We start from the raw sequence: 72,089 nt of genomic DNA, 5'->3' as shown, positions 1-72,089 counted from the left end.
TAACCAAGTTATAGGCCGATTACACAAGTTTTTCAAATTTGATGATTTGATCGGAAATCTTTTGTGATAAAGGATATCTAAGCAAGAGAGTTCTGAGGCATAGATGGGATCAAACATGTCTAATTAAATTTGTTATTAGAGACCCCATAAATCTAGGAATTATATAGCAAGATATAATTGATACGATATATACCTGGTTGGATTCAAATGAATGGGATAAAGGATACCAAACCATTTATTTGTTTTGCAAATTGGATCCTAGACTTTGATAATTAATGTTTTTGGAAACTAAAAGGGTATTAATTATTAAAGAATTTAATTATTGAAAATACTAAATGAATTTTGTTAAAATTTTGTAGATGAGAACCAAATCTAATCTCACAACCATTCATCAATATGATCTTGTAAATCAACGTGAACATTTAATATTCGACGGGTACAATATTATCCGATGGACGTGTGTTTTGAAAGAAAATCTCCAAAAGGATAATAAGATGTACATTCTTAAAGGACCCATTCCTGAACAACCTGATATCAAGGACATACCGCATCATAATGTTTGGTGGAAACATTGCAATGATTCTGATGATGTTTCTAAAGAGATATTATATTTAGTTATTCCAGAACTATAGGAGGAACTGGAAGGCTTAGAAGCATATTATATGTTTCGTCAGGTTGATCAAATATTCCGAAGATATAGTGATTTTTGGTATGAACCAGCTCATACAAAGGAAGAATGCAAGGCTGAAATGAGTCACCCCGTGTGCCCTAAAAGGCCATCGGTTCATGGAAAGGGCTATTCTAAGCCCAAGAGATGCAAGAAGGCACACATAGATGGATCTTGTTTCTTCTGCAAAGAAACTGCACACTAGAAGACGAATTGTCCATATTATCTGAGAAGAAAGACTGAAGAGACTAGTACTTCAGGTATCTACTAAATAGAACTCTTACTTTTCATATAACACTCAAGTAATTGGTACTTAAATGTTAATCTAATATGTGCAAATGGCTTGCAGATATTTATTGATGAGTAACTAGTTGAGCACAACCAAGTTGGAACTACACTATCGGAGTTTAGTTTAATATTTATGCTTAGAACATAAAGTACTTGTAATGTAAAACAATATTTGTTTTGGAACAATGTATGTTTTAATTTAAAATGTCTAAATTTATGTCTCAGTTATTTTATTCAGATGTTTGACAATTTACTTAATCGTTTTTTTTAACGATAATATTCATATTCTGAAATGATTAACTTCTATTTATGAGACTAGATCTCTTAATAGATTTGTAAAGTAAACATCAACATTTTATAAATAAAATTAAGTTCTATATGCAAGCACTTTAGACTTAAACTTGTTTGAAATCAAACTCATATTTGACATTGTTATCTTTATTATATAAATGACATTCACATATTCCGACTTCAAGAAAAGGATCTTCGAAGACAAATAATGTAGTTTATTTGAAATATGTGAATCCTATATATATATATATATATATATATATATATATATATATATATATATATATATATAATATTCCTAATGATATTTTCACTAATTAGTAGAGAAAATAAATCATTAAGGAACTATACACTTTGGTGTATGACTTCCTTTCTAATGAATGTCTGAGATTAAACACAAGATACAAACCGGTAAGAACTATCCAAAGCCTTAATGATAATAAAGGATGAATTAAATCTTACTAGATATGATTTACTTTCTAATTGGCAGAGATATCCTACTTTAATCTTTTTGGGATAACACTTGAATCACTATTAATTATATCTTGAATACAAACACCAACTAATAAGTAGATTAAACACTTTATAAGGTTTAGTATGGAAAGGCTCCATCGTCATCTTACGTAATGTTCTATGGATCTGAAGCCTATTTTGGACTAAAGCTTCTAAACCCAAAATCTACTAAATACATATTTGTATATAATACTCTAAATGTGGCTTAGATTATTATATGCAAACCCACCAAGAATAAGTTCTCTTATTCTTGTGAAAGCTAAGTTAGTAGAAAGCAAGCTTCTAATGACAAAACGAGTGGGAGGTACATGGAACTTGAAACAGCTCAAGAACCATAACCTTATCTAGTAATAGTTGGCACTATTTTTAACAAGGATTGTTAAACTTGAATAATAGCTATTCACAAACACAAATTGTTCGCATTAGTGGTAGAAATCATCTATGACTTGACAAATGTGGAATCTCTCATTGATGAGATTTTATTGATGGTTTATGGAAAATCCATCAAATACCAAGATGCTATATCAGATCCCGAATCTGATAAATGACTTAGAATCATGAACATGAGATGTAATCCATGTATGAGAATCATGTATGGGCTTGATTAAAATTTTTCCCTATAGCAAGGCTAGAAGGAGTAAATGATTCTTCTAGAAAGAATAAATTACATGGATAACCATACACATTTAAAGCAAGGCTTGTAGTAAAAGGATTTTCTCATACTCATGTCATTGACTATGGTCCTCATCATACTCATGACATTGACTGTGGTCAAACCTTTTTCACAAGTTGTTATGATCAGATCAACAAGGATATTATTTACTATAAATTCATATTCTTAACATGAGATATAGTAAATAGATTTCAAAAATGACCGCTTTTTCTAATAAACCTATACTGGAAGATATCTATATAGATTAGCCTGGAGGTTTTCTTAATCTATGTTATCCTAACAAAATGTGTAGAGCTTGAGATCCACTTGTGGATATAAAGCAAACATCTCAATGTTACAATCATCATTTTATATAAAACCACAAGGTATGTTTTTTATATTAAAATGAATAGAACATGTGTGTTTACTAAGAACTAGTGGGAGCATAGTGAAATTCCTAATCGTGTATGAATGAGACATACTTAATCATTTGAAATCACATTCTGACTAAGCAAGGTCGTTTTCACCTTGACTCGGAAAGTGTTTCTAAAATGAAAGACTTAGGAAGGAGAAGATACATTCTTGGAATGTGAAATCTATAAAAGATAGATAAAATGAATGTAAAAAGTTTTATGTCTTCATGCATATATTGGCAATATCTTGAAAGGGATAAAGACACAAGATTATTTTGGAGAACTCTTGGCATTGTCATATGGAACCATTTTGAGCTGGCCTCAAAAGTACCTAGCTCATAGGTTTGAACTAGATGAAATGATTTATATTCCATTTGCTTGGCATATGAATTCACCATTTACGCCATATTATGCATAGGACATGGTATATGATCATGTTGTAAGTATGTCATAGGATAGTAAATGAATACATGGTTAAGTCATTGGATGACTAAGAGTGAATTCTAAGAGTACTTTAGAAGAACTAAGAGAAAGTATATGAGACAATCAGTTTAGAAAGGATCTTTATGGAAAGAGCTACACAAGATGTTAATTTCTTAACAGATATAAATAATTATGAATTATAATTGGATTTTGACTTCGTTATGGAATGAAGGGTAAGTCTTATTGGAATGAGGTCCAATAAAAACATAATGACACAATATACTACATAATAAGAATACAATACTTTAGAATTTGAATTCAAATATGAGTGGATGAATGAGATCATTGAAAAACTATGTTGATCTCTGCCATTCAAGGATCACATAGAAATCTTTGTGACTTCGAGAGTATACTTAATCAAGATAAGAAACTCTTTGTCACGAAAGAACACCAATCATATTCTCCAAGAAATTTAACTATACTTAGAGTAAAGTTAAGTATGGAGAAGATAGTATTCACAGAATTTACTATGACAACCCGAACCTTTTTCCGTTAACGTTAGCCTGATTCCGTTAATTAATTTTTTAATTTTGATCTAGTTCCGTCAAATTCCAATGGTTTGTAAAATCATTTAAGTTATATAATTGAATTTTATATAAGAGTCGGAACCAAAATCGCGCGAAAACCCGAGTTTCCTTCGAAAATCAGCAGATTCCGGACTGAGTGGTGTTCACGGCCGTGAACCCGATCACGGCCGTAAACCCGTTCACAGTTGGTGGACCCCACCACCGACCATACACCCAGTCTATATATATATGACCCCTACCCTCATTTATACTTTTCTGACCATGAACACCCTTTCTCTCTCTAAAATCATCACCTGAAAAAATCAAGTTTTCTCTTCATCTATCACTCAAAACCACCTTAAAACTCGTTTTGGAGCATCAAACATCCGTATTTTCATCAAATCAAGCATTGTTGTTCTTGAGTTCACGGCCGTAAACCCTTCAAATCTTCATATTTTACCAAGAACACCAAGAACAGGCCGTGATCCCTTCAAAGACCGTAAACCCTTCAAATACCGTTCACGGCCGAGAACAGTTCATGGCCGAGAAAAGTTCACGGCCGCAATCAGCCTTAATTGGAATCTAGGATGAAAACCCACTTGTTCCACTTCGATCGAGTCTCGGTAACATTGCTAAACCAAAAGCAAGTGTTTTCTAACACTTTAATTAATGGTCTCGCTAATTTAAATGCAAATATGTGTTAATCATTATTATGATTCCGTTAGCTTCGCATACAACAACTCGAGGGTCACCCTTCCAGTCTCGCTGTCCAGCACGTGCACATAAACCACGGTGAGTTCATACCCCTACATTTTACTACTTTTAACGTTTTTCATGGGGGGGGGGGGGGGAATACAAGCAAAACATAAAAGAAATCTTGTGATTTTATATAAAGGATTTTTAATAAGATTAAAACTCATGCAAACGATACAATCAAGAGATCATTACCTTTTACAAAACATTTAGATAAAATATCCCTTTTGTAATATGCTGAGCATAAGGGAAGTTTTCAACATAATCGTAGAGTTTTTAGTATAAAACATGAATTCAATACATTAACGAACATATAAAGTATAATAGGTATAGTTTATGGAACAATTACCTTATTAATGCACGAAACATAGATTCAATGCGAACAATCATATAAGATACATAGGGTATAGTTTATGGGTCATAAAACCAGTCATTTAAATTAAATGGATTCATTTTATTCTACACTTAATCGTTAGTATAGCTCTTTATAAGTGAGCATCTTCGCGTACTTACCTAAGGACTAACAAAAGTCCTGAGATTATAACCAGAGACTCCTTGAGGGAGAACGTGAGTTTGTGTATAGATCTATATGGGATTGACAATCCCGCACCACAACTGTTAGCTACAATTAGGCCGGCAGGCCTGGGTGACAAAGTCATTTCGATTCTGACGCCTGAAGACCGCCGTTTAGGCAATTCAATGTTCAAGTATGGTTATAACAACTCATAAATTTGGTACTAAATAATACGATTATTGTATGAATGATAACAACTTCAATTAGTTTTATTTTAAATTAGTAGAACTACTATACATTACTGGTGGTAGTCAGGGTTTTCAAACAGAACAATGCTTTAACAAAATAAGTAAGGAAAATACGTGTACTTTTCAGTTTTGGAACAGTTAAAGGCAACAATTCACACTTAGGGAAAATATAGGATTTTACAGGTCAAATGTCAGTACTTTTCAAACAATTTGTTTATCAATCAACTATCGAACATTCATTGTTAATTCTATATTCCTTAGTTTATGCATCCAAGCTATGTATGAAGAATATCCGATAGACCGTGGAATGTGTGGTTTCCGCCTAATTTCCTGTTCCTTGTTTGGTTGTGGGCTTAGAGCAGATACACACAATCAACTGTCTGTTCGATATTGGTTTATACATAGCTAGTATGAACTAAGTGGGCATAGAAGGAACTAGTATTATCATACTTTTTATTTAGAAAATATTGGATTTTCTTGAAAAACACATTCAATGGATTTCAAAAGACCAATAAAGTTAAGCTCTGTAAGTACCTAGTGAATACATTAGGGTTATGTACATGAGGATCAGACAACCACTAGAATGTGCGACCTCCGCCTCATTTCCTGTTCCTTGTTTGGCTGTGGACTTGGGGTAGAACCACACAATCGATTGTTTGTTCGTTCTGGAATGTATATGATTGGTATGCACTAAGTATTCGCAGAAGGAACTAGTATGAATCATTTTACTTAACATTCATTACATCAGGATAGATAGAGTTTTCTGGAGAAACACAACACACTTTTCAAGAACACAGAATCAGTTTTTCTAAAACAAAACGCTTATGAACTCACCAGCTTATATGCTGATACTCTTTCAAAACTTACTTGTATTCTCAGGAAGCTAGTAGACAGGTACTTGCACCGGATCCCAGAAGATGGAGCATAGTAGCTTCAAGTCTTTACTTGCTGTTTATCTTTTTGTAGTCAGTTATATATACATGATTCGAAAACAATGTAAACATTATTCTATTAATACAATGGGTGTTGTTGCTTTGATTACTATTGTACAATTGTTGTGATACTGTACATGACGTCCTCTGCCGCCGAACGTTTCCGTCGTTCTGGTTTGGCGGTGTGACATTTACACAAATTAAATTTTGCCAGACCCATTGATAAAGTCATTCTCTTGAGCTAAGTATGAATGGTCACACTTCAGCCGTAAGACTTTATTATTCTGGAAATGGGATTTTGATTTGGATTTGGTATTTGGATATTGGAACATTATAACAACAACTCTCAGATAATGTTATGATATATTAGGATACAGTCATCACATTATTACTTATTGTGTTCTATATTAACATGTTTAATCCATGAATAATGTTATTATTCTAAAAGTTCATAGTCGGTTATAATTGTGGGAGCAATTATATAGTAGGACTAATATGAATTGGATTGGTTGAGTCTCACTAAATGAAAGTGGGCAAGTGGTTGTAACCAAGTTTCATAGGTGTTTGTCAGAGAACTAGTATTAAACTGACCCACATCAAGGTCATCTCATGGATCGCTATCATGAATGATACTTGATTAAAAGGTACTATCTTTGTATCCTTAACACCTAAGATACATAATCGGACTTAAGTGTACGGAGTACTATGCTTTGATATGGTCAAATGTCGTTCCTTAACCGGGCAGTTATAAAAGCCATTTTCAAGTATGGTGTGAACTATGCAAGACGCTTATGTAGTCAAGATGGGATTTGTTCCTCTTATGTGTTGAGAGTTAGACATCTAAGGCGCCTTACCAAAAGTTGAATAACTAATGAGATTGATCGCGATCCGTATCTCATGTTCAACATGATGTCTGTAGCAAAGTGATAACTGATAAACTTACCTTATACACTAATTGTAGCCTTGGGCTTCTGGGAATTGGGCGTTGATAGAATGACACAAAGTCATATATTGTTGGGGGCAGTGAAATGTTGTTAGACGTTCACCACTGTCTATATCAGTCTAATATGACTCTTGCGCAAGTGGGAAATTGAAAGATCTAGTATGCTCAAGAATCATATTAAAGTTATATTGCTAATTAACATATGATACTAAAGGGTCACACTAACAACAACTTTATATAATTGATTATTTATTAGAAATTGATTTTAATAAATATTCAATAAACTCTTATAATTAAATTGGAAATTATTTATTTCATGGAAATAATAATTTTCATTAGAAAGTAACATTACATAATTCATATGGTATGAATTAATAAGTCATGTACAACATTTTGGACTAGGTAAGCCTTTTGTCTTTTAGCAAAAGACAAAGTTTATATCTTATAAACTTTGAGTTTATAAAATATAAACTTCTTCTTCTCTTTTTCTCCATGATGGCTGAAAATGAGAGAGACATAAAGAGGGATGGCTTTCTTCTTAGTTTAATCAAAAGAAATAAAGCATGGTGCATGCATGGGTACAAGATTGTCTAAAGTGCTTATTGGATAAAGACCTTTAGATTAAGTTCATGCTTTAAATAGCTAGTTTCTTGCACTCTTGGTGGTGCTTCTTTCCTCCCTTGGCCGAGAGCACGTTGGCACTTTCCCTCTATTTTCTTGCTTTGAACACTTGAAGATTTATTGCTTGCATTTTGCTCTCTTTGAACCATACTTGGGTTTGGTTCAAAGCTTAAGAGTTTTATACAAAGAACTAGCATTCTACATCAAGTTGATTCATTGTTGGTGTCTCAAAGGTTCACATTCTTCATCAACTTCCAAGCCTCCTAAGAGGACCCAAAGAACAACAAAGGTTGTTATCTCTTCATCCTTTCTTTGGTTGGTTTTTAAATCTTTCTATATAACTTGCAAGATGATCCTTGGTGGGTATAATTAGCTTATGTAATTTCGAATAAATGAAGTCTTCCGTTTGCCATGTTTTCTAGTTTTTGAAATAAAACCCAACATCGACGACGCATACTAAATATCACTATTTATACGGGCAGAGTGATGACGGCGTATAATATTTATCACTTAGAATTGGCCATCATAACGACTAGTTGTAAGCTTATCCTAGGAACTTTGCGAGTATAACGACTAGGCATAACATCATTGCCTAAAAGTAGGCAGAGTTTTTACCGGCATATTATCATAATGTATTTACCGCATAAACTACTTAATATATTACAAATAATAATATTTTGTAAAACTGATAAAGTAGTTTTATAACATGTATTCCCCCTATATTTTATAAAACGATGGAAATGAAACGTGATACCGCTGATGTAGGGTAGAATCAAGACCCGGGACTCGAAGATCGCCTTGGGAGAGATTGAAGAAATGAAGGAAAATCGAAGAAAACGAGAGAGAGAGAGAGAGAGAGAGAGAGATTGAAGAAATGAAGTTAGAAGTGAAGTGAGGGGCTTCTACCCTTTTATAGGCGAAATTTTCGAAATGCGCCCCACGCACTTGTGGTGCGTGTCACGCGCTCCTTATATTGATTAATTCTGCTGCTGCCACATGTCGATTTCCTGTGGTGCCACGTCGCCCTTCTAGAAATTGCACGCGCGGCGGCACCTACCTTGCGCCTAACACTTTTCACAAAACTTCAAAAATCCGTAACTTCTTCATGCGAGCTTCATTTACGACGTTTTTTTATATCCACACGTAGCTCTCAACGGGTACTACAACTTTCCTTTAGGTTGTATTTACTAATTCAGACTTTTATTTTTAGACCTTAGTTTTATAATATTTAATGATTTTATAAAAATCATATCTCTCTCGTACAGACTCTGATTTTGGCATTCCTTTTACCAAAATTCATATTTTAAAGAGTACTACGATTATCATTTTGGTGACTTTACCCAAAAGTTAACCATTCTCTATGTACCTTTTAAAGTCAATAGTTTTTAATTATACGGCTGATTTTTAGATCTTATAAAACTCACATCTCCTTCATATGAACTCGAATTTTTACGAAATTTATATTTTTGAGATCGAGAAGACGCATACTTTTAAAATATATAATAAAATATATGTAACATCCAAAAATTTTACGCCAAATTTAAACTTTTCAAGCATAAATAAAACCCAATAGTATTGTTTACAAAAATGTTTTCAATTCATTATTCAATCAGAGTGTCCCAAAAGCCAGATCATAAGGATGAGGAGCGGTACGGTCACGCCTTCGCCTTGCCATGAACTCCTGAAGTACCTGAAACAATAAACTGAAAACTGTAAGCCCGATGGCTTAGTAAGCTACCCCCCAAAATACCAATACCACATTGATAATACCATATCCGTAATAATCAATCAATCAACATGCATATTGGGCCATCGGCCTGACTGGACCGCCGTACAGGGCCTACAGTCCAACTGAATCTATACCGAGCCTTCGGCATGACCGGACCGCCACGTGGGACTACAGTCTTCCCGAACCGCTCATAGGGTGTGTTGGCCTTCAGCACAAAGCAGGACCGCCTCAACCCGAGCAACAAGCAAGTAACCATGTGCGCATAACTAACATATACTGGCATATACAACCATCAAATATATCTATCTCACTGAGCATCCAAACATAGCAATCTCTTATAACTAGAGCACTGACCTAGCAGGTCACTAACACATCAATCCCTACGGATCATAAGAGCATAACATACTGTCTATCCTGATTCTGATCCAACTGATCACATCCACATGTAGCATACCATAACGATAACAACGAATCAATCCTGGTCAAAGTCAAAGTCATCATTCAAGGTCAACAGTCCATGTTGACCTCGACTCGCCGAGTACCCCCGGCTACTCGCCGAGTTCCTTGAAGTACTAACCCACTCTCCGAGTCACCCGAGTGACTCGTCGAGTTCCTTTGGTTTACGATCGAGACCCTAAGACCACTCGTCGAGCTTCCTTCTTGCAACTCGACAGTTACCCGCGCATACATAAGTTGGGGCAACCTCATCCGACTCGCCGAGTTGTTCATACACTCGTTGAGTCTACGACAATCTTCATTGGACTCGCCGAGTTGTTCTTCCAACTCGCCGAGTTCATGCCTATCTTCATATGACTCGCCGAGTCGACCATGCGACTCGCCGAGTCCCTTCAGTCCTTTTTGCCATACAAACTCATTTGAGCCATGCAGCGGCTCCAAACTACAGATCCAAGCTTCTAAGGCATGCTTTTCACGTAAAGTTGCAAACTTTATGTGCATGCATAGCTACAAAGGCTCTTAATGTCAAATCCAAGTTTACAATGGGGGTTTCATAATCAAAGAGGTTTCATTCACGCCCAAACCAGAAACTTTATGACTCTAGGACTTAAGAAGGGTCCAGATATGAAGTTACAACTTCAGATCTAGCCCATAGTCCACCTTATCAACTCAAAGATCCATAAAAGCCCCAAACTCAACCAAAAAGAGATCTAGAAGGGAAAAGAAGTAAATGTGGCGACTTGATACCTCTGGAAGATGCTAACTGAGGTAGATTCTGATTCCCACACTTTCCTTGCTCCAATTCCCTTGCCTTCCAAGTTCCTCTTCTCCAAAGATCTTCCTCCCAAGCTTAATACACACACAATAGAGCACCACACGAATTAGGGTTTCTCAAGAGCTCTCTAGAACTGCAAAGAGGCCAAAGGAGGCTTATGCTTCCTTAAATAGGGTGCAAAACCCCGGGATTTAGGGTTTCCTCTGCCAGCTCCTACTCGTCGAGTCCCTTCATGGACTCGGCGAGTAGGTCACTAAACACGCGTACCAAACCCGTTGCTACTCGACGAGTAGGGCAACCAACTCGTCGAGTAATTAAATTCTTATTTAAAAAATACGTGGAAATCGGGGCGTTACAATATATATGCTTCGGCGCACTAATTTTTACGACTTATGGACGATTTGGTTGATTTTTCCTAGTTTTTCTTAATGTATCAACTCTATTATATTTGACGTTGGTCACTTTTCGTAAATAACGATTGGTGCCAAAAGTCGCAATTGTTAACACTTGTTAAAGTGGATGACTAGAAAGTTGGGCAACACTTCGCTTCGGTACTTGGCTTTTCCTTTGATGTGACCAAGGTTCAATTATCACTAACTCTTTATTTAGTATTTATTATGACTAATGATAGTCTAGATTCCTCAACAATCCCAGTGTCCACATCAAGATCTATCAAGTAAGGAGCAACCAGGTAATATCATATCGGAGGTAGGGTCCCTTTAGTATACAAAGTATACTGTTTGGAAATCCCACTTTAAACACCTCACTAAATCTTGCCTAGACATCACCCCCGTAAGTAGATCAATCATTATAATGACTTGGAATTACTGATAAATCTTATTTATAGATTCATAATAACTACTATGAGTATAAATATAAATTACACAAAGATAATATTGGGTGTAATTTAACTTACAGAGATTTCCTAGACAAAATCCCGGAAATTGCACTGGTAGAACTCCGACCTAAAAGCTACTAGTTGCCAAGCACTTAGGGACGTCAAAGCTAGCCAAAATACCCTAAACACTAAGAACTTTCGAGATTATAACTCATAGAATCAGAGGGGGAGTTTATTGGAGGTGTGAGAGAAGAATGAAGACCTACAAGCTATTTATAAGAAATATTGCGAAGATGCGCGCCACACACACCTACCAGGCGTGCCGCAAACTTGGGAGGTCCTGGAGGGTGCCACATGTCACTTACCCGATGGAGTATCAGACGTGCGTCGTGCACCATATCTACGCGCTCCAGTGCGTACGATTTAGCAGATTTTCATAAATTTATGAACTCTTCATACAAGCTTTATTTTTTACATTCTTTAGAACCATGCGTAACTATCGACGAGATCTAAAACTTTCATTTAGACCTCGTTGGCTAATTCTCACTTTATTTTTTTATTTATTATTTTAGAAGGCTTAGGATGCTAATCTCCATTTAAAATTCATATTTTTTTTTCATACGGCGTCCGTTCTCGACTATCTTTATATCGGTGTACCCCTATTAACGAGAACCTTGACTCTCAGTTAGATTGTTTTGGCCAAAAATCAACCGATCTAAATCTTGATTTCTGTGCTAACACAGTAGCATTGAAACTTCAAAAAATTATAACTTCCTCATATGAAGTCAGTTTTGGGCATTCTTTATATGCACACTTTCAGTTTTACGATTACCACGACTTTCGTTTAGATTACTCTAGCTAATAAGAAACCTATCTTCGATTCCTATTTGCAATGCACGTTGTCATATCGTGTTGAACGTGAAACTTTAAACGATCGTAACTTCTTAATATGAAGTCAGATTTCAGCGTTCCTTATATCCCCAGAATGGTCATCACGACTACTTCAACTTTCATCAAGGTTATTTATCTTAATTAATATTTTACTTTAGCATTTGTTTTAACCCTATTTTTTAAGATTTCGCCTAACATTATATATACATAATATAAACACATATATTAAAAAAATTCCTTTATTTACTTATAAAGAGGTTACAATTGTTGATCGACATCAATTACATCTATATTATTGCCTAGAGAGAAACATGAGTGTTACAGTTATCTACTACTTACGATGATTCCGTCTCGAAATCATGCATCAACAAAAAAATGTGGATAGCAACTCCTAATTTCGCTTTCTGTCTCACAGGTGAGGTTTAGCCCAACCGTATGTTTCCATCACATAAGCACTAATACGACCATCTTACATCGTAACTTCTTCGTTTTTCCTGTCAACAATTGCTTCGGGTTCTTCAATCAATCTCTTATTCTCATCGATCATCATCTCCGAAAATGGAATCACATCGGGAACTTCTCCCATGAACTTCCTCAAATAACATTATGAATACCTTCTAGTTCTTCTGATATCTCTAGTTTATAAGCTTGGTTTCCAATTCTCTAAAGGACTTTGAATGGTCCAATGAATCTTGGACTCAACTTTCCTCGCTTTCCAAATCTGATAAGTCCCTTCCATGGAGAGACTTTAAGCAACACTTGGTCTCCGATTTTAAAAGTAATCAGTTGTCTCTTCTTAGCAGCATAGCTCTTCTGACGATTTTGAGTTGCTAGCATCCTCTCTCTGATTACTTTCAGTTTATCAGTGGTCTGATGAACAATATCAGGACCCATAAATTGCTTCTCTCCAGATTCGAGCCAACAAGATGGTGTACGACACTTTTGTACGTACAGTAGTTGATAAGGTGCCATCTTAACGCTTGAGTGGTAACAATTGTTATAAGAAAATTCCACTAACGGTAGATGCTCATCCCAGTTACCCGTAAACTCCAAGGTATAAGCTCTCAACATATCTTCCAGTGTTTGAATCGTTATCTCACTTTAACCATCAGTCTGTGGATGATAAGTTATACTCAAACATAGATTTGTACCCATCTCTTCTTGTAAACTCCTCCAGAATCGAGAAGTAAAATGATTGTCACCGTCTCACACAATTGTCAAGATAACACCATGAGCTTTCAATATCTCTTTCACATAAACTTTTGCAAGCTTTTCCGTAGACCATCTCTCATTTGCGGCTATGAAAGGCTCATTCTTCGTAAACCGGTCTATGATTACCCAAATCATATCGTGACCTTCCTTCCTTCTGGGAAATTTGGTCACAAAGTCCATGGTGATGTCTTCCCACTTACCCATGGGTACTAGTAAAGGTTCCAAATTCACATACGGTTTCTGATGTTGCGCTTTAACTCTTGTGCACGTCACACACTCAGCTACATACTTAGCAATATCAAGCTTCATCTTCGCCCACCAGTAATATGGTTTCAAATCCATATACACCTTTATGACATCCCCCAATTTTTCAGAATCAATTAAAACATTTTCTTTACGCTTTATAAATTGAGATGCGGAAACTCCTAGTCAAATAAAACATTTTTAAGATAACAAAAGTTATTTTATTAAACCTTGAGGATGTCATTCGTTTATATCCAAACATACATTACAATGTAAAATATAAAAGGTCTTGAAACTACTATAACAGGCACATCTATGTTTTCCACCATCATCCTAACTGGACTCCTGCAGCCTTCGTTCCACTACCTGTGATGCATAAAATGAGTGGGTCGGGTTTGGGAAAACCTGGTGAGATACGTAGGGTTTTCAATCCTATAACAATTTAATGATAATAATTAATATTAATCCTGCAAACGACGTTATCAAATAATTTATATAAGATCTGACAAGACCAACTACCCAACCCAACCGATCTTCACATTCCCTAAAGCAAAGATTATCCGGTGGAATCACCCAACCTGATAAATCATTTGAGCAACTGTTTGACTACACAACTAGGGGTGTCCTTGGTCAGTGTAAGTCATATAAGGCAACCAATGTTCAGATATTTGATAAATATGGTATCCCATTTTATCTACGTCCATGGGTTATAAGTCTATGCTAGCAACGTAATTCACTAGACTGCCTAGAATAGTCAAGTGTTGTCATCTACTCTGGTCGATGACCCAGACGTACTTGCTAGTTGTCTTATCTGGACCCACCATTTCTGGTCATCCAAGAAAGAGGAGAAACACTCCGTTATTATCTCACACACCCTACCCCAGTCATGAGACCTAATCGATATCTAACTTAATTTCAACTAAGTATCCTTTAAAAGTCTTATTCTTAACCTAAGGCAAGACTTATGTTTAAAGGCAATCGATATCCAATACGGTTTCTAATTCAATAGTATTATCCTAATTATACAAATAGCACATATAATACAGGAAAGCGTTTAATGTCTCATATAAATAATACTTTTATTTTAGATTATGATATTGATAGAAACTACGCACTCACCTGACAAAAGTGTCCGGTGATTGGTGAATCGGGCAGAGCTTCACCTTACACCTTTTCCAAAAGACCTAGATGTACATAACGCTAAGCTTGGTCTATTATCCTAATGGTTTAGATTCCTCAATAATCCCAAAGTCTACTTCAAGATCAAAACAAGGAATAACCAGGTAGGATCATATCGGAGGTAGGGTCTGTTTGGTATACAGAGTATATTGTTTGGAAATCCCACTTCAAACACCTCACTAAATCTAGCCGAGACGTCACTCCCGTAAGTAGATCAATTAGTATAAAGACTTGTAATCATTGATCAATCTTACTTATATGTTCCTAGTAACGACTTATAACTATAGTTATAAATTAAACGGAAGCAGAGTAAGTGTAGCTCACTTACAGAGTACTATAGATGAGAATTGGGATCTATACGGGCAGAATATTGACTTGGGATCTCCTACTCAAAGGCTACTACTCAGATGAGTACTCAGGGACATCACAGGGCTTCGCCGTAGAGTAGAAACGAAGGAAAAAGGGGCTAAACAACGAACGTTTCAGAGAGAATTCGAATGGATGATGTGAGGATTGAGGAAGGAATGAGCTGCTATTTGTAGTTGGGTTTCTTGGGATGTATGCCATGCAGCATGGTGGAGCGCTACGCACAGGGTGGCGTGGCTCCACAGGCCGGCTGACATGTGGCATAATTTGGGTAGGGCGACATAGCAGCTTCTAGAACCTTTTGTGCGTCGCGCATACGCGAGTCGATTTTCAAATTTTCAAAATTACGTATCTTCTTCATACGAACTCTGTTTTTGACGCTCTTTATATCCCCAGAAATCCCTCAACAAGATCTACAACTTTTATTTAGACTCTTTCAGCTAGTTTTGAAATTTTTTTTCACATAGGCTTAGACTGTTATGACGAATCTTAGAAAAATCATAACTTCCTCTCACGAAGTCAAATTTGGACGTTCTGTATATGCACGGTCTCGGTTTAATGACTACGATGACTTTTATTTAGAACTCTTAGGCTAAAAAGTAATTTATTAAAAATCTACTTTTTACAAGACGCAGAGTCGTGCCAGTTTAGTCGCAAAACTTCGTAGAAGCATAACTTCTTCATATTAAGTCGGATTTGAATGCTCCTTATATCTCCGGAATCTTTATGACGTATATTACAACTAGGATAAGATTATATGTCCTAAGAAATCTTTTATCTTCGATGCGTAATTTAATTTTATTTATTTTATTATTAAATACACCTAATATCCTATAGAACACATAATCATATAAATATATGAATAATTGTTGGGTCTAAAATATTGGTTTATACTTTATTTTTCTAGGAAAATATATTTTTCAGTCTAGGACCGTAAACAGCTTGGTGTTTACGGTTGTGTTTACGGCCGTGAACTGGTTTACGGCCGTGAACCTGTTCATGGCCCATGTCTCATATATATAGGGTGAGGAGTGCATGTGGGTGTACGGTCGTGAGGAGCTTAAGTGTGTGTATTCTAAGGTGTTCTAGAGAGAGAAAGGAGAGAAGGTGCAAGTGTGTGTGTGAATCTTGTGTATTGTTCATCATTCCAATCTTGAATACATCATAGATTCATATTATTCTTCTTCTTCTTCTCTTCTATTTGATTTGGCATCATCCGTTTGATTGGGATTTCGCACCATCAAACGGATCTGATTGATACTCAAGCAGATTGGGGACTTACAATTGGTATCAAAGCTTGGATTGTATCAATAAATTTGTTTTAGATCTGGAGCGTATTTGATCATATTTTTGAAGGATTTTTGCGTTTTGTATAGATCTTGGCAAAATAAGGGGGGTTTGTTCTTTACATTTTTGATAAAAACGAGTTTTTGATCGAGTGTTGGAGCAAAAAGGGTGAAAAACGTTGTTTTTTTCGCGATCTGAAGCAGTGTTTACGGCCCGTTGAAGGGTTTACGGCCGAAATCACGTTTACGGCTAGGGTATCTCGGTGGCGGCGTTTGCAGCTAGGGTTTCTCGGACGTTTACGGCTCAGAGTTTGCGGTCAGCCTTGGTCTCAGTCAGCAGCGTGTGCGAGTCTTCGATCAGAGGGTCCGAAGTTCGCAGCATACACTTAAAAAAAAGGGAACGATTTTGGGGGTTGCCAGGGATCGAACCCGGATCCCTTGCGTAATCAACTATCAATCTTACCAGTCCATCTAGCAAGCTAGATGTTATATGTCCTCCCGTTTTTGCTCAAATAGCGTCCTTTCTTCGATCCTATTTTCGTAATATTGTCAATTTCAGCCCAAAAATTAAAAAAAAAATTATTTTATTTTCAAAATCCATATTCAACCAAAAAAAAATTGGTTTTTAATTTTTTACTTTTGTTTTTGCCTTTTGACTTTGACTTTCAAGTTTTACCTTTGACTTTCTCGTTTAACTTTCAAATTTTCAAATTTAGCTTTTCGGTTTGACTTTTAAGTTTGACTTGTAAGTTTGACTTTTTAAATTTGACTTTTAAGGTTGACTTTTGAGTTTTAAGTCAAAGGGCATATTTTTAAACAATGAGTTCCTCAAACATTCCGGTCAATGAAGTTTCATGCTCTCAAACTTGCATTAAAACTGTTAAAAATTTACGTGAACACATCGATTTATTAAAAAGAGAAAATGAGGAACTTAAATATGAGGGGTACCAACTTAGGAAAGGCCAGAAACCGTTAAAAGAATAATTAGAGGCCAAGACAAATGACTTTAAGAAATTACAGTCAGTGTATAGTGACAAATGCGTTCATTATAGATATCTTAAGAAAGATTTTGATGTTGTGATTGCCGAACTTGATGCATTAAAAGCAAAATATAAAGATGTTGAATTCAACTTTAAGAAATTTGATATGTCAAGTGAGGTAGTTTTGTCCATGATAGAAAAACAATTAACATTTAAAGATAATCAAAACAAGGGTCTAGGGTATCATGATGTTCCACCTCCTTTCAATGATCACTACACTTTCACCCCTCTGACTAAGGAAGAAATTGAAAATGAAGCACACCTTAAGTATGGCCAACCCCCTGCTTCAGCTTCAGTTAAGACTGAACAATCAGGGCTAACTGAGGGTGCTGAGATGAAAAATACTTCTTATGCAGGTAAAGTAGTGGAAGAAGAGAACAAGGAGAACACTTTTGAACAAACCAATGTCTCCTTGAACTCTGAATCTTCTAACTCAGTTACTTCTGATCAACCTGCTGTTGGTAAGTACAGACCACCAATTCAAGCCAAACAGAGTGCCTGTTGCAAGTGTGCATATGGGAACAATAAAAGACAGGGCAAGGATACGCCACCAGGGGCAGGAAGAAATAACTTCCCAGTGAAGAAAAAGACAAGTTTTCACTGTGGAACACCTGGACACATTGCCAGAAACTGTCCAAATCGCGCTACGTTCCCTACTACGCACAAGGATGGCAAAATGCGCCAAAAGGGAGATACTCCAAAGGAAATCATTTGAGATCATAATCGCGAAATGGCGACTGGAATGCCCAGAAGGCCAAGAATCAAACCCACAAGGCCAAGAATCAAAATCCCAAGGACAAGAAGGGAATACCAGCCAATAAGTCCAATCCAAGAGATGCTCCAGTGAAGCCAAGACCGGTTAGGTCAAAGTCATCTCGAAGATCGGCTTCAAGTTCTGAAACAAGTGTCGGGGTACCCATCGGATCGAACAAGAAATGGGTTAAACCCAACTACAGATGGGTTCCGAAGGTTCACTCTCCCAAATCTTCTAATGATTCTAATATTTCTACATCTTCTATTTGTGATAAGCAGGACATGTCATGGGAGAGAGTGCCTTGAAAAGATGACAAAGGTCGACCCAGTTTCAAAATGGACTGGGTTCCAAAGACCAACTGATCCCGCTCTGTGTCGGAACAGCTATGGAGACATATCATCAGACTTCGGTTTGTTGGTAGTGGCTGTTCCAGGCACATGATAGGGGACATCTTTCAACTGTTCAACACTCAGAACTTTGTTTGAGAGTATGTGTCCTTTGCGGGAAAGGAAGAAAGGAACGAATCACTCATGGGGTTTTGTGCTTAACGACGTGAAGAATTTTCGGATCTGTTCTGAGATTATGTATGCTGTTCTCAGACCTTCTGGATGCAAATTCAATCGGTGACTTACGGTTTGAGTTTTCTTCTCGATACTCTTGAGTTTATCTTACACTGATTCGTTTCAAACACAATCTTTTCTTTCTTATAGTTTTTTGTTTGTAGGTGTTGTTTTGGGAAGTGATATCAAGATAAAGTGATAACGGGCAGTCTAAATCATGTGTAAGGGACTGAATCTGAACTATCTAGACTCTGTGTTCAATGTGCTGGTAGGCACGAAGGATTTGACAGTGTGGATTTAGACAGGATTGTTTGAACTGGCCATACGACGCTCGGGTAGATTGAGCAGTGAGATAAACACGGGAACCCATGGGATACACTAAATTAATATGCATCTAGAACAGTGTTTCAACTTTTCCTTGATGTACGGACTTATGTCCTTAATTTTGGTTCTGATAGGGCAACTGGGGGGTTCTGATAAAGTAGATTTGTAGGAAATTATTTTCTTGCTTTCTATCTGTCAGTCATATGTTGCTTCCTCTGCGTCATTGGAAGAGATCCGACCTGGAATGCAACATATGCAACTCTAATTCTATGCACCTCTTTATCTATGCAATTCTTTCTATCTGTTAGTCATATGCTGTCTCCTCTGCGTGATTGAAATAATTTGACCTGGAACACAGCATATGTAATATTCTACCTCTCAATCCCTCTATCCTAGTTAGCCATATGGTGTCCCCTCTGCGTGATTGAAAGAGATCCGACCTGGGACACAACATATGCACCTATCTCTAAATCTGACTTCCTCCTTAATAATTGTCTATTCACCTAAAGTAAGGAGTTCTTTGGAAGTTCTTGATAATCAGGGTATATCGGAAAGTGGGGAACATGTTCTAGTGTAACTAAAATTGAACCATTTAGAGGTTGTCTGTTGATCTCGTTGCTTAATTTAAGTGGACAACAATACCCGTGGTCGTCGTCAGCTAAATGGTATATTTGGAAAATTTTGTCGATATCCTTCGTGTTTAAGTGGACCACAATACCGGCAATTGACCAGATTTATTCATGAATGTGAAGGTACTGATAAACAAAGTTAAGACTGTCTCACAACTTTGATCCCAAATATTTTTGTTTTTGTTAAATTTGTTCATATTTTTCCTCTATGCACAAATTTAGGGGGAGAATTAAAAAAATTCAAAAAATCAAACAAAAATTCAAAAATTCAAAAAATCAAACAAAAATCAGAAAATTTTAAAAAAATCAAACAAAAATCAGAAAATTAAAAATCCAAAAATAGTGTTATATTCTGTTTTATTTCTCATTCAGAAAAATCAAAAATCCAAAAATATTTTTGTTTCTGTTTTTATTTTTCCAGAAAATATAAAAAATTCAAAAATATGGTGTGCTAAGTTTTCCTTTAGTTTTGTTTTGTCTTGAAAAGTGAAATCAGATGTGGATGAAACTCATGGAGTCTGTGTCGAAAATTTCTGAGCCAAGGCTTCGTCCGTGATCATCGAAGAATTCTCATTCGAAGGAGCAAGAAATGAAGATTATTCTTTCAACATTCAATCCTTCAACCCCAGAAGCAAGGTCAAGTTGTACTTGAAGATTATGTGACAGATTGCATTGAAGCCTCCTCAATCAATTTGTTGCTATCTATGTACCTGCTGAAGTGATCCATAAGATTAGATCTCTCTATTGTTCTCTCTGAAGATTCTCAAGCTGAAAGCACCATCTTTCAAGAAACTTTTCAAGAAGCCTCCTCACCCAACGTGCTTTCAGAGTCAAATTTTGAAGAAAAGGCCAACTGCTCAAGATGAAGTCATTCATTGAAGATTCATCAAGTTCATCTTGAAGCTGTGAAGAATTTGAAGATTAATGTTGTAGCCAAGCTCCCAATGAAGATTAACAAGAAAAGCCAGCTACTTTTTAGGGGGAGCTTGTTGGGTCAATTAGAAAAGAAAGTTATAAACCAAGGGGGAGATTATTGGGTCTAAAATATTGGTTTATACTTTACTTTTCTAGGAAAATATATTTTTCAGTCTAGGACCGTAAACAACTTGGTGTTTACGGCTGTATGTGTGTTTACGGTTGTGTTTACGGCCGTGAACTGGTTTACGGCCGTGAACCTGTTCACGACCCATGTCTCGTATATATAGGGTGAGGAGTGCATGTGGGTGTCCGATCGTGAGGAGCTTAAGTGTGTGTATTCTAAGGTGTTCTAGAGAGAGAAAAGAGAGAAGGTGCAAGTGTGTGTGTGAATCTTGTGTATTGTTCATCATTCCAATCTTGAATACATCATAGATTCATATTATTCTTCTTCTTTTTGTCTTCTATTTGATCTGGCATCATCCGTTTGATTGGGATTCCGCACCATCAAACGGATCTGATAGATACTCAAGCAGATTGGGGACTTACAATAATCAATTCTTATTCATTCATATAAAGATTTCAATGGTTGACCAAAGCGACTATAGACTATGACTTAATCTAGCAGGAAAGGTGGGCGTTACAATCTTGGTGTTGCCTAGGTGAATTAAGTACATGGTCTTGTTAGGTTCTTCCATAAGATGATCCATTATTCCTCCCGTCTAAGGCGCCCAAAGTCTATTTTGGAATGCCTCCAACCCTAGGTTGTGTGTTCCGAATACTAACATCTTGCCAAAACGTTCTTCTTTTTTATTATCTTCTTTCAAAGCATCTTCCTAAGCTTTCTTGATACTTGCTACAATCGTCAAGACAATTTCAATTCTAAACGCTCTTGGCCTTTTCCTCTCCAAGTTTATCTTTCTACTCAAATCATTTGCTACGACATTCGCCTTACCAGGGTGGTAAAGTATCTCGCATTCATAGTTGTTTAGTAATTCTAGCCAACATCTTTGTCTCATGTTTAATTCATTCTGATCAAAGAGATAGTGAAGACTCTTATGATCGATGAAAAGCTTACACTTCGTGCCATAAACGTAATGTATCCATATCTTCAGTGCAAAAACCACTGTTGCCAACTCCAAATCATGAGTGGGGCAGTTTGTTCGTGTGCTTTCAGTTGTCTGTATGCATAGGCTATTACTTTATCTCTTTGGGTCAGAAAAAAAAACCTAACCCAACTCTAGATGCATCACTATAAACCGCAAAGTCTTCAACTCTGTCGGGTAAAGCAAGGATTGGTGTTTCACACAATCGCTTCTTTAGATTTTCGAAAGCTTCTTCATGCTTCTCACTCCATGTGTAGGTAACTCCTTTCTGGGTCAATGTTGTCGACAAAGCAGGTATTAAAGAAAAGCCTTGGATAAACCTTCGGTAATATCCAACTATTCCCAGAAAAATACGAATCTTAGTGGGACTTTTTGGTCGTTCCCACTCATTACTACTTCAATATCTGAAGGATCAACCATTACACCTTCTAGGTTAACCACCTGACCCCATAATTGCACCTCTCGAATACAAAAATCACATTTGGAGAACTTTGCATACAGTTTCTCCTTCTTCAACACTTCTCGTGGGTGCTTGCTATGCTCATGATGGCTCTTTGAGTAAATTAGAATGTAGTCGATGAACACTATTATAGATCTATCCAGGAAAATTTTACAAACTTGATTTATTAGATCCATAAGCGCTGCTGGAGTACTGGTTAGTCCAAATGACATAACCAAAAACTCGTAGTGTCCATATCTCATTCGGAATGTTTTTTTTCAATATCTTGCTATCGTACCTTAAGCTGATGATACCCAAACCTGAGATCAATATTTGATAAGTAGCTTGCGCCTTGCAATTGATTAAATAGGTCATCAATTCTAGGTAAAGGGTATTTATTTTTCACCGTTACTTTATTCAGCTCTTTGTAATCTATACACATCCTCATGCTTCCATCCTTCTTCTCCACGAATAACACCGGAGCTTCCCAGGGTGAAGAAATAAGTCTTATGAAACCTTTGTTCAACAACTCCTGAAGTTGCATCACAAGCTCCTTCAACTCCATTGGTGCTAATATGTATGGTGCTTTCGCTATGGGTGTTGATCCGGGCAACAAGTCTATCCGAAATTTTACTTGTCTATCAGGGGGCAATCCAGGAAGATCTTCGGGAAAGACTTCCGAAAAGTCACACGCCACTAGTATGATGTACATCATTTGGTCAAATACTTTCTAGCTTTCATGATCGAGATGATTCTAGATTTTACTTTGTATTTGTCACCATACACCATAAATGGTTCTCTTCCAGGAGGGTTCACTCTAACCATCTTTTTCCTATATAGTATACCGGCATCGTTCGCACTAATCCAATCCATTCCTAATACTATGTCGAATCCGTTTAACTCAATGGGCAATAATTCCTATTGAAACTTATTCCTATTCAAGTCAATGATGGTGTTTTTCATGCATTCGCTAACAGGTACGAACATGCCACTAGCAACTTCTACCACTAGAGCACTATCTAGTCTATCTACAGACAATGCTAGTCTTCTACCAAATTTATGTGAAATAAAGAAGTAATTAGCTCCATAATTAAACAATATATTGGTAGGAAAATCATTTACTAGCAAAGTACCAGAAGTGACATCTGCTTCCTCCTTTGTTGCTTCCAGATTCATCTGGAATGCTCTCGACTTTGGCTTTGGTGGCACATTTAGCCTTGCAGCCTCCTTCTTCTTCGGGAAATCCTTTTGAATATGCCCATCCTATCCATAGTTGTATCACACTATCATGTTGAATGTGAACTCATTGGAGTAGTGATCGATCCTCCCACATTCGAAACAAGTCACTTCACCGCTGCATCTTCCAGAGTGCTTCTTCTTGCACTTCTCGCACCACTTTGCTTCCTTGTTTCCCCCAAACTTCTTGACATTTGGGCCAGACTTTAATAATCTAATTTTATTGTTATACCTTGACGATCCTTCAATCTTTCTCTTTTCTCCCAACCCTTCTCTATTATTAAGGTGTCAACATTCTTAGCTACCCAGATAACGGCTTTTAAAATGGTTTCCGGCTTCACTGTTGGACCAAAGTCTGCTGGTAATCCGCTATCAAACCTTTTGATCTTGGAGAGTTTAGTTGGAACCCAGTAAGAAACTAGCTTCATTTTCTCCATAAAACTTGCAACATACTCGTTGACGGTCATCTTTCCCTTTTTCGGATTCTGAAATTCATTGTTAATCTCCAGAACGTCCTGCTCAGAGCAGTACTCTCTTTTCAGTTGCATAAGGAAATCTTCCCATGACATCTTACTGGATTCTCCTGTGGGCATGGTATCAGCCAATAACTTCCACCAGCTTAATACCCTAGTCTTTAGTCGTCAGACTGTAAGGACAGTCTTCTTCCTATTGCTACATTCCCAGCTCTTAAATTACATTTCCGTCTCGGAGATCCAATCCATGACTTCCACTGGTGTTCGGCTTACAAAAAGACTTGGTGGCTTGGATTCCATGAAGTCCTTGTACTTGCATCCACGTCCATCAGTTCTTCCATCTGCTTGATTTCTTCTAACCACACGTGGCTCAACTTAACTAACAGTCCGAGTTTAGTTTCCTACCTAAAATTGTTCTTCATTTAGATCAGGTTGAACAACGGGTGCAATTCATCCCTATTGTTTCATAGTATTTGTCTCATTTATTCCCTATGTTCAGCTAACATAGCTTGAATCAATGCTTGGACTCCTTCCATCGTGACAGGTTCAGCTACTAGCACAACTCCAGGTGCACACTCGATTACACGAGGCTCAGGCTGTTAGTTTTCGTTATCATTTCCTAGTCCACTTCGACTTCTCACCATGTTAATATATACACTAAAAATAGGATTTCAGTATATTGTGGCGCGAGTTTATTATAGGAGGTTTTGCTTATGTTTAGACGTATGATCGTCCTTATCCCTCTAAAACGTTATATGCCAGTTCTAATACATTAATTTATATGTTTCGAACCATGAACACACGTTGTCATATCGGGTTGAACGTGAAACTTCAAACGATCAAAACTTCTTCATATGAAGTTAGATTTCAACGTTCCTTATATCCTTAGAATCCTCATCACGACTACTTTAACTTTCATCAAGGCTATTTATCTTAATTAATATTTTATTTTAGTATTTTTTTAGCCCTATTTATTAAGTTTTCACCTAATATTATATACACACAATATAAACACATATATTCAAACAAAATTCATTTATTATATATAAAGAGGTTACAATTGTCGACCGATATCAATTACATCTATATTAATGTCTAGCGAGAATCACGGGCGTTACAATCAACAGGGACCAATGTAATTAATGCAGAATTTGAAATAACATGGGCCAAATTGTAATTAATGCAAAAGTTGAAACAACAGGGACCAAACTCTATAAAATTAAAATAACAGGGGACAAAAACTACAATTAAGGCAAATGTTGAAACAATACGGGCAAACTATAATTAATGCCAAAGTTGAAACAACGGGGACTAAACTGTAATTAATGCAAAAGTCGAAACAATAGGACACAAAGTATAAGTATTGCCAAATATATACTTTACGAACCAAAATTATATATATATATATATATATATATATATATATATATATATATATATATATATATAAGCTTAAGTTATTGTATTCTAACTAATTATTGTGTGGATGTAGGAATGATTGTGGACCAATCATTTTAGTTATTTTAAGAAAGACATTTATCCATATTATTAAATTAAAAAAACAGAATAATACCATTTAATTAAAAGAAGGGTAAAAATGTACATTCCCATTACTTTCAAATTAGGAAACACAAATATAAAAAGGAAATTCTCGAATTTCAAGGGATTTTTTATATCATAATTTTGAATTCTGATTTTTTTAATTAATTCAATTTTAATTCTATCAGTTATTCTGTTAGAATGATGTTCTACTATACTGTTTTAGAATGTTATTCTAGTATTGAATCTAAAATTGAATAATAACAACATTTTAATATATTCATACACATCCAAACTTAAATACAAATTTATAAAAAATCTTACATACTGATACATTTTAATATGATTGTAAATATTCTAACAGAATGTCATCAAAATGAATATAATTCTTGAGAATAACATTCTCAAATATACAATTATTGAACAAATACACTTAATCTTCCTCAATTGTCCAAATAATCGACTTGTTTATACTTAATCTTCTTAATTGTTACTTGTTATTGAACTCAATTCCAAGTCCTTCTCTTGTATGATCAATCATTTATTCCTTCTTCAAGTCATTCTGAAAGAATAATTTGAAAAAGAAAAAACTAAAGTCCATTGTACAAATCTACGGACTTGTGAATTGCACCAAAACTCATAACCAAGAATTATAGAAAATACACAAATCACAGAGGAAATATCGATATTTAATTCCTACAGAATTGGAATTCGTGTACGTATTCAATAATAATTATATATAAAAAGTAGCATTTTTTATAAATTTTTATATACTCTTTCTACATACCTAGTTGTTTTGCATTGACAATGCTTGGGCATGATGATGGAGGTGGTGAGTTCTCATCCAAAAACGCATCTACTTGGTTTGGGTTTGACCAGGTTGGATACCCTTTGATTATAGCAAAACCAAACAACAAATAGATCTAAATATTAAAACAAATATGAAGGGGTAATGATGGAAAACTTACGACATCAGCTTCTTGAAGAACCTCATCCATTGATGATGCGCGTTTCCATGTGACAGGTTCTTCGCTACTAGCTTTCGAGAATTGACCATAAGCTGTAACAAACTTCTCTAGACGTGTGGCTTGGTAGAAATCATAATAAATTAAGTTCATCTTGAATCCTTCAATCTGATAATTAACCAAATGTTTTTCTTTTTCAAGTTTAGTTTAATCACGAAAGGGTAAGATGGTAAATTCCAACCCTTACCATCATTCTAGCGTATGCAGATCCAATACGACCTGCTCCAATCACACCAACAGTTTGTCCTTTAAGCAAATTCCCTACAAACCTGCAACAAATTTATAAAGAGTAATTGTTTAAAAAATTCAATAAAGGAGAAAATATTTTGGTTTTAGTGAAGGGTAAATATGGGATTTTACAGATGGGGAAGCCATCCATCGTATAGGCCAGCTCTCATGAACCCATCAGCTTCAACTATCCTTCTTGAAGCAGCAAGTGAAAGTGATGCTGCTAACTCTGATGTGGTCTTTGTAAGTACACCTTATGCATAAATCATAATTTTTGAAGTTTTAATTTCGATTGTTGGTTTTGTGAAGATAATAAAAACTTATACTTATATTATTGATATGATTATGAAGTATGAACTCACAGGAGTGTTTCCAACAGCAACACCGTTACTTGGTTGCTGCATTGACATCAACATTGTTGTAACCCACAACCATGTTCTGCTGAAAGCTTTTCCACCTGCTTTTATCAATGCATAAAACAATCTCTCCCCCAATCTTCAGTCAACTAAAACCCAAAATCGATAAATATTCAATAAAGGAAATCAGTTTCCAGATTCCTAGCAACTCTAAACAATCCAAAATCACCAGAAAAAACCCAATCTATGGTGATTGGAAGGAGGAAAAAGTGGTCGGCGGTGAAGAAGAAGGAGAAGGGAGTTGGGTTGATCGATGGTGGTGGCGGCAACAGCAAACGATGGTGGTGGCGATCTTCTTTGGGCGTTGGTCGATGGAACTCTCCGTCTGTAATACCTCTCCCTCAGCCATTGAGTGACTTATAGGTTTTGTGTTGCTGGATGATGGGGATGAAGAGGCGAAGGGGAAGACAGCGGCAACAAAAGTAGCTCCGGCGACGATATAAGCTGAAGGAGATGAAGAGTCACCGGAGATGATAAGAGGGAGATGTGATGTAACATCCCAAAATCCAAGACCAAAAATTTCATTTTAAATATTATGAATTATAAAAACAATTTGCAAAAGAACATCATCAAGTATTTTATTTCATAAAACCATAGTTCACGTGTCTCAAAACCATATCATCAAGAATAACAATGTCAGAGTACAATCCCAAGAACATCAAGTGCGGAAAATAGTGGTGTGATGCGCTGCTACCGTGTCGGCTCCTTTCCCTTCGACGAAGAAGGACCTGAAACAAAAACTGTAAACCGTAAGCACAAAGCTTAGTGAGTTCCCCCATCATACCACATACCTAACATAACACATATTGTCTAACATATATGGGTACTGACTACCCCTTCGGTCTCTTTCAACCGGTAACTTGCCTAGCATATCAGGGTGTTGGCCTACCCCTTCGGTCCTGTCGACCGGTACCTAGCCTAGCATATCAGGGTGCTAGCCTACCCCTTCGGTCCAGTCGACCAGTACCGGGGACTATTTCACCCCTACTTCTACCGCATAGCATCCTAGTGCATAACATATAAATCATATACTGCCCAGCTTATACGGTGCCGGCATACCCTTCGGCCCTATCGACCGGTACTAGGGTCTATCCTACCCTTTCTAGCATTATCACATATCATCATAGCATACTAATACATAAACATAACATACTATATAATTATCACAAAGACAATCATCTAACAAACATCTCCTACTAGTGGGCCGGCATTGGGTCCTTAGACCCACTTCTACTGGAAGGTAACTCATCTCGATGTCGTGCAGTAACAGAACTGTCCTCGGTGTTGGGATCAACTCTCCTCAACTCCTACACATATCAGTATCCTTTAGTTACACCTTCATATTCATATCCCCTTTAGGGGTTAATCTTGGATAAAGGTCGAATTCAAAGTCAAAGTCAACGCTCTGGCCAAAGTCAACATCCTGGTTGACTCAACTCGCCGAGTTGGTCCATCAACTCGTCGAGTTCCATAATTCAGAGAATCTCGAATTCGCGATCTGACACGTCAAGTTACCCTCTAACTCGCCGAGTTTCTCCTTATGACAGAAGCGGGACTTTCCATTTGAACTCGTTGAGTCCTTCCTTGGACTCGTCGAGTTCTCCTTCATACAGTCAGGAAAGTTGCTCACTGACTCGGCGGGTTCATCCTTGGACTCGTCGAGTTCTAGACCTTTAAGTCCAAAACACGTCTAACTAGATGAGTTATCTTCTAGACTCAACAAGTTGCTAGGTAACAGAGAAGGTTAGGGAACCAAGACCCGACTCGCCTAGTCCTAACAGCGACTCATCGAGTCCCCATGATCCAAATTCGTCCAGTCGATTTTAGTCGGGCTTAAATCATCCAAAACATAGATCTGGCCTCCTAGGGTCGATATAACACGTAAAGTTACAAACTTTACATTCATGCATGGGCTATTTAGATCAAAAAGCCCTAAAAAGTGGTTCATAGGATGCATGGGACTCCCATGGCCATAAAGTTGGCACCTTTATGCCATGGAGTCCCTCAAGGACTCTGGATCTGAAGTCAATACCCCAAAACATGCATGCATCCATGAAAGGTTACAAAATTGGCTCCTTAAAGCCCTAAACTACTCCAAGAAGAGATCTAATAGATGAATGGACAAGGTATAGACTTTATACATCAAATGAGCTGGAAATGGAGCGCAAATTTTGGATCTACTTGCTTCCTCTTGAACTTCCAAGCTTCCTCTTCCTTCTCAAGCTTCAAAACCGCTAAAAACACACAACAATGGCTCAAGAACACTCAAAATGGGTTAGGGTTTCGAATTAGGGTTTTCTGGACTAAAGGAGGCGATGAGGGAGGCCACAATGGGGGTGTTAAGGTGTTTAAATAGGGTGAAAACTCTGAAAATTAGGGTTTCACTCTAGTAGGCCTACTCGTCGAGTCGAGTCTCCGCGACTCGTCGAGTAGACTTCAAGTCCCGCGTCCCCATATCCAATTCCTACTCGACGAGTTTGGGGCCTCCAACTCGTCGAGTCCCTTTGTAAAACTGCAAAATCCTTATTTAAAATACGTATCAGGAACCGGGCGTTACAAATCTCCCCCACTTATTTTAGACTTCGTCCTCGAAGTCTGCTGTTGCATCTGGAATAAGCTCGGGGTAGTGCTCCCTCATCTCGTCCTCCGGCTCCCAAGTCCATTCTGAGCCCTTGCGGTGCTACCATTGCACCTTCACAAACTCGACCTTCTTGTTCCTCAGATCCTTCGTCTTCCTATCGAGGATGGCTACTGGTCACCCATTGTAGTTCAGGCTGTCATCAACCTGAATATTCTCTAAAGGCACCACCGCAGAGTCGTCTACCAAGCACTTCCGTAGCTGAGAGACATGAAAGGTATTGTGGATCTGACTAAGCTCGGCTGGCAGATCCAGCATATACACTACCTTGCCCACTCGGGCTGCAATCCTGAAAGGACCAATGTATCTGGGGCCCAACTTGCATCGCTTCCTGAACCGGATGACATCTTTCCAAGGTGACACCTTCAGAAGAACCCTATCCCCGACCTGAAACTCCACGTCCGATCGGCATCTGTCGGCGTAGCTCTTCTGCCGACTCTGAGCAGTCTGAAGCATGTTCCTGACCTGCTGGATCCTTTCTGTCATCTTAAGTACCACCTTGGTACTCCCCATGACCCTCTGTCCAACCTCACCCCAGCATATTGGGGTTCTGCACTTCCTCCCGTATAACATCTCGAAAGGAGGACGGTCGATACTTGCGTGGTAGCTATTATTGTAGGAAAACTCTGCCAAGGGAAGGTAGGTATCCCAGCTACCACCGAAGTCTAATACACATGCCAGCATTTCCTCCAAGGTCTGGATGGTCCGCTCACTCTGACCATCCGTCTGAGGGTGAAAAGTCATGCTAAAGTGCAGACGAGTACCCAACTCGTCATGGAATTTATTCCAGAATCTGGAAGTAAATCGCACGTCTCGATCAGAAATCACAGAAGCTGGTACTCCGTGTCGAGCTACTACCTCTCTGATGTAGATATCGGCCAACTTCTCGGCCAAGATGCTCTCCTGGATCGGTATGAAGTGAGCACTCTTGGTCAACCGATCCACGATGACCCAAATCGAATCCACCCCTCGTGCGGTCCTGGGAAGCTTTGTGATGAAATCCATAATAATATCTTCCCATTTCCACATGGGGATATCCAACGGATGCGTCTTGCCGTGAGGCCTCTGGTGCTCGGCCTTGACCTTCCTACAAGTCAGGCACCTCTCTACGTACCAGGCTACATCCTGCTTCATGCAGGGCCACCAATAATCAGGACGAAGATCTCTATACATCTTTGCTGCCTCGGGATGAATAGAAAACCTGGATTTGTGTGCCTCCTCCATTAGAACCTGGCGCACATCTTCATGATATGGAACCCACAACCTACGGTGTAGTGTCAACAATCCACGGCTATCATATTCGAAGGACAAAACCTAACCCACAATACGCTCGCTCTTCCCATGTTCCTCCTTCATGGTCTCCTTCTAGGCCTCTCGGATCTGCTCCAAAAGCAAAGTCACTACTGTCATCCGCAAGCAAATATCTCTGATCGGGGCTGCATTGCGGCTAAGAGCATCGGCCACAACATTGGCTTTCCCCAGGCGGTAGAGGATCTCACAGTCGTAATCCTTCACCACATCTAGCCACCGACGCCGCCTCATGTTCATATTCGGCTGATCCATGAGGTACCTCAGACTCTTGTGATCCGTGTAAATGGTACAACGGACCCCATAGAGGTAATGTCGCCAAATCTTGAGGGCGAAGACAACCGCCCCCAACTCCAGATCATGTTTCGGGTAGTTCACCTCGTGAGGCTTCAGCTGCCTCAAGGCGTAAGCGATGACATGCCCTCTCTGCATCAATACTACGCCCAAACCCAAAATGGACGCATCGCAGTATACTATAAAATCCTCCACGCCCTCGGGCAGGGCTAAGATCGGTGCCTCGCACAACCTCTGCCTGAACGTCTCAAACGCTTCCTGCTGCTCAGACCCCCAGCGAAATACAACGGCCTTCTTCGTCAGTCGGGTCAAGGGTACTGCTATCTTGGAGAAGTCCTGAATGAATCTTCGGTAATAGCCTGCTAGCCCTAGGAAACTCTGAATCTCAGATGGATACTTCGAAACCTCCCATCTCATCATAGCCTCCACCTTGGCCGGGTCAACCAAATCCCGTTTTGGTTGACAAGGTTCCCCAGAAACTGCACCTCGCGCAACTAAAACTCGCACTTGGAGAACTTGGCATACAAGCTCTCCCTCCTCAAGGTATCCAACACCTCTCGCAAGTGCTCCTCGTGTTGTGCCTGCGTCTTGGAGTAAACCAAGATATCGCCAATGAAAACAATCACAGACCGATCCAGCATCGGTCTGCACATGCGGTTCATGAGATCCATGAACACGGCATGAGCATTGCTGAGCCCGAAGGGCATCACCACGAACTCGTTTAGTGAGTCTGAAAAGCAGTCTTTTGCACATCCTCCTCTCTGACTCACATCTGGTGGTAGCCTGAACGCAAATCTATCTTGGAAAACCAAGATGCCCCCTGTAGCTGGTCGAAGAAATCATCAATCTTTGGGAGTGGGTAATGGTTCTTCACCGTTACCTTGTTCAGCTCCCGGTAATCTATACACATCTGATGCGACCCATCCTTCTTCTTCACAAACAGCATCGGGCCTCCCCAAGGCGAACTACTCAGCCTGATAAATCCCTTGTCTAACAGCTCCTGTAGCTGTGTAGACAACTCCTGCATCTCGAGAGGAGCCAACCGATATGGTTCTTTGGCTATCGGTGCCACACTGGGGACTAGGTCGATCCGGAACTCCACCTGCCTCTCCGGAGGTATCCCAGGCAGCTCCTCCGGAAATACGTCCGGGTACTCTCGCACCACTGGCACATCACTCACGGTCGCCTTACCCGCTTCCCGGGTATCCATAATGTGGACAACGTACCCTACACAACCCTGCTGGAGGTAGCGCCTAGCCCTCGCTGCTGAGCACAAAGCTGGTCCTCGTTGTGGCCTCTCGCCCTGAATCACCAGCTCTCCCCCACTTGGGGTCCTGATACGCACCAGTTACTGCGCACAGTCGATCACCGCCCCATTAGAACCCAGCCAGTCCATGCCTATGATAACCTTGCTCCCACGTAACGGAATGGGAACCAAGTCTACGAGGTAACGCTCCTCATATAACCTCAACACGCAGTCTCTGAAAACCTCTGATGCTCGGACGGATCGGTCGTCAGCAATCTCAACTTCTAAAGGATAGTCTAACATGTCTGAAAACTCAGAAAACCTTTTGCTAAGTGCAAGAGAGACAAACGATCAGGTATCCCCCGAGTCGAATAACACCTGAACTGGGATGTCGTTCACATGGAACGATCCTAAATATAACACATAAACACAACACATAAACATCACAGCTGACATGAAATAAGAGTTAGGGAGAAGAAAACATACCCGTCACCACATCTGGTGCGGCACGCGCCACCTCGGCGGTCAGCTGGAAGGCTCGGCTCCTCACGACCGGAGCATCTGTCTTGCCCTGTCGGCCATCCGTGATCCGCAGGGTCGCTGGAGCTGGTGCCGCCACTGGCGCTGCTGCTGTCAATCTCGGGCAGTTGGCCTTTTTGTGGCCTTTCTGATTGCAATGAAAGCAAATTAGGTCTGATTTCTGAAAGGTGGGGGTAGGGGCAGTACAATCCCTACCAAAGTGCCCAAGCTTGTTGCACTTATAACAGCCCGATGGTCCGAATCTACACACCCCCTCATGAGTCTTTCAGTATTTCCCACAGCGGCTTCGGCCATGTTGGCCCTTTGACCTAGTGTCAGATCCCTTGGGTTTCTTCCGCAAAACCCCGACAACCTGCCCAGTCTCTGCCTTCCTTTTCCGGATGTGCTCGATATCAATCTCCCTCTCTCTCGCCCTGGCTATCATGTCCTCCAAAGTCGGACATGTTGAGTAGCTGACATATTTCCTGATGTCAGCTCTCAGCATATCATAGTACCGGGTCTTCCTCATCTCCTCACCCCCCGCGTACTGAGGCACCAATAAGGCCCTCTCCCTGAACTTGGCGGTAATCTCCGCCACTGACTCAGTCATCTGCCTCATGTCAAGAAACTCTCTGGCCAGCTGTTGAATCTCCACAGCTGGCACAAACTCCGTCCTAAACCTGGTCACAAAATCTGACCAAGTCATAGCCTCAATGCCTGGGGCTCCTAACGAATCACTAACCGCCTCCCACCTATCTCGAGCTCGGTCTCTCAAGCACCCTACAGCATACCGGACGTTCGACCCCTCAGGGCAGAAGCTCGTCAACTGTGCAGACTCGATGTCTACAATCCACCTCCTGGAAACAATGGAGTCCTTCACCCCGTGGAAGTCTAGCGCACCACATCCCCTGAAGTCCTTGAAGGAGAGTATGCGTGTCCCTGACTGAGTGGCTGCCATGTCACTCTGAAATGCCCTGAGGCGATCCTCCATCAGCTCGATAATCCCTTCCTTGATCGACCCGAAAATCATCGGGGTCGACTCAAGGATGCCTCTCGTGATCTCTGAATCAATGAACTCACGTAGTCTCTCATCGACTGGCTCAACACCTGATCCTGAACATGATCCTGAACCTGATCCTGACCCTGAACCTCCCCCTCTGTGTCGCATAATCATCACCATTCTTAAACAAAACATATAATTGTCAGGGTCATACATAACCTCGAGAGGTTTCACATACTACAAGTTCCCTGGTTCTATCTCAGACCTCCTTGACTCGAGTACGGATCCTCTGCTTTCAGTAGTACGGGCCCATACTACCTTCCACATCTATTCGTACTTTCCTCAAGGATTGCCTTGACTTCACCAAGTCCCTTCTACTACTACTGCTCACTACACTAATCTCATCCTAGGCTTACCCTAAGGTAACTCTCCGACCTAGTCTCCGCCATCAGCTGCATAAGGAATCCATGCTACCTTTACCTAACTAGCTTGCGCATACCATTACACATCACTAAGACCAGATAATTCTCCGAATGAGAGATCCTACCCTACAACGGTTGGACTCAAACAAGATCTGCGCAATAGGGCTAGACCTAAGCTTCTGAAATTATTTAGTCCTCGCGATATGTAACTTAACGTATTCGTTTACTAGTTAGCTAAAGATAACCAGAACTCCTAAAAGCACAAAACAACCAGCATTCGAGCATTGAGTAACCATACCAAGCATATCCTATTCAGGTCATCATATTACTGACTAATTGGTTCTAGCATGTAACTCAATAAGCACATATAGCAGGCACATAAGGCATTTTCCTAGATCCTTAGCCTTAATCTAGCATGCAGTTCTCATATACAGACAATAGGCATATAAGGCATCATTCCTATATCCTTAGCCCTAATCTAGCATGCAGTTCTCATATACAGACAATAGGCATATAAGGCATCATTCCTAGATCCTTAGCCCTAATCTAGCATGCAGTTCTCATAATCATATCATAACATAACATGTATGGGTATCTTGGGGAAAACTTACTTGAGCTCGTCTGGTTGCACGCATCACACACCTTGTTCTTTCTCAAAACCTCTTATTTTAAAACTTAGAAAATTATTTCCTTGTAAAAATCTTTCAAACACTCGATTTGAGTCCAGACACCCCCGAAGGTGTGTCTGAATCCCTCAAACCAAGGCTCTGATACTAACTTGTAACATCCTAAAATCCAAGACAAAAAATTTCATTTTTAATATAATGAATTATAAAAACAATTTGCAAAAGAACATCATCAAGTATTTTATTTCATAAAACCATAGTTCACGTGTCTCAAAACCATATCATCAAGTAATAATAATGTCAGAGTACAATCCCAAGAACATCAAGTTCGGAAAATAGTGGTGTGATGCGCTGCTACCGTGCCGACTCCTTTCCCTTTGACGAAAAAGGACCTGAAACAAAAATTGTAAATCGTAAGCACAAAGCTAAGTGAGTTCCCCCATCATACCACATACCATACATAACACATACTGTATAACATATCTGGGTACTGACTACCCCTTCGGTCTCTTTCAACCGGTAACTTGCCTAGCATATCAGGGTGCTGGCCTACCCCTTCGGTCCTATCGACCGGAACCTAGCCTAGCATATCAGGGTGCTGCCCTACCCCTTCGGTCCCGTCGACCGGTATCGGGGACTATTTCACCCGCTACTTCTACCACATAGCATCCTAGTTCATAACATATAAATCATATACTGCCTAGCTTATTCGGGTGTCGTCATACCCCTTTCGGTTTATCGACCGGTACTAGGGTCTATCCTACCCTTTCTACCATTATCACATATCATCATAGCATACTAATACATAAATATAACATACTAGATAACTATCACAAAGACAATCATCTAACAAACATCTCCTACTAGTGGGTCGGCATTGTGGCCTTAGACCCACTTCTACTGGAAGGTAACTCACCTCGATGTCGTGTAGTAACCGAACTGTCCTCGGTGCTGGGATCAACTCTCCTCAACTCCTACACACAGCAGTATCCTTTAGTTACTCCTTCATATTCATATCTCCTTTAAGGGTCAATCTTGGATAAAGGTCGAAGTCAAAGTCAAAATCAACGCTCTGGTCAAAGTCAACATCCTGGTTGACTCGACTCGCCGAGTTGGTCCATCAACTCGTCGAGTTCCATAATTTAGAGAATCTCGAATTCGCGATCTGACTCGTCGAGTTACCCTATAACTCGCCGAGTTTCTCCTTATGACAGAATCGGGACTTTCCAATTGAACTCGTCGAGTCCTTCCTTGGACTCGTCGAGTTCTTGACCTTTAAGTCCAAAAGACGTCTAACTGGCTGAGTTATCTTCTAGACTCAACAAGTTGCTAGGTAATAGAGAAGGTTGGGGAACTACGACCCGACTCGTCGAGTCCTAACAGCGACTCATCGAGTCCCTCTGATCCAAATTCATCCAGTCGATTTCAGTCGGGCCTAAAGCATCCAAAACATAGATCTGGCCTCCTAGGGTCGATACAACACGTAAAGTTACAAACTTTACGTTCATGCATGGGCTATTTAGCTCAAAAGCCCTAAAAAGTGGTTCATAGGATGCATGGGACTCCCATGGCCATAAAGTTGGCACCTTTATGCCATAGAGTCCCTCAAGGACTCTGGATCTGAAGTCAATACCCCAAAACATGCTTTCATCCATGAAAGGTTCCAGAATTGGCTCCTTAAAGCCCTAAACTACTCCAAGAAGAGATCTAATAGATGAATGGACAAGTTATAGACTTTATACCTCAAATGAGCTGGAAATGGAGCACAAACTCTGGATCTACTTGCTTCCTCTTGAACTCCCAAGCTTCCTCTTCCTTCTCAAGCTTCAAAACCACCAAAAACACACAACAATGGCTTAAGAACACTCAAAATGGGTTAGGGTTTCGAATTAGGGTTTTCTGGACTAAGGGAAGCGATGAGGGAGGACACAATGGGGGTGTTAAGGTGTTAAAATAGGGTGCAAACCCTGAAAATTAGGGTTTCACTCTGGCAGGCCTAGTCGTCGAGTCGAGGCTCCTCGACTCGTCGAGTAGACTTCAAGTCCCACGTCCACATATCCAATTCCTACTCGACGATTTTGGGGCCTCCAACTCGTCGAGTCCCTTTGTAAAAAGGCAAAACAGTTATTTAAAATATGTTCGAGGAACCGGGCGTTACATGTGAGGGGAATGGCGATGGCGGGCGTTCGCTCTGTCTCGCACTTCAACCTGTCGTGGTATATTTTATCTGTTTTGGAGCTAGGGTTAGGGAGGATCATCGGTAATTTTGAATGGGAGAGAAACAGTGATTGTTGATTGTTTTAAAAAGGAATAAAGATAGGGCAAAGTAATTACCATAATTATAAGAGTGTATTTGTAGAAATTATTTATCAAATTACTAAATTACCCTCATTTTTTGTTTGATTATTTATTTATTTTTAAATTTTGATTGGTCCACAATCAACCATATATCCACACAATAATTAGTTAGAATACCTGAACCTACCTCTCTCTCTCTCTCTCTCTTTCTCTCTCTCTCTCTCTCTCTCTCTATATATATATATATATATATATATATATATATATATATATATATATATATATATATATATATATAGACCTTATGAAAAGTAAAGTTTAGTATTTTACACTTTTGCCCCAATATTTTCTATAGTTTGATAACTATGGTCCCTTATAAGCCTTCATCTGTCTTGCACCGATACTTAAACCACTAACGTGGCATAATACTGTAGCTCCAGATTTATTTTACTGTTCATTGGCTTCAAAGGGTTTTCTATACCATGTCCTCCTTCCAAACCACCTTCCAGTTCCTTCCACCGCTCTGTTTTTCCCCTCTGCCATTACCTTCGTCGAAGTATCACCACTTTTAATCTTTCTCAAAACCTTTCTCTAAACCTCTTCCTTCCGCCCGACGTTGTCTTTTCTAACTTTTTCTTGTTGTGGATTCCATTCGATATCGGCACCGGTAGGAGACGAAGACGTTGGACCAACGTTACCACATCCAATCGCATATATCTCTATTGGTGGTGCCCATGGAAAGTCCTGAAATCGATTTCAATCGGTTTCACCTCCATCTCCATTCTAAATTGCAAATCAATCTTTAGGTAAGTTATGAAACTTCGATTCTGAACTCCGTTTTCCTTCTCTTGATTTCGATTTTGAACTTCGGTCTCCTTCTCTTAATCTCTTCTACATATATAATAGTTTGTGTTATAACTCTAAACTGATTTCCAAATCAAACCCCCATGAAATAGAAAAAGTTTTTTAGATGTTAAGGGTAATTTCAAGTCAATAATACCCATGTTTTGCTATATTTGTACTTATCTTGTGTGTTTTCTATGGTTTTTGCCTCCTTCGACTTTCTTAGCAAGCTTCAAATTATTGCTCACATATGTTCGATTTTTATAACTTTTAAATTATTTGACTATTTCGATATTTTTTTAATTTTTAGGATTAAGGATGAAAGTGTGCTTTGGAATTGAGAATGGTATTCAAAAATAAACACAGCTCAAACACATGCATAATGGTTCTATAGTTTGATTTTTGAATTTGGGTTTGATTTGGATTTCAATGTTCACATTCTCCAACATTAGGCAGAAGGTTCTTTACAATTTTCGGTTAAAATTTTGTGCTCTTTCTTTTTTTTCTTTTTGTTTACTATAATTGTTTTCTTCATTTCTTAATCAGCTAAAGTTGATGCACCTTCAATCAGTTTGTTTCCAGTCTCTATAAATGTTTACAGGTGTATTTTTCATTTGACATTAGGAATTATTTTATTTTGTGATTCATACTTTATGTTGTTTGTAGAGCATCTCTTTTTTCAGAAACATAGAAGATGATGGCTTAGTGGGTGCAAAAACTTCAAATGCAGATGATCTAACCACTATTGAGAATATCTCTCTAGAGAAAGTGAAAGTATTTATTTCCTTGTAATTAAAACTAAATTACAAAGTTTCAAACACGCTGGTATTATAGTATATGATTTGTTTTTACTTATTGATGTTCAAAATTTCAAGAAGCTAAACAGAGTTGCTATTGGCTGAAGGTACTCCTGCTGGCAAGTCGAATGAGGAAAACGATTCAAGTAATGAAAAAACAGATGTATCATAAGACGATGTTGTAGTTTCCACTTTAGCTATTCATGAGAAATTGCCATTAGAATCTTCATCTGTAAATGATGAAACTAATCAAGAACATGTCCATTAGAAGTTATTATCAGAATTAAGTGTCACCAAGGTAACAGTAATAAATGGTGACTGATGGTAACGAACCAAGGTAAAATGGTCACGAGGTTCATCATATCTTAGCAAGGTAAAAGAGTCCCAATAAATATTTCATACGTTTTGATGCCCTTCATCCTATCTTAGTCAAGCAAATCGAGTTTCTTCCTATATTTTTCTGTTCTTAGACTGCGATTCCAGACTATAAAGTATCATTTCTCAGTTCTTCCCACATTTTTGGTTTCTCTTCCTTATTTTAATTTTTAGATTTCATATAGATGGTGGTTAATAAATGGTGACTGATGGTAACGAACCAAGGTAAAATGGTCACGAGGTTCATCATATCTTAGCAAGGTAAAAGAGTCCCAATAAATATTTCATACATTTTGATGCCCTTCATCCTATCTTAGTCAAGCAAATCGAGTTTCTTCCTATATTTTTCTGTTCTTAGACTGCGATTCCAGACTATAAAGTATCATTTCTCAGTTCTTCCCACATTTTTGGTTTCTCTTCCTTATTTTAATTTTTAGATTTCATATAGATGGTGGTTATTTTAACTGTTTTTATTCTTCTAAAGTTGACCAACCTTTGTTTTACAAGTATGTAAGTAAAGCTCTTGCCAATATTTGATTTTATTATACCGGTAAGGATATTCTTATTGTTACTCTTACTTTTATGATATTTATGATATATAAAATCCATCATTAGGTCTTTTGATGAGATGTTTTATAAGATTGTATTGATTTGATTATATTTAAAATGAAATTTGACAGGATTGATTCAGTTGACGTGTTAAGAGTCTTAAAAAAGCTTTTAACTTCACTCATTCGATTTGAAAAAAAGCTATTAGAATTACTCATCTGGTATGTGGATGACGATAAAATATAATCTAAATCAACCTAATTTTCTGGTAAGTGAGTCAAAAATGCTTGAGACAATCTCACCAGATTGTTATGACTGTCTTAAAAAAAATACAATTGGAAATGAAAGCAAGAAAGTAAGAAGTGCAAATTAAAATTATGCAATCTTTACACGGCCAAATGAATTTCTTAAAAAATTATAACTTTTATGTACTTAAGACCATATTAAAGGCATAAATAGAAGAAAGGTTTCATGTTTAAGTGGTATCATGGGCATTTGTGTCATTTTGACATTTCTTAAGTTTCTCATGGGGCGGGGGTTGATTTGATTCATTTTACTCACTTTGATATATGTTTGATCGACATTAATTCCAATATTCCACTCTTATTCTCAATACGGAAGATTGGGTCACATACTTTATCTCTCAACTTTCTACATCTGGCGGTGCTCTTCTTAACAGTAATTGCATTTGTTAAGTTAGTTCAATCATATTTGTGGTCGGTTTTGTGATGGACTTTATCTAATCATTTAAAATGACTTGCCATTTTGGAAGGACCATCTTAGAATGACCATTTTTTTATCATCTCTAAGTTTACATTACCATGTTGACCATTTATGAAGTGCATTACCATTTCGATTTTCAGACGGATGGACTTAATCGGGACATGCTTTAATAATTTTGTTGGGTGCTTTCTTGCTATTGGTGCCTAAGTTCCTAAAATAGTAGTAAGTTCCAATTTTTTTCAACAGTATTAATAACATGTATTTGATGATCAGGTGGTACTCATTAAGTCTTTTTTTTTTCGATAAACAAATGAGTGTTTTACTCCTGTTGTTGCTACCGAGTTTATTAACACACAATGGTGTTGATGCTTTCCAACATCTTCTAATTAGACCAAGGGGTGATGTTGGTGCCGGTGAGCATTTATAAATGCAGTGTATGTTATTTTTAGTAATTGATTACTTATTTCAAGTTGAAAAAGTTGTAATTGTTTGCTATATTTTTTTATTTGAAATGATTAGTATTTTATCCTTTGTAAAGGTTAATTAGATAACATCTTTTGGTTTGTACCGTTAAAAAAATAGTTAAAAAAATAGTTAGTTTTTATATTTGTAGCTTTGCAATGATGAGATTTAGTTTTTTAGTAAGGCCAATTTTTTTACATGGATACTTATTCGAGATTTAGTCGTAAATAAACCATCAATTTTAGACATTTATTCATAGCGCATTTTGGTGGGAAAATGGTTAAAAGTAAAATTAAGTGGAATTGGATTGATAGGATAATATATTATATGTGTTTTATATATATATATATATATATATATATATATATATATATATATATATATATATATATATATATATATATATAGGAGTAGGATCAAATGAGAACACCCAAAAGGTTGAGAACGCGAGAACAAATCTGAATCATTTAAAAAACTAAATCTAAGGTTATTATCGAATGGGCCATTTATGTAAAATTTTAAAAGTTACAGGTATTAAAATGTAACTTCAAATGGTGATAAGGGTATTATAGTAATTGGACCTTTACCACCGTTATTTAATTCCTATAATTCCCGTATCTCTCTTCATCTCTCTCTGTAAACCTAGATACGCCTCCACCCTACATCATCGATCCACCACAAAAGGGAAAAGAATGGTGGGACAGATTGGAATCGATGAAGCCAAAAACGGCGAAAGGGAAACAGGATCTCTGAATTGCTTTTGATCGGAAGGGAAGGATTCACGAACGGAGCAGGGATCGGGAGGCACAGTCGATTGGGGAATGTTCGATCCTCGTCTGATCGAGTGACAATTAACGGAAACAGGTCAGAAATCATTTGGGCTGCTCTCGTTTTTTTTTGTTTGATTTTAACAAAAATCGAAGAAGAATAAGAGAAGAACAACAAATTTCTTTTTCACTTTTCTGTTTTGGAACAGGATCTCCGAATTGTTGTTGATCGGAAGAGAAAGATTCACGAATGAAGCAGGGATCGGGAGGCATAATCGATTGGGGAATGTTCGATCCTCGTCTGATCAAGTGACAATGAACGGAAACAGGTCAGAAATCATTTGGGCTGCTCTCCAATTTTTTTTATTTTAACAAAAATCAAAGAAGAAGAAGAAAAGAACAACAAATTTCTTTTTCTCTTTTTTGTTTGGATTGAAATCGATGGTTGAGTCTCATTAATCGTTAATGATTACTAGAGATCCAGAGATCAAGATGTAAGAATTGAGTTATAATCATTAATGATTATAAGACTTGATGTAGGTTGTGCACAAAAGTTTTAGTTATTAGATTCAAAGTAAAACTGTACTCAGATTCAAAGTAAAAGGTTGTGCACAAAAGTTGCTTGATGAAATGCGTGAGAGAGGTATTCTTTTATGAATTTTAGTTATTATTTTCTGGATTTTTGCAATACTAATATGATATATTCACTTTACACTTACATTCATCGTATTGAATATATCTAATATGAGAATTCAGAATTACACTCATTTTTTTTTTGGGGTAAAAAAAAGCCATATGAATATGTTTTATGTGTAGTTATTTTTTTTGGTTTCTCTTGATTATCAGCACCTTCAACCAAATTCATCACACAGTTGACCTTCCCCTTGAAAGATAGCCCAGACCTAGAATCATATTCATAGGAAAAGGTTGTGCACGGAAGTTGATTGAACTCAATGATATATGGGTTTTTGTGGAGGTCCTTTGGAGTTGTTTGAGAAGATGAAAGGTGAAGAATTTAAGCTAGAGGAGAATGAAAATTTGTATTATGTTTTATATTTTTTTAGATGTAAGTTATATTATATTTTGATGAATTCATTTATGATAGAATGTGTATTTATTTATGAATAGCAGTATATTCATTTGTGAATAGCAGTGTATTCATGTGTGAATGAATGTATTTATTTATGATTAGAGGTATTCATTTATTCATTTGTAAATAGTAGGGTATTCATTTAATTTGTTAATAGCAATGTATTCATTTGTGAACAACAATGTAATCATGTGTGAATGAGTGTATTTATATATGATTAGAGGTATTCTTTTATGAAGAAATGATAATTTTTACACTCATTTTATTTTCAGTTGATTAAAAAAAAGAATTGGATTACTTGTAAATTGATGTGTATTCATTTGTGATTGGAGTAGTATCAAGTTTTTTGAAGAAAAAAATTCGTTTATGAATACAGTATTGATTTGGGGTTGGATTTATATTCTTTTTTTTTATGGAAAAAACGTGAAATAAGAGAAAAAAAATTATTTTTTTAAGAAAAAAAAATTAAATTTTTTTTTTCAGTTAAATTTTTTTTCATAAAAAGTCTTTTATATTCTATTAATAAGAAAAATAAAAAATCGAATATTTATTTCTTTTTTGGTAACTGATCTTAAATTTAAGGGAATTTGATTGATTTTATTTTATTTTAATTTAATTAAAATATACAATTAGTAACATGCCCTTATATATTGATTGGTCCAAAATTGTTCTCGCGTTATCAACCTTTTAGGTGTTCTCATTTGATCATTCCCCTATATATATATATATATATATATATATATATATATATATATATATATATATATATATATATATATATATATATATATATATATATATATATATATATATATATATATATATATATATATATATTGGTTTTAGTTTTCTACTATTGTTAACATTAATTTTTTTTCTGATGATTGATTTTTTGTTTTCTACTATTGGTTTTAGTTTTTTTGGTGTGCTCTTTATACTCTGATCGCCTATCAGCATACAAGGGACATATGTGAGTTGGTAAATCCATTTAAGAGTCTCGTCCTTATCGATAGTAGGATTGCCATGCCAGCACCCGAAAGACTATATTTGTTAACATTAATTTTTTTTATAGGTTGAAAAATGTCGTTTTAATTTTTTTTATTATTTGGACAATCGATTTTAAAGAATATATCTACTCATATTAATGAAAATGGGTATGTATTTATGAATTTGCTATAATTAAGCAGATCTTTAAGTACAACATTATGATAAGAAGAAATGAAAGTAGTATGCTTTAATAAACATTAAATTGAAAGTATATTGCATCTAACCCTTATCTTTACCTTGTGTTTAACTCTAATATAATGGTTCTCACACGTAATGCTTTAAAGCCATCTACATTTTAGTTAACAATCAGATGAAAATTATAACTTTTGATTTCGACTCGAAATGTTTTGGCTATCAGGAAAAAGCGTTCAATGCAAAACATAGCAACGTATAATCATTTATTTGTTTAGTATAGCATTCTACTTTCATTTCTTTTTACTACAATATTGTACTTTTAATTGTTTTTTCTTATTGCGTTATTCTAGCTTCATTTTTTTTGTTAATACATTATACTCTATTCAATCTATCCAATTATAGCAGTATCCAATTGATTTGTATTTGGATGACATTATAACATCCTACTTTCATGACCCACCTAATCGATTATGTTTGAGCTTTGAAATCCTTTGTGGATGTTTTTAACATGAATTTGTGTATGTTGGTATGTGTTTTCAAACCTTTTCATTTCACTTGGAATGTTATTTTGATTTTCCAAATTTATGATAGATGACAAATTAATGTTGTTGCCTTTTAACTATTCCATTTTTCATTTATTGCAGGTTTTGGTGTATTAAAAGATGCAATCACTACAAAAAAAATGATCCACCTGAGCTTTTAAGAAGTTAACATTTTTTATTATTCTTCTGATTTTTGATTTATTTATCTCTTTGTTGAGTTATTGTTGGGGGTTTAAACCTTTTCATTTGGTTTTCTATTAAAAACTATTAAAATATGGGAAGATTAAAGGCATCAACAAACAACTATATGGTTCAAAATAACAGATAAATAGGTAATTTAAATTAGTTCAAACTTTCAAGAACATCATTTGAAAACAATCCATACCTGTATTTTGAGAAAAACTACACCATTATACTTTCTTTAAAAAAGCTTATACTTTATTACAATTTTGTTTTTCAATCAACTTTCTGTTTTTACAGCTTTCACCTAAATTTTATTTTAGTTTTACGAATTTGGTTCACCAACTTTGTTGTTTATAGTGTTGTCCCAACTAAAATTTGTTTTTTACAAAATTAGTCCAATATTTATCTAAATATTTTCTACCGAGTTCCTTTTATATATCTTTAGCCCTATATTTTAAAAGTATTTTCTTAAAAAATATTTTTTTAATTACCACTTTGGTTTTAACGAGTTTGTTATTTACAAAATTATACTTTACATCTTTGTTATTATGAATGTTTTAAGAGTTTTTTTTTCTGTTTTTTAGAAATAATGATTTTTCGACTTTGTTTTTATATTTATAAGCTTAGTTTACTTCACTAAAATCGTTTTTATGCATGTTTTTTTACAATTTTCTTCAGATGTGTTTTTGTCACACCCCAAACCAGAACGGCGGAAACGTTCGGGGCGGATGACGTCATGTACAGTATCATAACAATGCACAATAGTAAAACAAGCAACACCATCATCCATTGCATTAATAATATAGTTTATACATGTGTGTTCTGAATGTATTTGTAAGACACCAAAATTATATATATCAAAATAAAAGACGAGTCTTGAACATGCTCCGTCTTCTCAAAACCTGGTCAAGTGTACCTGTCTATTGGTGACCTGAGAATACAAGTTATTTTGAAAGAGTAGATAAGCATTTAAGCTGGTGAGTTCATAAGTATTTTAGTGTCAATAGTTTGCATTTGTTTCATGAAAATGTTTGTAAGTGTTTTGATGTAAATGTTTGTATACTTCCTAGAAAATCCTATATTTTCTAATCAAATGAAATGTAGTCTTCTACCAAGACTCAACTGGTTTGTATGTTTGTTTTCTTGTAAAAGTGTATGTTTTTCCAAGTTTATGACTATCTTTACTAGAAAATAGTTTGCATTTCTCAAAGTGAGATTATCACTGCATGAATGTAATGAAAAAAAAATGAAAGTGTACAAACATTTACATCAAAACACTTACAAACATTTTCATGAAACAAATGCAAACTATTGACACTAAAATACTTATGAACTCACCAGCTTAAATGTTGATCTACTCTTTCAAAATAACTTGTATTCTCAGGTCACCAGTAGACATGTACACTGGACTAGGTTTTGAGAAGACGGAGCATGTTCAAGACTAGTCTTTTATTTTGATATATATGTTTGGTGTCTTACAAATACATTCATAACACACATGTATAAACTATATTATTAATGCAATGGATGATGTTGTTGCTTGTTTTACTATTGTGCATTGTTATGATACTGTACATGACGTTGAGAGCACTAGCTATATATACATAGGATGTACCCTAACTTTGGATAGCCATTCCTTTCCAATCAACCTTATGCATGTCTCAATTAAAAGTTTCAACGTCATTATCGGCATGGATTGGTTGAGTCTTCATCGTGCTGACATTATGTGTTTTGAGAAAGCCATTCGTCTTAATCTACCGTCTAGCGAAACCCTAGTTATCTATGGCGAAAAACCAGGCACGAACCTTAGAATCATCTCAAGTATACAAGCTCAGAAGTACTTACGAAAGGAATGTCATGCGTTCCTTGCTCATGTAGTTGATGTGAGCCAAAAGGCGAAAGACATAAAGAACATCCCAGAAGTACGCGACTTTCCCGACATCTTTCCCGAAGAACTACTAGGATTACCACCACAACGTCAAGTCGAATTCAGAATCGACTTAGTTCCAGGAGCTACCCCAGTACCCAAATCGCCTTATCGACTAGCGCCAGCCGAGATGCAGGAACTATTCGGTCAACTGAACGAACTGCTCAGCAAGGGCTTTATTAGACCAAGCTTCTCACCCTAGGGAGCACCGGTCTTGTTCGTAAAGAAGAAAGACAGATCGTTCCGTATGTGCATCGACTACCAAGAACTGAACAAACTGACCGTCAAGAACCGATACCCTCTACCACGTATAGACGACTTGTTTGACCAACTGCAAGGGGCAAACTACTTTTCCAAGATTGACTTGAGATCCGGGTATCACCAGTTACGAGTTTTAGAGGAAGATGTTCCCAAAACAGCCTTCCGAACTCGTTATGGACACTACGAGTTTGTAGTGATGCCTTTCGGATTAACCAATGCGGGCGCAGTGTTCATGGACTTAATGAACCGGGTGTGTCGTCCTTACCTAGATCAGTTCGTTATTGTATTCATCGACGACATACTTATCTACTCTCGTAGTAAGGAGGAACATAGTCAACATTTACGACAGATCTTAGAAACCCTACGAGCAGAGAAGCTTTATGTGAAGTTCTCTAAATGCGAATTTTGGATTCGAAGAGTCAAATTCTTGGGTCACGTGGTTAGCAAAGAGGGAATACATGTGGATCCTTCCAAAATTAAGGCTTTTGAGAACTGGTCAGCACCAAGGACGCCTACAGAAATTCATCAATTTCTAGGCCTCGCTGGCTACTATCGCAGGTTTATTCATAACTTCTCTAGGATCGTGAAACCGCTTACTACATTGACCCAAAAGGGTGTGACCTTTGACTGGGAAGAGAAACAAGAGAAGGCGTTCCAAATGCTGAAGCGAGCCTTATGCAGCACACCGATATTATCCCTCCCATAAGGGATAGAAGACTTCGTGGTTTACTAGCGATGTATCCAACCAAGGGCTTGGCTGTGTTCTTATGCAACGAGGAAAGGTCATCGCCTATGCCTCAAGGCAGCTTAAGACGCACGAAGTCAACTACACCACACACGATCTTGAGTTAGGATCAGTGGTATTTGCTCTAAAGATCTGGAGACACTACATGTATGGTACGAAAAATACTATCTTTACAGACCACAAAAGCCTTCAACATATATTCGACCAAAAGGAGCTCAACATGAGACAACGACGGTGGGTCGAGCTACTCAATGACTACGAATGCGAAATTCGTTATCATCCCGGTAAAGCTAACGTAGTAGCTGACGCCCTAAGTCGGAAAGAATACTCAGGTCGTAGAGTCAAAGCATTGACTATGACGATCCATTCACATCTGTCCACAAAGATTAAGGAAGCTCAGCAGGAAGCCTTGAAGCCTGAAAATGCGGCGGGTGAATCCCTTAGAGGGATGGATAAGAACTTAGAAGTCAAGGGTGGCGGAGCCTTACACCTCATGGATCGGATATGGACACCGAAGCTCGGTGGTTTCAGAGACGTGGTCATGACCGAAGCGCACAATACTCGATATTCCGTCCACCCAGGTTCAGATAAGATGTATCTGGATCTCAAAAAGTTATACTGGTGGCCTAACATGAAAGCAGAGATTGCTACCTTCGTGAGTAAGTGTCTTACTTGCGCCAAGGTTGAGGTCGAATACCAGAAACCCTCAGGTTTACTTCAACAACCGGAAATACCTAAGTGGAAGTGGGAACGGATCACAATGGACTTCATAACCAAATTGCCCGAGACAACGGGTGGTCTCGATACCATTTGGGTGATCGTAGACAGGTTAACTAAGTCCGCACACTTCCTGCCTATCAAAGAAACTGACAAGATGGAAAAGCTAACCAGAACTTACATTAGGGAGATTGTACGACTGTATGGTGTTCCTGTTGGATTAATGTCTAAGTCCATAACTATAATTGGTAAGACTTGACCCGACCCGGCATGGTCCATTTGGGTTGCATGGCATCGGGACAATTGGATAGACAAGATGAGGAAAAAAGGATACTAGTTATTTATATTAATATATTATAAGTTCTAATATATTAATATATAATCATATTATTTAATTAGTATTGATCAAGAATTAATTTATAATTAATTAAGTGATCAAAAGGAACTAATTAAATATGGACTCTAAGATATATGTTTGTGATGGGCCAAGTTCATTTAGGTTGGGCTAAGCTTTCATGGATAGTCCATGGAGTGTTTAACCCATGGATCATATGAAATGAAAGGTCATGGGTATTAGGGTTTAACCCTAATCTCCACACTATATAAAGATGTCCTTGGTTGGTGAAATGGGACTAGTGTGTGTACACAAAAGGGCAAGGCCGATTTCACTAGAGAGAACCAAAGTATCCTTATTCTCAAGGTTATTCCAAGTGTTCATGGTGTTGTGTGAACCATTTGAGGTGTCACACTTGGGGTACTAGGCACTCAAGCTTCATGAAGACAAGTTACATCAAAAAAAGGTATGTATTCTATCTATTTTATTACCCAAGTATATGATATTTGTATGCTAGTATAGGGTAATATCTTGGAAACTTCATATTTGCATGTATAATAGAGATAACATAGATCCAAGGTATTTAGGGTTGTATGTGCACCATAGGATGTTGTAGTATACTAAAACCCAACAGTTCCCATATCTATTATCTCTGATAGAGATAGTAGATTCACTTCAAGATTCTGGCAGTCGCTACAAAGTTCCCTGGGAACTAGGCTGGATATGAGCACAGCCTACCATCCGCAAACTGATGGACAAAGTGAGAGGACTATTCAAACTCTAGAAGATATGTTGCGAGCCTGTTTGATTAACTTTGGAAAGGCATGGGATACTTATTTACCCATTGTCGAGTTCTCCTATAATAACAGTTATCACACAAGCATAAAGGCAGCTCCATTTGAAGCCCTCTATGGCCGGAAGTGCAGATCCCCTCTGTGCTGGGCTGAGGTGGGTGACACGCAGTTAGCTAAAGGACAAGTTCCTGAAAACACTCTCACGGGTCCGGAAATCATTCGGGAAACGACAGAGAAGATTGTTTAGATTCGTGAACGATTGAAAGCCTCTAGAGACCGACAGAAAAGCTATGCTGACAAGAGATGGAAACCTTTGGAATTCCAGGTTGGTGATTGTGTTCTATTGAAGGTCTCACCCTGGAAGGGGTTGATACGCTTCAGAAAGCGTGGGAAGCTAAATCCAAGGTACATAGGGGCTTTTGAGATTATCGCTAGGGTCGGCCCTGTAGCTTACAAACTCAAACTACCCCAAGAACTTAGTAATGTACACCCTACCTTCCACGTATCGAACCTGAAAAAGTGTCTATCCGATGAGACTCTTGTTATCCCACTCGATGAAATCGAGATCAATGAGAGCCTCAACTTCATGGAAGAACCAGTAGAAATCATGGACCGAGAGGTCAAGCAAACGAAGCAAAGCCGTATCCCGATAATGAAGGTTCGTTGGAATGCAAAGCGGGGACTTGAATTCACTTGGGAGCGGGAGGATCACATGAAACTTAAATATCCTCATAGTTTCCCTTAGTTTATCTGAAATTGCTTAAACTCTAATTTTCGGGACGAAATTCCCTCTAACGGGGGGATGATGTGACAACCCGAAATTTCTATCTTGTAAGTCAATTCAATTCAATCAAAAGTCAGACTAGTTTATGTTACTTTATGTTGTGTTAAGGGTCATTTTAATGAGTTCTAAGCCTAGTACACTCAAGGATTGTGTGTTAGGAAGTGTTAGCTTGAGATCATTGAGTTGCAATCGAGCCGGAAACACTATCAAAAAGGAGTTCACGGCCGTGAACCCATCCTTGGCCATGAACCCTTCCTTGGCCGTGAACTCATGCCATATATATGAGTTTTGGACATTTTCTCTTCACTTCTTCAAACTCCAGCCGTGAACATCACTTCTCTCTCAACTATCTTCAACCGTGATCACTTCTAAAGGCCTAAAAAACGTAAGTACCTCGTCCATCTTCTTGTTGTCCCTTTGAAACACTTGATTCCACCTTCGATACAACACCTCTTTACAAGATCTTCAAGAGTTCACGGCCGTGAACCCTTCATAGGGCCATGAACCCTTCTTAGCATCTTGGGCCGTGAACCATCCCAAGACCGTGAACCCTCCATCTTTGGCCGTAAACCCTTCATAGGATCATGCTTGGTCCGTGAACACTTCAAGTGTTCTTGGCCGTGAACAACCCAAGGGCCGTGAACCCTCCTTGTTTGGCCGTGAACACCCTTCAACCCTTCATTTGTGATTCTAACACTTCATTGAAAGGGTTTCCTACTTCCTATGGTTGTTTCCTATACTTATTAGTTTTTATAGGCCCTAATTTCATACATATATGTGTTGTTATATGCTAAATAGGATCCATTTGTGCTCGGGACTTCACTTGGCATACTTAGCATCCTATATCGATCTTTCATTCGAATCACTCACTACAGGTGAGTTCATACCCCTACAACTACACTTTTAAATGCTTTTAGGGGGGGAATACGAGTAGAACACAATGAAATTGTGTTAACCATTTACATGTGAAAACAACATCCAAAAGGATTTCTTATACTCAAAACTTGTTAAAACTCTTTTAAAGCTTTTATAAACTTATTTTATATCAAATCATATTTGTCTATCTATTTACGTATAAGTATGCTTTAACAGACTTAGCACTATTGCTAGATACCTTGACTCCTGTTCCTTGTTTGGTTGTGGGCTTAGGGTAGGATCACTAGTCTGAATGTCGGTTAAATCATAGTTATACTTATTAAATACATATATGAATATTAAACCCATTTTTAAGGATTATACTTAACTTAGTTGCTTGGTGAGTAATTGAGTCTTTTCTATAAATCAGTAACAGTCAAACAATCATACTAGCAAACTATAATAGGTATAGTTTTGTCACACCCCCGAACCGGGACTGCGGAAACGTCCGGGGGCGGTTGACGTCATTGTACAGTATCATAACAATTGAATATGAATGAAGCATAGCAACCAAACATCATACATTAGAAATACACACTTACATAGTTTACATATTGAACTTGTTCATCAGTTACACAAAAGTAAGAAAGTAAAATTTCTTGAAGTCGCACCACTTGATCTCATAGCCGAGCTTATTACCTGTTACTGGATCCCTGAGAATACAAGTCGTTTTGAAAAGCGTCAACTAAAAAGTTGGTGAGTTCATAAGCAGATTTGTATAAAAATGGTTTTTATACTTGTTTAGAATAGTTTGCATATTGCTTTCAGAAATCTGATATTCTCAAAAAAAGTAATGGTTTGAAATATTTGTGTCCGATCTTATATTAATGCATGTGTGTTAATGTTTGCGAAAATAGAAAGAGAATGATTCCAGACAACCCGATGTTGTCTGCGATAGAAAATGCTGGAATCTCAACCCCCGTGGTTGAGTACCAGTGCGTATAGATTATCGTTTTATCAAAAAGAAAATAGAATGGTTTCCCCGTTTTATCCAAAAAGAACATAGAATGGTTTCCCGTAAATTTTATAATGTTAATTCCTCTAAGTGAGCCATTTTAACCATACTTGATAATGACAATTTCGCCTGTCAACACGTCTATCAGACGCCGACTTGCTTAAGATATGGTTTGTCACCCTAGACTGACCTAGTCTAACTGTAGCGAACAGCTCAGGTATGGGGTGTCACCCCCGTATAGATCTATACACAAACTCACGCTCTCGCTCCGGGAGACTTTGGTTATAACTACAGGCTACGATCATACACTCAAAGGTGTCAATCGGCAGGTCTTACTAGATCCTTAATCAAAGTTTACGCGGAAAAAAGAAGAAAAACATATAAAACTCATTCCCAGGCCCAATGAACCATGTAAGTGAACCACTAAGGCATCGCTAAACATGTAAGTCATTTGAAGGCCCGATAGAAATGAAATTATATAACATGGGCCCAAAATATATGTAAAATGACCACTAAGGCTCATTTCACATGTAAGGTATTTACAGGCCCAAATAGCACGCAAATAGAATCCAAGGTCCGTCGCACATGTTAATGGGTCAATGAGGCCCAATAAACATATAAATAGTATTCAGGACCTATCAAACATATTAATGGGTTACTAAGACCCAATAAACATGAAAATAACCTAATTAGCCCGCTTGTTATTATATTGCTAGTTTTAGCTCGATTATTTACTAAATTGATATAAAAGCCCACTTTTTGTAAAAATGACGTTCTTGGCCCAATAAGCCACAAATTTTCAATTAAGGCCCAATTTTAGTAAAAATAACACTTTAGTCCCCCATTTGTTCAAAACTTGTATTTATGACTAGTTTTTGGTAAAGATAACATTTTTAACCCATTTTTATCAAAAATATCATTTTTGGCTTGATTTTTGTGAAAATACACATTTTTCTGGTTTTTGACTTTTCTGACCCAGTTGTTGGAAAATTAGTAGAAAAGTCGTCGTAAGTCGAAATTTGGATCCGTAAACTCTGGAAGTTTGGAAATTTTGTCTACTTTGTTCACAATTTTTCTTATAATTTTTAATGGCCTCAAACAAGTGTGAAATTTCTCACCTTCTCAGGCTGGTCCGAGATTATTTCAAATATGATAGGCAGTTTTGTAAAATTCACCAAAAATTGTAGACAAATCGTATGAAAACGTGAGAGCAGTCATTTTAAAGGTAATAACCTGAAAATTTTGCATGTAAAATAGTTTTGAAAAATATTACCATCAAGGTGGTCAAAGCAGTCCGAAACTAGACCATAACGTTCCTGTTAAAGCTGAATTTTTGAGTTTAGGTTATAGATGTTTGAACACAACACTTGTTTTTGCTATTTAGGGTGTATAATCTCAGATCTACAAGTTTACATGTAATATATGAGAAAAAATATACTTTTCTCATGGTCTTTATGAAGATCTAAGTGATAAACTTCATTTTCAAGTAAAGATCTAAAAGTTAAACACATAAACATGCACATATACATAGATCTAACACAAAAGCACTTGTATCCTCCCCCAAAAACATTATAAAACCGAAAACAAGGGGGTATGAAGCTCACCTTGGAGGTTTTTGAGATGTAGGTGAAGAAGAAGATGAATCTTTGAACCTAGCTTGTGCCTTGAAGAGATCTCGAAGTTATGTGTGTTCTAAGGAGTCTTGAATCGATTTTTGATGATGATAAACTCGAAAATTCTTGAGAGAAACAATGGGTAAGCTTCTTTAGAAAACAAGTGAGGAGATGAGAGTGTTTTGTGTGTGTTTGTGGTGTCTTGGTCGTGAATAAGGGAGAGGATGGGAGAAAGAGGTTGTTTGACTTTATGTTAGGTGATGGGATATGTATGGGTGTATGGAGGTCAAAAGCATAGATGTATGCTAGATAAAAATGAGGTGGCATGTGAATTATCCCTTTCTTTTTCTTTTTTTTTTCTTTTTTTTTTGCTTAACCCATGGCCATAACCAATTAGGAGAGGTGTTTGGCCCAAGGTTGGCCCAAAAGAATAATGGGCTTCGAATTTGCCTTGGCCCAAAGAAGTTTTTGGTCCACAATTGCTCTAGAATGAGTATCGGCCCAAGTAAGGGGATTTCGGCCCAAAAACCAATTGGAGAAGTTATCGGTCCATTAGGGCCCAATAAAAAAGTCTTGGTCCAATAAGAGATTTGGTCTGACAACTCTTGGGCTAAGGCCCAAAGTTGAGTGGAATTAGCTTATTCGATCAAGTTCTGGGTTTATACAAAGTGGTTTCGACTTGAATTACGATTCTTGAATGTGTAACTTATATAGTGTTGAAGTTTGATTTAAGTCAAAGGTAGGGTTATGAGGTTACACTAAGAATTTATCCTGTACAAGGATGGAAAAAAAATATAACCCTAATTTTGCCAGTTATGACATCATCCCGCTGTTAGAGGGAATTTCGTCTCGAAATTCATTCTAAAGCAGCATCCCAAGTACTAAGGAAAAAGTGTGGGTGTCTCGGTCTTGTCTAGTCTCTTCGTTCCTAGGAGGATTTAATCCTTGCTTAGTGATCTAGTGTACCTTTGCTACCGGCCCTTGACTTTGCTCCTTTGGTTAGTTGGGTGTTGGTCATCTCAACCCAACACATAGGTATTCTACCTTTGCATCCTATAGGGGGAAGTGAATGGATGGTCACGGTTAATGAGGTTCGTGTTCTTGACGCCCCAAAAGTAGTGCCTCGAAACCTTAGGGGGAGCACTATTGTCACTAAAGTTAAAGTTTCATGCAGCATAGTTGGCCTCATACTTCTTAAGTTGGCATGGGAGTTTCTTACTATGGGATTCTGAACTAGTGGGAGGTCGATCTTTGCTTGTTCCTGAGGGTAGGTCGAGTAAGTCTTCGATTCGGGATAGGAATATCGATCCTTGAGGATGGTTTCGTTTGATTCTTAGTAGTCAGTGGTTCTATGGACACTTAGCCTTTCCTATTTATGAATTAGATAGGCGTTCTCTAAGGTTCAAGTCTTGGTTTGATAAATCTCATACTTACTGGGTCGTCCCATCGACCGGATACCTTCGGTGTTTATATTGGTGCTAACTGGTCTTGGTGGTCTAGTTATGAGGATGGCTCCATGAGTTGAGTCGATCTCCGAACTCAACTTGGCATATAGGTGATATTTCTCAAAGGAATGTTGGAAACATCTTAGGGGGGTTAAAAACCTCTGGATTACTGTAACACCCGTCAAAATTAGGTCAATAACAATCACATGTGATTATGCCAATCATGTAATGTGATTTAGTTAAACTAGTAATGTGATAAACTTACTATGTAGTTCATGATAAATTCTAATACAAATATGAACTTTCTTTATGATACAACTCAAAGTATACGTCCATACGATTCCAAAAATATAGAGAATGTCTGAATCTGACTTCGCGTGAAGAAGTTATGATAAACCGAACACTATAAATCTCTATAATAAGAGGAATTTAAAATAGACTTAGAATTAGCTATTGGAGTCTAAAAGAGAGTTGTAGTGCTCGTAAATACCTACGTGTGGATATAAAGAACGTCAAAAATGGAGTTCGTATGTGAAAGTTACGACCTTCCGAAGATTCAGCTGTCAGAAACCCTAATCTAACTGAGTCACGACGTGAGCACAGAAACTCACGACGTGAGGAGTCATTTTGCCACATTTCGGATCTAGAAGGTGCGTGACGAGGCTACGAAGGGATAAGTTCTAAGCTCACGACGTAATCAAGGATATCTCACGACGTGAGGAGTCACATGGCCACCTTCCGAAGCTAGGGACGCAAATGGCAAGTCTACGGGGTGACCAACCATGGCTCACGACGTGAGACTATATGGCTCACGGCGTGAGAGGCCACAACTCTTCCTATAAATAGCAGGTCCGACCTTGACACTTCCTTACACCATTTCCCTTTCTCCTCTCTCCTTTGCTGAAGCCATCTTGCATCCCGAGCCCGGTGATCGCGAACCGCTGACCGTTTATGCTTAGATTACATAAAATCACGCTATTAAGGTGAGTTTCACGGCCCCACTTTTTAATATTTTCGGGGGAAAACGCATGCTAAATATTGTATATACATTACTATTATGTCTATATGATAGTATATTAGTATCAATGTAGATAATTATAATAACCGGAATATAGTTGTTCTAAATATAATATTTTGAATATATACAACTATTATCAACTTGTTAGCATGTTATTGTTATAGTAATATACTAATGTAGATCTTGAGTTATACTTAGGATTCTATATATATTTCGTGTGCGATATAGTTCCAGAGTTATACTCGGAAGTTCTATATGTTAATTGATATGTACGTTGTTATTGTTGGTTTTATGTCAAGATAAAACTAGAAACGTTATATGTTGTTATTATTGCTTTTATGTTAAGATAAAACCTGGTTTTAATTCTAATTATAGCTGTTGTACTGCCTAAGTATTATAAATATTAGGAGTAATGTTTAAAGCATAGTCTAATAACTTAGGGTATTAGACACGAATATGATTTTACTACTAGAACTAACGGAACTCGACAAGTCTACATGAGTAATTGTATTCATCAACTAAGATTGGGGATCTTAGCGGAAATCCTCTGAACTGTAACCGTTAATCCCGTGTGAGCGAGGAAGTCGTGTATAATTAGTATACGGGTTGACCACCCCACTTGTGATTGTTAGCTACAGTCAACCATAAGCAAGTGACGAACTATCATTTTACTTGTTATTGTTCCGGCGTCGATGAAGCGTGCGGTATTGTTTCTCATTGCAAATCATGAGTGTGTTGTTTCTCATGTTAAATCATGAGTGTGTTTTATCAGAGGTATTATGTCATAGCAGCGGTTACAGGCTCATGGTAACAAATTGTTAGAAACATTATACTTTGTCGTATACAAATATTAATGTTAAGTATAAGTTTCCCCCTACTTATACCCTAGGTTCAAGGAACGTTTAGGTATAACACGTATTTGATTAAGTAAACTATTATACCTAATATATATACTAAATGTTGGAGCGTCAAAATGATACTTTCAAAAACTAAACTTTTGAACTTAGGAAAAGTATTATTTTCATATGGAGTCAAAACCTGTGAACTCACCAACTTTATGTTGACGTGTTTTTAAATGCATGTGTTTTCAGGAAATTGAAAAGCTGGTATGTATTCGAACAGGAGAAATTTTACTATTACCTTTCTGTTCATTAATAAGTATGTCATAGTCGGATATTATGTAATAAGTACTAGGAAAACAATAATGTAACTTTCAATCATCAATAAAGATATGTATTTTCTTTAGTACTGTTCAGTGTATGTTATATAACTGTGATACGAAGAATGACGTTACACCACCCGGTGTTTCCGCCGACGGCTGGGGGTGTGACAGTTACCCTCGGTGTTCTTTGCTTCTTATTTCCTTATCCCTATTAAGGGATAGAAAAAAGTGTGGTATTAGTTGCACGGGTACCTAAGGGTCTAGATGCTCGAGATAATTCGAGGATTGTCGTTACAAGTTGTAGGTGTTTTGTTAGTCGATTGGTTAGGGCGAAGAGCCTCGTTGGCACATGAATTTCGTATGGTGAGGATCAAGTCAGCCCATGTCAATTGACACCGTTGGGCTCCTTATTGTAATAGATGTTGAATTGATCTGAAAAGGGATGGTTGTTCGAAGTGATAGTGTGTTCTATGTACACGTTTGTAATGTTACCCATTTCGTTCTTGGTATTACTACTATGGTTATTTCGTTCTGAATTTTTGAGTGTCCTAGCAATACAAGTGCCTTGGTATAAATGATGTGATTTCATAGTCTGGTTTCTATTAGACCACTCTATGATGGTTTGATGTTGTCTAGTCATATATAATTCAAGTTTGAAAAGATTGTAGACTGAGTGGTCATGCCCTAAACCCATAGTCAAACAAAGAACATGAATTAAGGCGGAACTACACACTCTAAGTTTGTAGAATCTTAATTACTCACGGCCTTACGTTTACACTAAGTTAGACTGAGTGATTTTGGGAACATACCAAAAGTCTCGGTAGGTTTCCTCGTTGTCCCTTTCACGTCCAGTTGTTAAACTCCTCCTGGTCCTCCGTCATTCTTCTATGTTGGGCAATTCCTCTTGAAGTATCCCGTTTCACCGCATGCGTGGCATACGGGACTTACTTCTGGGTTGGGGGTTGGAGTGACGCATGGGGTCGGGACCCTACAGTAGCGGGAGGTGTGCCCCTTCTTGTTACACCTATTGCAATGCAAATCTCGGCAGAGTCCATGATGATGGTAGCTGCACTTGCTGCAGAGCAGGGAGTTTCCATAATATGGTCTTCTCGGTGCTGAGGTAGGGGGCCAGTGGGGGTAGGGGCTGCTACAACTTGTTGCCTTTTGGTAGACCCTTGAGTCGGTCCGCTTCCTTTCTTGTTCCCCCGCTTTCGCTTCATGACCTTAGGTTTGGAGTTTGGGGTGTCTTGGTAAGTTGTCCCTCGTTGGTTTCCTTGGTTGTGACTACGGTTGGAGTTATCGACACCATTTCCATTTCCATTTGGATTGTTGGCGTTGAGTTGCGCCATGATGGCTGTCACGGCACCTGTTACAGCGGCTTGGAAGTTTGCGGGGTCCATCTGTAGAACTGGTGTTTCGCCGGCTAGCTGCTTGTTTCCATGGGAAGACATGATTCTGTTGCATGATGAGAAACATGTTCGTGAGTAACTATGGTTATTTCTAGTCGTATCTCATCTATGATTATATATATGAGCTTATACATGTACTCATATAAATCACATGTTTTGTTGCACGATTCTCGTTGTTTCGACCTACATCCCTATGATGTATTAATGGTAGTATGTAGAAATAAGTATTGTACAAATGTTAAGTTACTATAATAGATTATAGATATCAGATCCTTAAGTTGGCTCAGGTTACATGAGTTCTTGGAGGGCGTACCTCTCTTGATCTACTACTACTAGCTGTGACGAATCACATGGTAAACCTAGGACTTTGTGAGAATAGTGTAGTGACTCTCATATGCCTAAATAGCGTACAAGGTGTCCAACTATTTCGCTCTTTTCACGAGTGGCCTCTTCCGCTCTCTGCTCTGCTAAGGCTGCCCTAGCCTCAGCTTCAATGAGTTGTTGCCTTAGGGTGATCACCTCCTCTTCTAAGGAGCAGAGATGACTGGTGAGGTCTTCCTGTTCCGTGTGTTGGTTCGGTATTGCTTCCGAGGGGTAAGGCCCGCTAAGGATCTCTTCGGCGCCTTCATCCATGTCTGACTCCTCCTTAGAATCCTCTCCCTCGTGGTTCATCTCTTGCTATTCTTCAAGACCCATTTCTGGGTTCTCCCATTGCACTTCCTCTGGTTCTCCCTTGATCCATTCGTTGGCTATTACCACAGGGTAGTAGGGGTCTTTGGGATGAAGCTCATTCATGTTGTCTTCACGAGAGTGGAGGTATGAGATACATGTAGAAGATTTAAGTGTGTAGGTCATATGGTATTCTAAAATGCTACTATAGTATTACATGTTTGATCCTAGGGCTTCCTGATGTACGAAATCGATACGTTTTTAGACTTGTTGTTATTGTTTAGTATCATAAAATACTCCTATAGTATTTTAAACCTTAGGTTTGGCTCTAATGCTCCTTTACATGTAAGGTCGGTAAGTTTTAGACTCGTTGCAACGCTACCCTCACTCTCAAGCACATGTTGGTCGTATCTCAAATAAATATAGTTGATCAGGCTATATTTATCCCAGATATGATTACATAACTGCCCAGGTTTGACTGTAGTGTTCAACATCTAAATACTTTTGTTTTGTTCGTATTATGATACGGTTCTAGCAAGTATGTATACTTTTAGAAGATACTTATATTCTTAAGGTATACTTTTAGTTAGAGTGTTTTTAGTCCCATTGTATTTATAGTTGTATATCTTGTATGGTTAGATATACTAGTTCACTATAAACAATGCTCTGATACCAATCTGTCACACCCCTGAACCGGGACGGCGGAAACGTCCGGGGGCGGTTGACGTCATTGTACAGTATCATAACAATTGAATATGAATGAAGCATAACAGCCAAACATCATTCATTAGAAATACACACTTACATAGTTTACATATTGAACTTGTTCATCAGTTACACAAAAGTAAGAAAGTAAAATTTCTTGAAGTCGCACCACTTGATCTCATAGCCGAGCTTATTACCTGTTACTGGATCCCTGAGAATACAAGTCGTTTTGAAAAGCGTCAACTAAAAAGTTGGTGAGTTCATAAGCAGTTTTGTATAAAAATGGTTTTTGTACTTGTTTAGAATAGTTTGCATATTGCTTTCAGAAATCTGATATTCTCAAAAAAAGTAGTGGTTTGAAATATTTGTGTCTGATCTAAGTGATAAACTTCACCAAACGTTCCTGTAAAATTCACCAAAAATTGTTTAGAATAGTTTGCATATTGCTTTTAGAATAGGCAGTTTTGTAAAATTCACCAAAAATTGTAGAAAAATCGTATGAAAACGTGAGAGTAGTCATTTTAAAGTTAATAACCTGAACCTTTTGCACGTAAAACAGTTTTGAAAAATATTACCATCAAGGTGGTCAAAGCAGTCCGAAACTAGACCATAACATTCCTGTTAAAGCTGAATTTTTGAGTTTAGGTTATAGATGTTTGAACACAACACTTGTTTTTGCTATTTAGGGTGTATAATCTCAGATCTACAAGTTTACATGTAATATATGAGACAAAATATATACTTTTCTCATGGTCTTTATGAAGATCTAAGTGATAAACTTCATTTTCAAGTAAAGATCTAAAAGTTTAACACATAAACATGCACATATACATAGATCTAACATAAAAGCACTTGTATCCTCCTCCAAAAACATTATAAAACCAAAAACAAGGGGGTATGAAGCTCACCTTAGGGGTTTTTGAGATGTAGATGAAGAAGAAGATGAATCTTTGAACCTAGCTTGTGCCTTGAAGAGATCTCGAAGTTATGTGTGTTCTAAGGAGTCTTGAATCGATTTTTGATGATGATAAACTCGAAAATTCTTGAGAGAAACAATGGGTAAGCTTATTTAGAAAACAAGTGAGGAGATGAGAGTGTTTTGTGTGTGTTTGTGGTGTCTTGGTCGTGAATAAGGGAGAGGAAGGGAGAAAGAGGTTGTTTGACTTTATGTTAGGTGATGGGATATGTATGGGTGTATGGAGGTCAAAAGCATAGATGTATGCTAGATAAAAATGAGGTGGCATGTGAATTATCCCTTTCTTTTTTTTTTTTTTTTGCTTAACCCATGGCCATAACCAATTAGGAGAGGTGTTTGGCCCAAGGTTGGCCCAAAAGAATAATGGGCTTCAAATTTGCCTTGGCCCAAAGAAGTTTTCGATCCACAATTGCTCTAGGATGAGTATCGGCCCAAGTAAGGGGATTTTGGCCCAAAAACCAATTGGAGAAGTCATCGGTCCATTAGGGCCCAATAAAAAAGTCTTGGTCCAATAAGAGATTTGGTCTGACAACTCTTGGGCTAAGGCCCAAAGTTGAGTGGAATTAGCTTATTCGATCGAGTTCTGGGTTTATACAAAGTGGTTTCGACTTGAATTATGATTCTTGAATGTGTAACTTATATAGTGTTGAAGTTTGATTTAAGTCAAAGGTAGGGTTATGAGGTTACACTAAGAATTTATCCTGTACAAGGATGGAAAAAAAATATAACCCTAATTTTGCCAGTTGTGACAAGTTTAGAGGATTACTATTTACTATTTCTAGAACAATGAAACTTACATGAATCAGTTCTTACATGAGTCAATTCATACATGAGTCAATTCTTACATACTATAACTAGAACAGAAAGGAACATACAAACTATAACTAGAACAGAAAGCAACATACATACTATAACAAGAACAAGATAACAATAATGTGAAATTACTACTTCACGGCATAGCAATATACTTGTTATGTCGCGTTTTGTAACCAGAGTCTCCTGGAGGGAGAGCGGGCATTATGTGTATAGATCTATAAGGGACTAACAATTCCACATCCTAACTGTTAGCTACAGTCCGACAGACAGGCCAAGGAATGTCACATTAGTTTCGGCGCCAGCAGGTCGTCGTGTTAAAAACTAGTCAATCAGTATGGTTATAACCACATCACATTTTAACCTTAATTAACAATTTGGTTTTAAAGTAGTTAGTGCTTCAGTAGTTATTTTATACAACACTACTGTACACTTTCATTTTTTTCATTACATTCATGCAGTGATAATCTCACTTTGAGAAATGCAAACTATTTTCTATTAAAGATAGTCCTAAAGTTGGAAAAACATACACTTTTACAATAAAACAAACATACAAACCAGTTGAGTCTTGGTAGAAGACTACTTTTCATTTTAGTAGAAAATATAGGATTTTCTAGGAAGTATACAAACATTTACATCAAAACACTTACAAACATTTTCATGAAACAAATGCAAACTATTGACACTAAAATACTTATAAACTCACCAGCTTAAATGTTGATCTACTCTTTCAAAATAACTTGTATTCTCAGGTCACCAGTAGACATGTACACTGGACTTGGTTTTGAGAAGACGGAGTATGTTCAAGACCCGTCTTTTATTTTGATATATATATTTTTGGTGTCTTACAAATACATTCAGAACACACATGTAATAACTATATTATTAATGCAATGGATGATGTTGTTGCTTGTTTTACTATTGTGCATTGTTATGATATTGTACATGACGTCATCCGTCCCCGAACGTTTCCGCCGTTCTGGTATGGGGGTGTGACAATTTTCCAGATTTTACATAACTGTTTTTCTAAATATAAGATTGTAAAACATGTCACAAGCAAAGTTTATGAGTATTTGAAGGACTTCAACAGGGAGGCCAGACACCAAGAGATAGCTATCAGTTTTTTTTTTTAAACTCTTTTACTTCTTTTTCCAATTAGATTAAATGTAATATAATTTAGCGTTAAAGATTCCCCGTGATTATATTGTAAATAACATGTATTTAATATTTTATGGAAAAAACATTTTACATTCGTAAGTTGTTAAGTGTTTTCACCCATTTTTTATAATCCAACACGCTACTAAGAAGAATACACTCATGTTGGCAACTTGAGAATAATCTTTTGTAAGAACAATACACTCATTAATGAACTTGCGAGGAACTTTTATCTAATTTTGTTTATCATTTTATGATCACATCTAAACTTATATGCATCATATTATCCAAAACAATTATAATGTTTTGTGACTAAATTATAAATTTGACCCCTCTACTTTGGTTAAATAAAAATCATAGTCCAAAAACAAATATTTTTTTAACATTTTGCCATTATTTTACTATTTATAAAACGTTTAATCTCGCAGTCACATTATTATTATTAGTAATAGTCAAAGTACAATGCGCCTAATTGGAAAAAAAGGGGAAATTACAATTCTAGTAATCTGACGCCCACAATTACAAATAAAAAATAACGCGCCAACCAAAAATAACTTTTCTTTGAATTGTAAACTACGTATTTCCGGTAATTTTGTGACATCTGTTATAACACAATATCAAAAAAATTAAAAAAAAAACGGCCCAAGGCGAAGCCCAAACTTTTTTACTAGTTACAATTAAAATCTACAAAGACCAAAAATTTAGTTATTGTAATTAACTAGTACAAAATTCTAAAAGTTCAATGCTATAAATTGTGAATTTCTCAAAGTTCAATGTTATAAATTGTGATTTTCTCAAAATACAATGATGTAAATAAAAGTACATTGTTATTTATTGGATTAAGCCCTTCTTTTTTTATCTCTTCTATTTTATGAGTAGTGGATTAAATTGTTGATTGTTAAGCTCTTGGATAAAGTATGTTGCATATCCTTCATTCTGTTTGTGGTACCCTACTTGTGAGAAATGAACAAAATGGCACCTAAGTCAAAGTCAAAGTCAATATGCATAGCTTCATCAGATAACAAAAAGGTTAACATTGTGTATCTTATATTGTAGGAGCTTTACTTCCAAGTTTTGACCATAAATAAGTGGTATTATTAGAGTAGCCATATGTTGAATGTGGTAAAAAATACTCCCTCATCGCCATTGTATTTCATTTGACGGTAAAGTCACAAAGTTGAGATTGATTATAGCATAAAAGACGGCGACGTTGGAGGAACAGCAGAGGTAGCAACACGTGGTCTACATACATGAAAGGGAAAACAATTCAGCTCAATACCAGCCGATTACCACCATATCCCAAATACCAAAAGCAAAACCAAAAACGAATCAGCTCAATCCTTACTATTGTTCATAAGTTGTACACTTTTTAATATGTATATAATATCAGTAACTTGCTTCTTGAACTCCACCCCTTTAGACGGGCAGGAGCGGGCAACGGGAAGGCACGTTATTCCGACGTGGCATGCAAATAACGCCGGTATAACGGGGGAACACCGCCCCCGGTCACCGTTATTAGGCGTTGCGTTATTTGGCGTTTGTGTGGCAACGGGACGAAACACACATATATATTGACAGTCTATTTTTCAACCGTTGTGGAACGGTCACGAATTTAAAAAAAATCATTTTAATTCCAATATATATACACATTTTAACTTCAAAATTTTACAAACAAAATTCAACAAATTCTCTCAAATACACATTTCTATCAAGTTCATTATCTTTTATCTTTTTCTATTTACAAAAAATGGATTATTTTGATATGTTTCATCCATACAACGTTGATAACGACGACGGTGATATATTCGTGAGTATGATGTATCAATATTCTATGAACATGTTACCGCCAGAGCCAGCTCCACTACTGACAAGGCGTGCGGCTTCGAACAGAGACCGTGAAGAAGGGCATAGACATCTAGTACACGATTATTTTGTGGATAATTGTGTCTACCAACCTAGCGATTTCAAAAGAAGGTTTCGTTTGCGAAAAAATGTGTTTCAACGGATAGTCAATGCATTGGAAAGCAGGTATCGTAAATACACTTTTTAGATAAATGTTTTTTAGATGACATAAATATACTTTTTAGATAATTGTTTTTCAGATAACATAAGTACACATTTTTTACAAATTAAATATATGTTTAGTTATGAATTTTTCCAAATGAGGTATGATGCGAGAGGTAAACAAAGTTTTATAGGGTTGCAAAAATGTGCTGCTGCAAGCTTATGGCTATGGGGAGTCGCCCGATTCCATTGATGACTATATGAGAATGTCAGAGCGAACTGCACGAGAAAGTTTGTATAGATTGGCGAGAGGTGTTATCGAAACCTTCGGTGACAAACACTTGCGCAAATCTTCATTGAATGACATGCAACAACTATATGCGGTGCATGAAGAACGACATGGTTTTCCAGTTATGCTTGGAAGCATTGATTGCACAAAGTGGATATGGAGAAATTGTCATGTGGCGTGGAAAGGTCAATACACAAGTGGTCATCTTGGATCGCCTTCGTTGGTATTAGAGGTTGTTACTTCACAAGACTTATGGATTTTGCATGCTTTTTTTGGAGTTGCGGGTTCTAACAACGACGTAAACGTTCTTGATCAGCCACCAATATTTCAGGACCTATTGACAGGAAAGGCATCGAATGCTCCTTTCACAGTAAATGGCCATGAGTATAAGTTTGGGTATTAACTCACGGATGGAATATATCCATCATATTCCACGTTTGTGAAGGCCTTTCGACACCCGATATAACCAAGAGACAAATTTTTCAAGAAAGACAAGAAGGAGCACGTAAGGATGTGGAACGTGCTTCCGGAGTTCTAAAAACAAAATGGCACATAGTTGAACATGCGGCATGACCATATGAGTTGGACACTCTACGAGATATTATGTAAGCATGTATCATAATGCATAACATGGTGATTGAAGATAAAGGACAAAACATTGCGGAGTATTCGTCTACGGAACCAAGACACATTCAATTTCAACCTAGAACAGCAAAATACTTACATAGAGTCGTTGATATTCAAGACCAACGAAAACACAAGCAACTTCGAGAAGACATGGCAGATCATATCTACGATGGTACTGAAGATTAATAATTTAGGTCAAAAATGTAAATTTTCTAATCGTTTTTTTTTTTGGTTTTTAGGTTTTAAATGTTTTTGTCCTTTGTTGTATTTTTTAATGTTGTTTTTAATTTAGGATTTATTAAAATTTTATTTTTACTTTTTAAATGTTATTTTTAATTTATGATTTAATTTATATGATAATTATAAATATTATGACATAAATAAAAAATTGGAAATATAGAATTTAAAAACATAAAAAAAATTAAAAATAAAATAGAAAATAAGAGGTGTTGTCACATGTTATTTGGTGTTGCCCATTTCTACCTTGGGTGTTATAACACCCATGTATGACTAGGATGATGATGTGGCACCTTTTGGGTATGATAACATGAAATAACATGTTGCCCACACCCAACAACATTAAAAACCACCAGGTAAGTTAATTTAGGGGAAATTATTCATTACTTCAACTAACATAAAAAGCCATATGCATCTGATCTAAACCTATGCTTGAGGTGAGGCTAGAGAAATTACATAGAAATTAAAACATCATATACACATACAACAGAAAACACACACACATAACACATATACACATTCAATACATTTTTGGATTACATGATTACCATGTTGATCATGAACACATTTTATGATTAAACCATCAAGCTTAGCCACCATTTGTGTCTGTTGATCAACTTCAATAGCCTCCAATGTGTACGTATAGATGATGTTATGAATTATTCATCAAGATGGGATCTTTAAGAAAGATTATGTGCTTTTTGGCAAAACAAAATAAAAATAAAAATAAAATCTACCGTCTTATCCAATAACTCTACAGGATAAACCCATGACTTGGCTAACTAACTCCCTTATTTGACTTTTTGTTACATGCTCAAAGAACTAAAAATCTATGTACACTATGCCTGATATCATCTCTCGAAACCCCAACCACCATTACCGTCATATGGAAACCCTAGATAATTAGAATCAAACGAAGCTACTTGTAATGAATATGTAAAACCAAACCTGAAGATGACGAAAACTGTCTTGAGGTGTAGACAAGATAGAAAAGATGATAAGATGAATGTTGACGAGGAATGGGAGATAAATTTTGGTTGTCTGATACGAGTATGACCCATAACCGACCCAAGAGAGAGACCTGACAACCCACCCGTTACCTTGACTAACATAAGACTTGGAAGCTAAGCTACTATTCCAATATTTTTCTACACGTGATGTTCGTGCATGCATTAGTTTAGGACCCACTAAGTTAATTTAGAATAAGTCACAACCATGTTTATTTAGTTCCTGTTTTCAGGGAAGTATGATAGAAAATCTTTTTAGTATTTAGTTGTAATTTCTATTGAGGAAATATTATTGAAAATTGTTGCAGTTCCCTTCATTCTATTCTTGAATTATATGTGGAGATTGAACCTCTCGAACAAGGTCTTATCAGTTTGGTTCTTTCAGTTTTCTTCCTCAAACCATGCCTCCAAAGCTTGATACTTTGTCTTCCCCACCATCCGTTGAAGCTTCAATGGCTGTCATGGTGGATAAAGTAACCCACCTCTTCACCTCCTCCAACAACAACCAATCAACCACCCAATCCCAGCTAGACATTATCATGAAGCAATTAACAGACCAATATGAACAAACTAATGTCATGTTATCCACCGTCATTAAACCTTCAGAAAACTCGCCCTCCTGTAACTCCTTTCCCAAATCAGAATTCAAACAATCCATCAATGACACACAATCTCGACCCCCAAAAATCACCCACTCAACCTTTATTGGCTCAAACCCGTTGGACTGGCTCTTCCAAGCCGACCAATATTTCTCCTTCTAGAACATCCAACCCTAATCACGCCTAAACGTGGTCGCTTTTTTCCTTTCAGATAACACATTGAGTTGGTATAAATACCTGTCCAACAACAATCTTCTCACCTCCTGGGAAGCTTTCACTCGAGCCCTGGAAACTCATTTTGGGCCTTCCACTTATGACAATCACACAATAAATAGGGTTGGCCAAACTAATTGAAGACAAACACTACGATAACCGCTACCGCTCTAGCTACTCTACTCCATACCGTCCACTACCACCACCAATCACTTCCAGCTCATCCACCTTAACCACTACACCGGTCACAACCACGACAATATGAGTCATACCTACACCCACCAAACCAAATCAATCTATACCCTTTACTCGTTTATCCGCGGAGGCACTACAACAACGAAGAGTTGTCGACATTTGTTTTCGTTGCCCTGAGAAATACCATCCCGACCATAAATGCAATCCATAACAATTTCTAACCATTGTCGACAACGAGGACTCTCTACAAACCACTACTAACCTGCCCTCGCCTACACCAGGTGACCCATCTTACCAATCGCTTGATGTTGTGCCTAGCACAGACCCTACCATTCCCGATGCACCACCACAGTTTATATCCTTGTCACAAGTGGCACTACTTGGATCCTCATGTCCCCGTGCTTTAAGAGTTATAGGGTTCATAGTCGGTCACCCCGTGACCACCCTCATCGACTGTGGCAACACACATAACTTAGTGCAACACCAACACGTTTCTCAAATTAGCTACTACTTCGATTCCAAGCTTTTCGGTTATAATCGGGAACGATACCTATATTCACTGCCATGGGTTTTGCCAGATGTTCACCTTGGTCTCCAAGAAACCTCGTTTCAAATTCCATTCTTTGTGCTACCTTTTGAAGGAGCCGACATGGTCTTAGGCCTCTAATGGTTAGGATCATTGGGACACTAAAAGCAGATGTCTCAGTCCCACAACTTACATTCCGCCACAACAACAAAGAAATCAACCTAGTTGGAGAACCAACCGCCACCCCCACAACAGCCATCAACCTCCACCACATATTACACAAAAACTCCATAGATTCCATGCATGCCCTTATCTTTTGAACCACCCACCACGGAAGCCCCAAACATCACAAACCCCCATATCTACAAATTACTTCAAGAATTTAAACACTTTTTCGAGACACCCACTCACCTTCCACCTCATCGCCCCACGACCATTGAATCCCTCTCCTTCCCAACACACCTCCAATAAATGTGAAACCATATCGCTACCCCCACTATAAAAAAAAAATAATGACCGATCTCATCTCAACAATTCTTAAAAACAGAATCATAGCGTGATATGAGTATTTATATATATATATATATATATATATATATATATATATATATATATATATATATATATATATATATCTTAATATTTTAGCAATTTATTATTATTATTTAGAACTAAAAGGTACTATTAACGTTTAAATTTATATTTTATAGGAATAATGTTGCTAGAGTAGAATAAATTTGCATTGAGGAAATATTATCGAAAATTGATCGAATTCCCTTCCTTCTCTTTTTGAATTTTCTATGGAGTTTGACCATCTCGAACAAGGTCTTATCACCGTTGTTCCTATTTTTGAAAGACTTGATCTCCTGATCACTCAAGAAACTCAAGAAAGGGCAAGGCTACTCGAGGTAATTCAATCAATATAGTTGATGATTTTTAGACTTTTAGTATAGAAGGGAAAATTGGTCGATTAGTATTCTATTTTTAAATTAAAATAAATATATAATATGAAAAATGATTAAAAGATTTTAAAAAATGTTTAAATAATAAATTTAGACAAATATAACACTTTAAAGGTTAAGATATATATATATATATATATATATATATATATATATATATATATATATATATATATATATATATATATATAGGAGAGTTCAATTGAGAAAAAAAAAGGGTTGAGAATGAGGGAATCATTCTCAGCCACACATTTATTTTGACGCAAAACACTTAGGCGTACCGGCGGAATGGGTAACGGATACACATGTGTTTTTCCAACCAAACATGTTTCCTTAAAGTATGCTAATCATTACCTTAAAATAAACAAAAACATATTTTTTTTTTTGCTTTTTTTTTATTTTTAGAATGCTATTTTTATCAAAAATTTATTTAAATATATCAAAATTCATAATTTTTTATTCTCTATAAATAGACATCTATATTGATATAGTTTTAAGATAAAATAATTTTTTTTTAGAGTTTCAGCTATCGTTATTCATAAGTGAATAAAAACACATCAGATTTTTATTACACTACATTCGTTATTCACTTATGAATAAAACACATGCTTAACTTTTTTACAGTTTAAGTGTCGTTTATATATGAATATAACACGTTATAAAGTTTTCTTACGTAAAATATTTTTTTTTACGTCATCTTTCGTCACATGTTATATTTAAATATGAATAAAACGTGTATTAATTGTCGTCATATGTTATATTCATATATTAATAAAACATTTCTAAGATTTTTGTTACAATCCATTTGTTATTCATATATAAACAGGACTCGTACGCATAGCAAGGAAGTCACAAACCCCAAGGGTTTCGTTTGTCTGAAATAGTTTTTATGGTATGTATTGCGGAATTTCTGATAAATTATGGTTTATTTTAAGTATGTTATAAAAATTGAAGTATTTTGAAAATTTGAACTACTTATTCATATAGGAATAACAAATGAACTGTAACAAAATTATGATACAAGTGTTCTTCGTATATAAATATAACTTGTGAGGAAAGTCAATACACGTTTTATTCATATGTGAATATAACATGTGACGAGAGTTGATGTAAGCTGTAAAGAGTTTATTATATGTTATATTTATATATGAATGATACTTAATCTGTAAAAAAAATTAATCATATTTTTTTATTCATAAGTGAATAACGAATGTGCTGTACTAAAAATCTGATGCATTTTGATTCACTTATAAATAACGATAGCTGAAAATATAAAAAAATAAATTTTTTTATTTTATCTTAAAACTATATAAATATGGATGTCTATTTGTAGAGAATAAAAAATCATGAATTTTGGTATATTTAAAATCATTTTTTGATAAAAATAGTTTCTTAAAAATTAAAAAAACGAAAAAAAACTATGTTTTTGTATATATTAAGGTAATGATTAGCATATTTTAAGGAAACATGTTTTGTTGGAAAACACATGTGTATTCATTTCCCATTTCTGCTGGTACGACAGATGCTTTTGCGGCAAAAATAAATGAGTGACTGAGAATGATTCCCCCATTCTCAATCTTTTTTATTTTCTAAATTGAGCTTAGTTCTCTCTCTTTCTCTCTCTCTCTCTCTCTCTATATATATATATATATATATATATATATATATATATATATATATATATAT

General features: G+C 37.1%; 1 protein-coding gene and 1 pseudogene across 1 annotated transcript; one reads left to right on the top strand and one right to left on the bottom strand.

Annotated features, from left to right (window-relative positions):
* Positions 1-26,371: 26,371 nt before the first annotated feature.
* Positions 26,372-28,265, bottom strand: LOC145111942 (glycerate dehydrogenase-like; annotated as a pseudogene).
* Positions 28,266-66,014: 37,749 nt separating this feature from the next.
* Positions 66,015-66,910, top strand: LOC145111941 (uncharacterized). Its single transcript, XM_079048177.1, has 2 exons — positions 66,015-66,433; positions 66,904-66,910. The coding sequence occupies exons 1-2, from the start codon at positions 66,015-66,017 to the stop codon at positions 66,908-66,910; spliced, it is 426 nt and encodes a 141-aa protein (XP_078904303.1).
* The last annotated feature ends 5,179 nt before the right edge of the window (positions 66,911-72,089 follow it).

The sequence above is a fragment of the Lactuca virosa genome, chromosome 5 (assembly GCF_052849685.1).
Source record: "Lactuca virosa cultivar CGN04683 chromosome 5, Lactuca_virosa_CGN04683_v6, whole genome shotgun sequence".
Lineage (NCBI taxonomy): Eukaryota > Viridiplantae > Streptophyta > Magnoliopsida > Asterales > Asteraceae > Lactuca > Lactuca virosa.
This window is presented reverse-complemented; position numbering and strand designations above follow the sequence as displayed.

What these genes read in the sequence shown, in the direction of transcription:
- LOC145111941 (XM_079048177.1), top strand. Translation starts at nt 66,015, where the DNA reads ATGTCAGAGCGAACTGCACGAGAAAGTTTGTATAGATTGGCGAGAGGT.